The following is a 70,802-nucleotide window of genomic DNA, read 5'->3' as shown; positions in this document are numbered from 1 at the left end:
TTTCACTCTGAGGAATGTGTTTCACATCAGACGTGAAAATGGCGACAACTCCTGCAGCTAAAACAATACACATTTAATCATGAGGTCAGGTCCAGGCGGGCAGAGGTGGGATGTACATCTGATACTGAGGTACTGATACCTACAGTTTTGGAGCTACCTATATACCTATATACTACAAAAGTTGTTTCTCTGAAATCTACATTTTTCAGCTCTGTGAAAACACCGTAGTCTTGGAAGTAAAAACTGATAGAAAAGAAGAAACAAATCTAATTTTGGAGACTGTTCTCATCAGAGAAACAGCAGCATTTGTCATTGATTTAAATGCCTGCATGCAGAGGCCAGACTACACAATATTTTTCCTTTCAAGACGGTCAGAATAAATACATTTTTAATGTGGCTTTTGGTCGACAACACATCACAGCCTCTCGTCTTTCGCGACTTTTGGCATTTTCATTATTTTCATTTCCATAACTCTCTTGAATATGAGTACTTTTGATACTCGAGTACATTTTACTGCCCACACTTCTGTCATTTTACTCAAACAAAAAGCAGAAACTTTGACTCATTAGGGACTATTCTGTGGTTTGTTACTTTAACTTTACTTTAATGGATTGAGAGGTGGAAAAAGTCCATCACTGGCATCTCATTCATATCCGCTCTCACTCTCACTGCTGTATTTCCTCTTTCTCGTGGCTCTCTGGCTCCTCAGATTTTGCCCCAAGGACTGTTGTTGACTTAGTGTTGAATTACTGCAGTATTGAACTGTCCAAACAAGACCCGGGGAGATAATAGAGAAGCCCAGCAGACTCACTGGGATAATGTATAGTTAATTAAAGTAGAGCAAGATCTAAACTCAAAGGGGCAATAAGTGGGATTTATTTACAGTCTCGCCGCAGGAAATGGCCACATGTGTGAGTCCTGATGGTGTCGTAGATCAATACCAATCATTCACCTGGAACAGATGCCTCTAGCTCAGGAAAACCCACATAATCAATGATAGTGAGATCTATGAATCACCTGCCGATGTTGCTCAGTTAAATGTTGATTCGTCGTAAGAATTCAGAGACGGTCCACAGTGTTACACCAGATGACAGGTCAAGCTAACGTTGGCTCACGTTCCTGTGAAAGAGTCTGTCGTTCCTGCTCACCTAGCATTAGCATTAGCACAGCTACCTGACACTGACACGCTGTGAGAGGAGAAGCTAAAGCGTCTGATAACGCACTGATTTTTCTTTAGTGAACATCTAGAGGAAGATTTAGACGGTTGGAACTTCCTCATGACTTCCGATAGCAACACTGTGAATCCCTCATGCGTGTGAGGGCAATTTAAATACAGCGCTGGAATGGCGGACTCCGCCACTAACAATGAAAACTGCTATATAGAGAGATAATTACAGAAAGTAAACGCACCAAATAGCCATTACTGAAAAAAATGATATGGTATCAAAAATGGGGTTTGATTCCTTGAATGTTTAACTGGTCTTCATGATTTGGGGCAGGCCAGGACCACTGTGGAAATAATTTTATTTAACTTTTTGTGTTTTTATCCTTTCTCATGCTTCAATTTGATGCACCTGGGTTATATAATGTTTATACTTTTAACATTAGGATATGTAACTTACGTGTTTGTTGTTTCATGACAGAATAAAACTAAACCAAGTGGAAAAATACGTATTTTTGGTGACATAACCCTTTAAAAAAAAACAGGAAATGAAAGCATGTTGCTGATTAAATACCTATTTAACATGTGCCCTTTCCAAAGTGTGCCAGTATCTGATCTCTTATCAGTGTGTACACCAGCCAGGGTTATATATCATTATTATGCGAGTCTGACAGGTTTCATAATCGCAGCATAATAAATCTACGACTCCTGACAGGCACGACCATTACCCACCATTGTTTAACCACAACACATTATGTAATGGTCTGCATCAGCAGCTGGCTCTGCCTTGGCACAACTACTTGACATGAAAAACACAGTCGGCCTCTGTGACTTCCAAATCCCTCTCTCCACTCATGCTCTTTGCATATAGATTGGACATTAAGATAATAAGTTGTGGCCTTGTAAGGCAGCGAGTTCAAGAATGTATGTTGTGTTTTCCTCCGGTGTCAGGGGACGGTGGGAGATGAAATTCTGCCACAGAGGAGGATACAAGGTCTCATGAAGCAGTTTATAGAGTCATTCCCACTTAGCGAAAAAGTGCAGGAGGCATTTAAAAGTATTACTAATTGTCACAGTGTGCTGTTTTTATTGTTAGTTAGTTAGAAAGCAATGAATTCTGCAGTTTTATTCTAAAAGAAAGAGGCAAAAATTGAATTGTTAAAAAAAAGACAATTTGTCGTTTTATGGGGGATTTTGTGCCAGATGGTTTCTGAGCTGGGACCACTGACTTCCTGGAGTCTGTTGCCTGGCAACCAGCCGAGACTTTCACAATTTCAAGACAGAACAAAGTCTCTGAACTGATTAAACACATGAGATATAGAACATGTAAGTTAGTGAACTTTGGAGGTGCTGATAGGTGGATTTTGTTACCTTCACACTGTGCCAGGCTAGCTGTTTCTATCTGTTTCCAGTCTTTATGATAAGCTAAGCTAAGCTAACCTGCAGCTGGCTGTAGTCATATATTTAACAGGTAGATATTAGAGTGGTATCAATCCTCTGATCTTCTCATCTAACTTTCTGCTAGAAAGCGAACGAGACTTTGTCTTTGAAAATGTTCAGTTCAGGTTAAAGGTTCAGGAAACTGTGTAGGGAGCAGCTAAAACGGTTTTCTTAGGTAAGAAAAAGCATTACTACTTAGGGGATGATATATTCACTGTACTCGTCTGTAATTTAACACTAACTCATCCTTCTTTACAACATTTTAACCATCAGGAAATAACAAGATATGTCTGTCTGACATGGACATTCAGCAAGAAGAAGACAAAATCCTCCACAGAGTTTAAGAGGAGGCAAAGATACTGCGTGAGGTCAAAAATGGCACTCCTTCTCAGAGCCATAACTCTGAACACACAGACATGAAACACGTCGATATCATTCAGTGTGACTTAGACTTCCTGAGGATATCATTATTTCTGATGTCCATCATGAATAAACGTCCATAAATCCACTTAGAAATCAGAGAAAAGAAGACGCTTCAGAACTTGCCTGAGAATCATCATGTTTTTAAATTTACTTCAGTATCACAGTGATCCAGTGATCGCTGTCTGTACATCCATGGGCACACTGCAAACAGGAAGTGCTAATAACTAATTCGGCATACTTTTAAAAGTTCTAAAACATTTTTGACTTCCTTCATTTTCACACAAAAAGTCAAATTTCACAGGCAGCGCTTGTTTAGTTAATTCACTGGTTTGTTGCGACATTTGTTTGGATTTTAAGGAATTCATTGAGACAAAAGATAAAAACTAAAATATATTTAAGACTGTTTCTTAAGGAGAGAGCTTCAGGAGAAATAAAACTTTGTATGGATTTCTGTAGGGAAGCTGTGACTTTGATGCTTCGTGTTTCTGCCTGCAGGAGTTTCTCCCACTTCTCTCTCGGCAGAGCAGCAGTTTCTCACTCAATGCTGAGAAAACAAGCGCTGTCTCTGAGGTTATCAGGTTATCTACACATAAACACATTAATGCTGCACAGACTCGCTCACACACACACACACACAGCATGTCATGGTCAGAATAAATGTAAGGCTGAATCAACATTCAGAGGGGGGAGCAGGCAGCGTTAATTACATGAAATAGAAGTTCGTGAGGAAATTAAATTAAGTAACCAGTCAGGTGAAAATCCTAAACAAAAACACCAAGAATTTTGTGTTTCCAGCCTCTCAGATGAGGACTTGCTGCTCTTCTCTGGTTTATATAATCGTAAATGTAATATATATGTTTATTTTGACTTTCCTGACATTCAAAATGAGGATCTGGTTTGCAGTTGTGACGTGTAGGAAAGAGGAAAGATGCGGCGCAGAAAGACGGCAGCAAGCTGAAGTTAACCAGAGCAAAAACAGTTTATTAAGTTATATTATTATTCAGCTTTTAGCAAATGTCCTGTGGCCTGGTACCACAGCCTGGGGCTGGCTGATAAATGATGTGAGCCATCCTTCGCTCTGTTTCATCAGACACATTTTGGTTTTGTTTTTTCGCATTTTTGCCCTTTTAATTTGAATTCTAGGTAAAATGATCCTCCGTAATCCTTTACAGCCGTGATAAAAAATACATTTTTGGTTCATTTAGACGTTTTTCTGTCCACATGCTCAGCAGAGGTTCCTGCCTGCAGGCTCCACTTGTGTGTTGTTAAGTGGTCGGGAGGGAAGAGGAAGAGTGTGTGTGTGTGCAGGGTTGGGGTCTATGTACGTGTGTGTGGGTACAGGGGGGCTGGTCTCTGGTCTCAGGGGCAGGAGTCTTTAAAAGAGGCTGGATCTGCAGAAGTGTAGCTCGGACTCAATCCAGGAGCTGCTCTGCGCCACCGGTGGAAACATTATTTTGTTTCTGACTTTTGACTTTTGACTGTTCGTGTCTCCGTGTTCAGCCCGCTGGTCATCCTTTCGGCTACATGTTGGAGTAATAAAGGAGTTTGACAGCCACACTCTCCGGTGGTGACGGTAACGCACAGGCGGGCAGCCACCTCCGTGCGCCCGGAGGACAAGCGGCCACCATGCTCTTCCCCTCGGAGAGCTCCGGCAACATGACGGGCAGAAACTGCACCGCGGAGTTCAACTTAACGCAGCAGCTGGAGACCGGAGCCGCGGCCGGGAACATCAGCGGGAAGAGAAACGACACCGACCCGTTTGGACGGAACGAGGAGGTGGCCAAGATCGAGATCACCGTCCTGAGCCTCTCGTTTCTCGCGGCGGTGGTGGGGAACGTGAGCGTGCTGCTGGCCATGTACAAAACCCGGCGGAAACCGTCGCGCATGCACCTGTTCATGAAGCACCTGAGCCTGGCGGACCTGGTGGTCGCCTTCTTCCAGGTGCTGCCGCAGCTCTGCTGGGAGATCACCTACCGCTTCTACGGGCCGGACTTTCTGTGCCGCATCGTCAAGCACCTGCAGGTGCTGGGCATGTTCGCCTCCACCTACATGATGGTGATGATGACCCTGGACCGCTACATCGCCATCTGCCACCCGCTGCAGACGCTCCAGCAGCCAACGCAGCGCGCGCACATCATGATCGGCTCCACCTGGGCGTGCAGCCTGGTCCTCAGCACCCCGCAGTACTTCATCTTCTCCCTGAGCGAGGTGCACCCCGGCTCGGCCGTCTACGACTGCTGGGGACACTTCGTGGAGCCGTGGGGGGTGCGCGCGTACATCACCTGGATCACGGCCGGGATCTTCCTCGTGCCCGTGGTCGTGCTCGTGTTCTGCTACGGATTCATCTGCCACACCATCTGGAAGAACCTCAAGTACAAGACCCGGAGGAAGAGCGTCGGCGCGGTGGCGGAGGCCACGAAGAGCGGGATCCTGGGCAGGAACTCGGTCAGCAGCGTCAGCACCATCTCGCGCGCCAAATTACGCACGGTGAAGATGACTTTCGTGATCGTGCTGGCCTACGTGGTGTGCTGGGCGCCGTTCTTCACCGTGCAGATGTGGTCAGTGTGGGACGAGACCTTCTCCTGGGACGGTGAGTGAGCCGCTGCTGCGGAGGGGCGCCTCGATATGAAGCAACGTGTATGACTGATTGACTGATTGATTGATTGATTGATTGATTGGTATTTGAGCGTAAAGACATTATGGTGATCACTTTTATTTGCTTTCACAGACCAAAGCAGCAGTCTGTTATGAACCTGACTTTTTAGGGGAAATGAGAATACGTCACCATCTTCTGTAATTTAGGTGCATTTATTAATTAACAATTCACAGTAGAATAAGAACAGTGCTGATTTTTGGCTTTAAATAAAAAAGTTATCCACCTGTGAATAAATGTTTTCTTCAACACAATCTCAATTTTTACTGCACATTTTACTGCTCATGCACAGAGATTTTCAAAGTAAAGGCAGGTGTGATATGATATGAATGTCCCCAGAGGATGAATCTTTTTCCTCTAGTGCCACCATCATGCTTTGAGCTAAATGCTAACATTAGTCTGCTAACAAGCTGGTATAATGATTACCATGTCCACCATTTTAGTTTAGCCTGTTAGCATTTGCTAATTAGCACTAAACACAAAGTACAGCTGAGGCTGATGGGATTTGGTCATAAACCAAAGTGTTGGATGCGCTTACATTTTGACCTGATGATGGCGCTAGAGGAAAAGTCAGCAAGACTCATCTTCTGGAAATCACTGGAGCAGAAATATTTCCACTTTTTCAAGCTATTAGTTAAAAAGCAGGTGTGGAAAATCACCCTCACTACACTGACTGCCCATGTATGAGTTATAATAAAGGCCAAATATCTGCACTTAATTTATTTATGGAACAGTTTCATCATGTGTAAAATATTCCTATACTATCAGTTAAAATGCATAAAAAAAGTTAAATGTGGTAGATTAGAGTTGGTGGAAATATTTCAGTTGGAAGATGGAAGTGAGGATATGAATTTTACTTTGTCGTCTCAAAGTCTGTAAAAAACCTGCTCAGTCAGCCTGAAGGAGCTGCTCACCCACCTGAAGAATTTCATTATGGCTTCCAAGGAGAGTTTTACTGACTCATGATAGTCCAAGTGCTGCTTTCAGGGGGCTTTTTGAACCTGACAGGAATACATTTACAGAGGAACACTGAGTCCTCGCTCTTTATTGGCAAAAACAATCATGTTGAAACACCAGCAGCTTAAAACAAAAAATCAGAAAGTACTGATCAAAATGTATTCAAGCCACAAAAACATTCCTTTGGGTGTGCAGTGAAATCAAAATTCAACCAGTTTCTGATGGGGGAGGCGGGGGGGATTATTCAAGTATGTGTTGAAGAACTGCGATTTTCAGCCAAACTCACAAAAATGTTAGTTAATATTGACTTAAAGTGCTGCTTACGTTTAGATAAAGAGAACTGGGATACTGAGGTTACTGTGAGCTGGTTAGCCGGACATGCTAACCTTTGCATCTTACGTAAGAGCAGACAGACTCACGGTGTAATGTGTTCCTTACCCGTCTCCGCTCTTTAAATGCAGAGTATCTGTCCGGCTGCAGCACCATGGACACGTCTCAGCAGACCTGCCGTGTGCTACGGAGACGACGCTGTGACAGTCGCTGTTCAGGGTTTAACGAGCAGCCAATTGTCTAATGAAAATAATTGTCTAATTAATCTGTAATGAAAATAATTGTTAGTTGAAGCCCTACACGGCGAACAGGAGGGTATATTTGTTATAGCAGCGGGACAGATTGAACAGGCAGTGACTCAGAGCTACAGCCCGACTCCCTCAGGATGAACAGTAAACACTTAGATTAGTTGTTGACATGTCGGAGCGTGCCTCGTCAATCTGTGTCTTTCTTTTTTCCTGCAGACTCTGAGAACGCCACCGTGACGCTCTCCGCCCTGCTGGCCAGCCTCAACAGCTGCTGCAACCCCTGGATCTACATGATCTTCAGCGGCCACCTCCTCTCCGACTTTGCCAGCAGCCTGCCGTGCTGCCGCCGGCTGCGGAACAAGTTCAGCCACCAGGATTCGGACAGCAGCATCCGCCGAACCACGCTGCTGTCCCGCCTGCAGGGTCCACGCCTCTCAGAGCCGTTCAGAGACCTCAACCCCACCCCTAAAACCTGTCCGCAGTGCCCGTCTGCATCCTGACCACCGGAAACCACCGCTGTGCGTGTGTCTGGTTCGCTAAGACGACACAGAAAACATGAACTGCTCTTATTCTGCTGGTTTGTAGCAGTGAAGGAAGGTATGATCTCATCCGAGGGTGCGGCCACACCTCCACTGTTTTCTTTGGTCAAAGTTTACTCCGTGTTGGTTTGTTTAGGTTCACACGGCAGTTAGAAAAAGAGTTTTAATAACTCTTTTCAGGCTGCTAGGTTGGAGATTTTGGGGGGGTCAGAGGGAGTCAAAACAAATCCAGTCACTTTAACTTTAGCTATTAGCATGATGGTGTTGTCTGCGCTGTAATTGAACTTCTTTAGTGTAACATATGAAAAATGGCTGAATATGAGCGCCTGTCCACACTGAGAAACTACTGGCTTTCATACGTCCACATACACACGTCTGTTTACCCATAAACCCCGGCGCCGTGGGGTTGCTTCCTGTTGAGTCTGAGATTACAGTCAGTGAGAGAACTTCGTAAAACGAAGCTAACTTCAGGTTAAAACCGGGACACACATCACGACTGCTGAGCCGACCGATCGGACCGGGTCAGGTCGCGTCGCTGCCAGTCGACATGTTTGATATTAACATCATACGTCAAACTACGGAAATATACTTCTTTAAAAATACATGCACATAAATGTATTCAATCACTACACCTTTGAAAGGTACTAATGACGACTTTCATTATCGATTAATCTGCCAGTTATTTCCTCGAATCCTTTGGTCTATAAAATGTTAGAAAATAGGGAATAATGCATATATTTTATTTTTCAATTATCAAGTTTACATATGGAAACAGTCCGAACCCCAAAGATATTCAGTTTACTGTCATAGAAGACAAAGAAAAGGAGCTGGAGATGGGAAAAAAAAACTTAAACTCTCATCAAAATGATTATATATATTATTATATTTTATTTGTAATTTGAATGTCCTAAACTGTAGCTGTTTGTACAGTCATGCTAAAGTCATAATAAAGTTAACGTGAGCTTATTCAAGTGTACATCATCATCAGTCACTTTGACTATTAAACGCAAGATAAAGTGATAAAGATTACAAATGTAATGTTCGACATGTGTTAATGGTAATTAAAATTGCACTTTGTTTAATAGAAATCACATTAACATTGTGAATCTACATCTTTTGAAACATGGTGGATTTCCTTCCTGATGTTCAGTTGCACACACACACACACACACACACACACACACACACACACACACACACACACACACACTGCTTTGCATTGGACTCTGCTGGAGTCTATAAGAGCTTTGGCTCGTTAAGCTTCTTTAGAAGTGTGTTGTTGTTGTTGTAAAGATGTGTTTTCAGTGTAATGTATTCTGTTATCTGTATATTGTTGGAATATATATTACACATGTTGTAAAGAAAGATAAATGTTATTTCTTGTATCCTCATGATGTCTGACTGAGGTTTTTCAGGTGATGCAACACAGCTGCGTTCAACCTCTTTCATTTAGTGAAGAAGCAAACAGTGACAGCTGTGAGCACAGGTCGAACACGTGGAGAGATTCACTTCTTAGCCACGCTAGCTGCTAGACTGAAATATCTCAACAACTATTAAATGGATTTTAATTACATTTTGTCATAACTTTGGTGTTTCCTTAACTTTTCCTTTAGCACCATCATCAGGTCAAATATCTAATTTGGTTTATGACCAAATACCTGCAGAACTAATGACGCTCCCATCAGCCTCGGCTGTGCTTTGTGTTTAGTGCTATTTAGCAAATGTTAGCATGCTAAGGCAATAAACTAAGATACTGAACATTGTAAACCTTATACCCGCTTAGCATCAGCATGTTAGCATTGTCACTGTGAGCATGTTAATATGCTGATGTTAGTATTTAGCTTAAACCTGCAATAGCTGATTTTGTGGCAGCAGAAACAAGTTTTTAAGTTGATGTGGGGAACTTCCTCCTTGCAGTCTTTGTGTCCACTTTATAAGTCCAGTATTGTCTCTCTGTTAGCTCTGTTTCTGGTCTCCTCCACCTCCTGAGGGAAACATCTGTCTCTTTAGCTGCTAAATGCTGCACTATGTTCAGCAGCTGGTCTCTTAACTGAGTCTGTCTGCTGTCGTGGTCAGCGGCTTCTTACTGCTTTTACTCTGAATGCAACACTGTGAGAGAGCTGAGAGTGAACCAGGACAGTAAGGTTGCAGCTGGACAGATAAACAACGGAGAGGAGCTGCAGTGATTATTTTTACTTACACTGGAAAACAGGAAGCGTTGAGAAGAGAGATGCCTTCCATCTGATGCAGAACGATGCCTCTATTTCATCTCTGATTGAGGAGCTGGCGGCTGTCTGGCCTTGATTTGTCTGAAATGAAAGGGGAAATAAAAACCTGTCAGTGCTGCAATCACACACTTCATCTTTTTTTGATTGACTCTTCTACAGGAAAACTGAGAGCCTGGAGGCTGAACTGAACCTCATGCTGAACCTGAGTGGTGGTGATGAAAGGAACTATAATTTCTTCTTCGAGCCAACATGATTAGAGACGCTGGAGGTCGGTCAGAGTTTGTGACGCTGAGAGAAACTCGATCTATATAATGACGACATGCTAACTGTTGGCCGGTATTCGTGGTTTGTGCTTTACCTTGAATGGCCAAGATCATTTATATCTAATAGCCACAGCAAATACACAGCAACACCGGACTGACTGCGTGAAGTCATAGATTATAACAATGCAGCACAGTGAGAATACAGACACTACATACAGGAGTGTATATAACCTCCTCAGCACCCCCGAGTTTGAAAGTGCCCCCCAGACACCAACCTGAAGTTCAACAAGTTCTCCGTGGCCTGGTTTGACCCTCTAAAATGGGTGTCAATGTAAAGTGAAAAACACATGGCTCACGTTGACACACAGCAGATCTCGCAGGACGTGGACCTCGGGGGGACCTCGGGGGAAACTCAGGGCGACTCAGGTAACTCCGGAGTTGATGTGAAACAGCTGAGGGGACAGAGAAACACAACTATACTTATCTTTATACACTAATAGGATACAACCAAGAGACCCCCGCTGTCCCTGACTCCCAAAGGTGAACCGGCTCAGAGGGTGAAGCCCTCCAGAGTTATCACATTTCATAAGAATGGTGTCTGTAATAAAAATGTTAGGTTTTAAGTGAGTTCTGATGCTCCCTGTAAAGACAATCAAACTGATGGATAAAAGAAGATCAATATCACTCTCATGTCTGTACAGTACATGTAGCCGTGGCGAACTTTGTTTATCATTAAGACTTGACACAGGGAGGGAAGAAACAGAAATAGCTTGCCTGGCTCCATCTAAACTCTCACAAATTAACACGTTAACTATATCTCATGGGTGTTAGGGGCCGGAGTATTACTTGGATGGGACCAGTAACTTCCTGAAGTCTCAGTTGCTTGCCTGGCAACCTCGGCAATAAAGCTGAATTTTCTAAACTTTTCCTTTCAATTTGAATGTATTTGGACCAAGAATTAAAATTTAAAACCCTCTGAGCACCATGAATATCGCGACAAACGTCCACAAATCCGCTTTAAAAAAAAAAAGACGCTTCAGAACTTGCCTGAGAATCATCACATTTTTACGTTTTCTTCAGTATCAAAGTAGTTCAGTGATAGTTGTCTTCACATACATGGAGTCACTGCAAACATGAACTGCTAATACGTAATTCGGCATACTTTTAATGGTGCCAAATATGCCAAAATGTAAACAAATATAGGCTTAAATAGCGGAGCTCAAAAGAGAATACCAGCACTCACCTGTACAACAGCCTATTTGATGAACTTTTACAGGGTCTCACTCTCCTGATGGTTTAAATCATTTCTGTCGTCACATTGGTTCCCAAATAAGCCTGTATGTTGGTGTTAGCATGTTTACATCTGTCAGATTAGCAAAAACATGTTTGACTTCCTCCATTTTCACACTGAGCTGATAAAAATATATCTTCAAAAAGCAAAGTAGCTCAGATTTCCACTACAGGGATTAAAATCACTGACTAATGTAGCTAATGTTAAAGTCACCCCACCTCCCCTACAGAAAGGATTTATGATACAACACAAGTGCCAGTCAAGTGGCTGTTTGTTCATATGTGAAGTTTGTAAACTTGAAACAGAGCCAGGCTAGCTGTTTCCCCCTGCCTCCAGTCTTTATGCTAAGCTAAGCTAGCCGGCTGCTAGCTATAGCCTTATATTTAAACGGGCAAACATTAACATGGTGTCAATCTTCTTAGAAAGAAGCATATTTTCTCAAAATGTCAAACAATTCCTTTAATGAAACTAATTGTTTTTAGGTCTCTGCTGTTCCTTCTCTGGGTTCAAGCTAAATAACATTATTTGAGATGGTTAAATCCCAAATGCATGACCTACAAATACTCACTACCAAGTTTCCAGCACCACCTACTACACAAGCACACACAAATGAATTAGCTTGACCCACTTTCTGGTGTGATTAAGCTCTAAAACTGTGATGGAAGATTATAATTTTCATACTGTAGAGACACGACCTGAAACCACTGACGACCACCTAGAAACTGATAGTATGCCATAGAAAATATACTGTAGAATCAATAAAGCAATTTATATACAATTTGTAGTAACTGATCTAAAACCTGCAAACCCACTGAAGTACTTTAAACCTTAACTACTGTGAGTGAATCCACATGGTTACCGTAGCTTCCCATTTTACCCTTTAACAAATCCCAGCCTCCCACTTCAATTTAGAATCCATAACATTGTCCACGGGGACACATTTCTATCAAAGAGCCGAATGCAGGAAATCAGGAAAAAGGAAGTGCATTATAAAGACAGGAAGTGGAGATGAATGTGAGAAAAGCGAGGCCGGCGTCTTTAAAATGGAGCAGCTTTCATCATTAACGACCTCGGGTGGAGTCCCATCCTGTGCCCAGGATTTAAGTGGCCTCTATCTTTCTATATATCACTCCGTCTCCTTTTCCTCGATTTGCATTCAGTCTGTTTGTACATCTCCATAAATCCCAAATGACCTTTTTCTTTTTATCTTCTTCCTCCGACTCTTGTTTTTAAGGTTTGTCTGTTCACACCTGTTGGTACGATTGGCATCATTAATCAAGCAGGTGCACACACAGTTTGTTATTGTGCCTTTGCCTCTCTGTATTTGCAAACAATAGTCACTTTTCATGTACATAACCTTTATTTAGCCAGGTAAAACTCATTGAGGTTGGACACTATTAGACATTATCTTCAATTAATACATGCCATTTGTTGATCAATAAAATAAAGACAAATGCAAGTTGTCTGCAGTAAATAAAGTGTTTTATAGTAAAAATTGAATCTGTCACACAGAGAAAATAGTGCAAAAGCATGTACCTTGAGATATTAAAAATTCCTTTAAAACAGCCAAAACCAAATCACTTGTTCCTTGGCTCACAGTCTTCATCTTTCCACCAAATGACACTCGAATGTGTTTACAAGTCTTTTCACATGTCCTGGTCTGAACAGAAGAACAAACAGATAGAACAGAAATTAAACCTCCTCATCCCGGGTAGATTTTATTTTGAAGACAAACACTCTCCAAATGTCACGTATGTGTAAATCGGGCACTTCCACTGTTTATGTGCCATGTGTTTGTGCATTCAGGAAGTGGTCTCCCTATCGCAGACCTCGGGCCCCGGGGACAAAGCCACAATTATCTAATGTTCAGAGTAAATCTGTGAATGTACAACCGCTGGCGGATAAATCTATAAAGCTCTGATTGGTCCACTGTTTCTCTAACAGGGGGATTTTTCTTAAAACTTACACCACCACTGGTAGAGCCTCACAAAATGGAAATACTCAAGTAAAGTACCTAAAAACTGTTCTTACATACAGCTAAATACTTTCCGCCTTTGAATCGTTGTATCGTTCTACCTTAATAAAATCAATTTTGTGCACGTCAGTTATAATTAAAAGTCTAAATGATGTAAATTTAAAAACAAACATGTCCCGGGGATGTGCACCGCTACATTAAGCTAGATATATAAGAGGCACCCCTTTAAAAGTATGCTCTTAATACAGTATCTATATGAGGAAATTAAAATGCCAAGAAGAAGGTTCAGATAACAAAGTGATTGTTTTCTGTTTGAGGCTGCGAACGTAACACGGCGCTGATGTTGAGTAAGACTCTCACATCTGGGAGACATCGTGATGAATGCGTGTCGAGGCGGCGGCGGTGTGCATTTGCTTGTCACTGTGAGTTTAAATGATGAGGTTGTTGTAAAGCATGACTGGCAGGAGGATAACGAGAACCAGCGGCTCGAGGGCAGGAGTCGAGTTGTATCACAGAGCAGCCGAACACTGAACCTTCTTTTAAAACACACCTCCACAACTGACAGACTGCGGGAGGTGCAGCCATAAGATGCCGTCACTGAATACTTTTGTGCCTCTGTTAAGATTCTTTAATTTAATCTAAAAACATTCCAGGATATTAAAGGCACGCAAGTGTTTCCATTAAAAGGTTTTTCTTGTCAGGGTGGTAAAGCCTCTGAAATAGCATGCAGCTTAGCATGTGACACATAAACACTGTAACCCAGGATACAGAACACATAAACATGGACACCGATGTTGGATATAGACAGCAGTGCTCATCAGTTTTACACGTCTGATGGCTGATAGATAGTGAACTTTTACACACTGCTGCATCTAAAGAGTTTCCCAGACCTTTACATCAAATACAAGATAACATCACAACATATTCACAATATCATCACAGCTTTATTCCCCTTTTTTCTTTCCTACACTTCTTCTTCTTTAAGGTTGGGGTTAGGGAATCTCATTGACTCCAGCATAATTTAGTTTTTTTAATTGCAAACATTTACAACAGCTTAAAACCAGATAATAGAAATACATCAGAGGTCAAGAAGCCACATGTTTATACAACAGACTTCCCCTCTCTACTTAAGAAAAGAATAAAAACAAAATACAAAGAAAATAAAAGACAATAAGAAGATTTCACTGAATCAAAGGACAATAATCATGTACTGCATACAGATGCATTCTTGTGTGAAATCCAATCAAAATCCATCAAATTAGTTTCTTTTAAAGGTTATTTTAAAAGTTATATACTTTGGGATGTATGAGGATGAGTCCTAATGACGTAAGAATTTGTGGGTTTTACCATCAGCAGCCGAGGTCGTTAATGATGAAAGCTGCTCCATTTTAAAGACGCCGGCCTCGCTTTTCTCACATTCATCTCCACTTCCTGTCTTTATAATGCACTTCCTTTTTCCTGATTTCCTGCATTCGGCTCTTTGATAGAAATGTGTCCCCGTGGACAATGTTATGGATTCTAAATTGAAGTGGGAGGCTGGGATTTGTTAAAGGGTAAAATAGGAAACTATGGTAACCATGTGGATTCACTCACAGTAGTTAAGGCTTAAAGTACTTCAGTGGGTTTGCAGGTTTTAGATCAATTACGACAAATTGTAGTAAATTTTTAGAGTATTTTTTAGAGTAGAGTATTTATCCACCAAAATATTTATTCCTAGCAGTGTGGAGAAAGCTCCGAATTCAAAGCATGTTTAGAAATAAACTGTAAAGAAAGTACAATAACAGCTAACTGAATGAAGAAAGCACGAAAATTCAAATAAGTACAAACAATTTAGATACCTTGTTTATGGTTTGTGGTGGGGGGGGGGGGGTTTATTGAGGGTCCAGTATTTCTAAAATTCGGGCCTTGTTTGTTTTTAATGCTAATTAGAAAATGTTAGCATGCTAACAAGCTAAATAAAGACAGTGAACATACAGCAGCATGTTAGCTGATCTAAAAGCATAAACTGGCCCAAAACTGCAGATACAGATTATTTTACTGATGCTTCAGTACTTTTTACTTGCTAATACTTGTTTACTTTTACAGAAATAACATTTTGAATGCAGCACCTGCCATGGAGTTTGTTCCCACATATTGTAATGTCTGGGTCTTTTTCCAACACTGCAAACTAACTGCAGGAACCACATGTCTAATTAATAAGACAAATTAATGATGTCAGTGTTCCTTTTAAATGTAATGCAGCCATTATAATAATTAATTACATCTGTACTTTTCCTGCTATAACATGACCAAATGTCTGCTGTGGAAAAGGTCTATAAAAATCATCAAAGAGGAAACACAGAACCATATAAAATATCTAATCAAAGATCAAATGTCAGCCTCATACGTTTATGTATCAGCCAGTGGAAGATCCCGTCCAGATAAGACAATAAATAGCAATCAGAGTCTCATTTATAACGACCTGCAACTCGAACCTGACAGTAACTATAAACAGTCCAGCGGAAAGATGCCCACATAACCTGATCAGACCAAAGTGAGTCGGCTGCATCCTGTGTGGGCGCTGAAAGGACAATTCTGTGGCTTCATTTAGGGTTTCCATCATCAGCTTCAATAATTCACTCAAGGTTTAAGCTCAAAGGTTCAGATCAGTGATTCCCAACCGTGTGTCGCAGGGAATTCTCCTGCAGTTACCACAGAGAATTTGTGGCAGTCGGTCTATTGGAAAGAATGGAAGTTAGGATTTGGTTGAAAAGATATATCCACATATTGGGTCAGCTGTATTACCTGAACTCTACATGTGGGGTTTGAGAGTCTTAAGAGTTAGCTAAAAGTAATGGTAACAGTTGAAATAGTTAGCTAAATACAGAAGGAGTTGAAATCGTTAGCTAAACATTATGGAAACAGTTGAAATTGTTAGCTAAAAGTTATGGAAACAGTAGAAAGAGTTAGCTAAAAGTAATGGTAACAGTTGAAATAGTTAGCTAAATACAGAAAGAATTGAAATAGTTAGCTAAACATTATGGAAACAGTTGAAATTGTTAGCTAAAAGTTATGGAAACAGTAGAAAGAGTTAGCTAAAAGTTACAGAAACAGTTGAAATAGTTAGCTAAACATTATGGAAACAGTTGAAATAGTTAAAAGTTATGGAAACAGTAAAAAGAGTTAGCTAAAAGTTACAGAAACAGTTGAAATAGTTAGCTAAACATTATGGAAACAGTTGAAATAGTTAGCTAAACATTATGGAAACAGTTGAAATTGTTGGCTAAAAGTTCTGGTAACAGTAGAAAGAGTTATCTAAAAAGGTACAGAAACTGTTGAAATAGTTAAAAGTTATGGAAACAGTAGAAATAGCTAGCTAAAATTTATGGAAACAGTTGAAATTGTTAGCTAAACGTTACGGAAACAGTAGAAAGAGTTAGCTAAAAGTTATGGAAACAGCTGAAGTTGTAAGCTAAAAGTAATGGAAACCGTTCAAATAGTCAGCTAACAGTTTAAATAGTATGGAAACAGTCGAAAGAGTTTGCTAAAAGTTCACTTCAGGGCAGCAGAAACAAGCCACAAACACAACATTGACATATCATCACCCTTTCAATTGATATGGCAAATATTTACTTTAAAAACAAAAGCATAGAAATGAATAAAAATGCAATATAGGTCGACCTGGGAGTGATATTAAAGGAGGTGAAAGTGTATCATTAAACCCTGAAGGCAACATGACAGAGTACAAACATGTCAGGAGTACACAGACATTATTGACTTGGGAAAAGAAAAAAATGGGTATTAAAGGGTCAGTTCACACAAAACACAATAGAAAGTGAAAATAGTAGACACCAGTACAATAAGAAACAAAGTCCTGCAGTCTCTGGAGAATCTACAGACGACACTGTGGCAAGCTTTTACTATATTCAGCCAAAGGTTAAACAAATATGAAAACAGTTGACAGTGAGGTCTGTGGTTTATTATTTTTAAAGCCTCCAAGCACCACGGGGGGGGGGGGGGGGGGGGCAGCATGCTGTACAACAACAAATGAATTATGTGACTAACAACGCCCTCTAGTGTTTAAACTGTAACACTAAAGTAGATGTACAGTGTAAAACAAGTCATTTCACACACATAAACTGGACCTTACTGTATATATGAAGAAGAACATTTAGCATGAGTGTGCGCTCACACATACTAATAATATCGTAATACACCCAGTTGCCAGTTTATTAGGTACACCTTGCTAAACCTAATGCAGTCGAATGCAACAGTCCTGTCATAAATCCTCCCTTCGTGAAGGTTATAAGAGACGTGTTGACACAACTGTATGATCATTTTGGAGGCTGCAGTTTGTGGTGCAGTTGAACTGTATTGTGTACTCCCTCTTTGATGATACGTCTCCCCCTAAAACCTAGAACAAACATTGATTTGTTTCATATTCTATTTCTCTTGATGATAATAATGAACAACATGACACCAGAAACCCAAAATTAGTTTAATTGTTGTTCATTTACAAAATACAAGAAATACATTTAAAAACTGTTTTCCCCAGAAATGAAAACTAAAGAGGCTCCATAGAAATCATAGAAAATGTTGCTGAGCTGCTGTTCAGGTTTTGACAGTGTTTTCTTTATTGAAGTTTTTTAGAGCCTCAGATTTAAACTTTTATTGTGAAGGAGCAGCTGCACAAACTGGAAGGTGGATTTTTATTTTTATGAATCAGGAAGAACTAAAAGACAGAAATCCAGAACAGTCACTGTTGACATTTTAAACAACTCACGATCGTGTTTTATCACTTTTGAGGATGTCTCCCTGCTTTTTACCTGCAACACTTTTGGAAAACGTTTCTATACACTTTGTGAATTTCAACTTCACTTTGATAAACAAAAGACTGAAAAAATAAACATGTTTTAAAAAGAAAGATTTCATGATCCTTACTTATAAAACGTTGCTGCAAAGATCTCAGCTCCCTCCATCACATCAAATATTATTAAAAAGACAAACTGGTAGAAAACATTTGGCTGTAGGGGAAACGTCAGAGAGTGGTATCAATCTTCTCATCTAACTGTCAAACTATTGCTTTATCAGTTGAAGGGAGGAAAACAAAACAGTAGAAACAGAACCAGCAACACCAGCAGAGATCCAGGCTGTGGTGGTGTTAACTGTATCCACGTGTGTGTGTGTGTGTGTGTGTGTGTGTGTGTGTGTGTGTGTGTGTGTGTGTGTGTGTGTGTGTTAATCTTCCCAGGCAAAGTCGAATGGCTGGAAGTCGTCTCTCAGCTGTTTGCAGCTCTCCTCCTCCTCCTCTCTGCTTTGTTTACACTCCTTCCAGTCAGCTCGAGTCGGGATGTTCAGTAACGCCTCGCTGGCCAGAACCTCCCTACACACACACACACAGACACACAGACACAGACACAGACACAGACATAATAACAGAAAAAATCAAAACCATCAGGAGAGCAAGATCCCATAGAACTCATCAAATGTGCCACTGTAATGTCAGCTATATGTAGGTACTGCTATTCTCTTTTGAGCCCCGCTTTTAGACTGTATTTGTTTACATTTCAACTTTACACTGCAAATTGGCGCCACTAAAAGTATGCCGAATTGGCTATTAGCACTTCCTGTTTGCAGTGTACCCATGGATGTACGGACAACTATCACTGGATCACTGTGATACTGAAGAAAACTTAAAAATGTGATGATTCTCAGGCAAGTTCTGAAGCATCTTTTTTTCTATGATTTCTAAGCAGATTTATGGACGTTTATTCATGATGGACATCAGAGATAATGAGATCCTCAGGAAGTGTAAGTCACACTGGATGATATCAACATGTGTTTCATGTCTGTGTGTGAACATCTCAGTTGACATTGAGTATGACTCTGGGAGGGAGTGCGACTTTTGACTCAAATCCACCTCACGCAGTATCTTTGTCTCCACTTAAAAAGTATTTTCTTAAATCGTTATCTCTACATTTAGAGTTGTATTCTTTTCTTGTAATAATAATAATAATACTCTGAAAGGTTTATTTGCCTCTAAATCACCAGTTGCTGAGGACGTAAAGATAAATGTTTACAGTTAAACGCAGACTGTTGTGTGAGAACAGCTGCTTACCTTCCAAACTGCAGAGGGAAATGTTTCTGGATGCGGTAATACAGTTTCTCCCCCGAGTCCAACTCCACGTAGAAGTACGGAGTCCCTGGAGGAGCAATCTGAACACACACACACACACACACACACACACACACACACACATTTAAAAGATCTGGCCCAGCTTTTATATATTTACTACATTGTGTTCAGTGAATATGAGAGAACAACAACAGCATCAAATCAGCAAATGTATACACCTGTGTGTGCGTGTGTGTGTGTGTGTGTGTGTGTGTGTGTGTGTGTGTGTGTGTGTGTGTGTGTGGTCTTTTTATCCAGGTGTGTGTGCTGTTATTTACACATGTACCTGTTTGAGGTCTGTGTGTTGAGGGATCTCCATCAGCTCCATCTGTTGCTCCTGAGCCTGGACCATGAACGCCTCCTTGATGTCCTCTGTGGTGCAGCGGTCCAGCGGCACCGGGACCACCTGAACGACGACGACACAAAGACCAAAGACTAAAAAACACAGCGCAGTGATAACAGTGGGGTGGACAAAATAAGAGAAACACCTGTCAATAAACTACATCCTCTGAAGTAGAAGCAACACCTCTGAAACAGGTTCAACATCATCATAAGCTTCGCGATGAGTCCATCCGTATTAAAGTAGGAAGGCTGACGGTGTTTGTGTGTTTCTACCTGTAGCTGCAGGTGTTGGCTCTTGTAATTCCTCTCAAACAGCACACAGCGCTCTCCTTTGCTCTTGTAGAAGCTCTTCAGCGCCAACTTGTACTTCTCCATCTCCACCACCACCTCCGAGCTCAGCTCCACCACAGACTGGTAGTGACCGATGGGGAGGATCAGCATGTGGTGCGGCGTCAGACCGCCTTTAGCCATAGCCAGGTAACACTGCAGACATCATCATTCAGGTAAGAGTGTGCAAACATAATTACCCTGGGGATTTAATGGGATATTAATGTCGGGGTGTACAAACTCACATGTGATCCTATGCTGATGACAAGGTGTTTCTCCACCTGAGGACTGGCCAGACAGAACCAGCAGGGACCAGATGGCTGAGCTACACCGAACAAAAGGACAAAATATTAAAATTCAACCATTTTGAAATAAAATAAATGGCATAAAAACACAGGAAATGGTAATTAACCACTTTATACAAACAGGATTTCTTTAGTATGCATACTGACTGTTCTTTTCCAGTGTGAACTTACTCAAAACTTGCTTAGATTTAGTATGTAGTCTGGTTTTCGGGCACGTGAGTGCTCATTCGCCTCTTTTTGATTGCCAGAACATTGCAATGAATTTGGGACCAGATCCTGTAGAATTAGATGTTTTCAAACTGTCCGGACTCACGGTGCCTGCGGGGCTGTTTGGGCTGCCCCTGGTGATGCCCGTCTCCTCTGCCGTGCTGCTGGTCTCGTCCTCGTCCATCTCCATCTGAATGTCTCTTCCAGCCGCGGCCCCGAGGACCCCCGCCTTGCTTCTTGCTGAGGTCAAAGAAGAACTGATGGGCGGGCTCCTGAACAGACGACGGGAAGGACAGAGAGGGTCGAGTTTTCAAAATAAAAATGCATTACATACAGAAAGACATCAATACAGCAGGAGGTCTGAAGGGTCCACGTGGCCACTTAGGACCTTTTTAAATGAAAGTATCTCTGTGGCAGCTATGAAATCATCTTCAGTGCTTCATCTCCTCCAGCCTAGGAAAGGACAAAGGCTTCAGATGGAAGCCCCCAAATTAATGAGAACCCATTATGCTGAATTTTAGCATTGTAACATGCTAACATTTAGCTAATGTTTCTCGTACAAGTACACACACGGTACCTCCTCCTCTGTGGTGCTGAAGCTGGTCTTCTGTTTGTCTGTCTTGTCTTTCGGGGAGCATCTGTAGGGGTTTTCCGTCACGTCCTGCGGCTGCTTCACCAGCTCTGATGGATCCATGGTCTTCATGGGGATGATGTTGAAGGCGTACAAATACTGCAGCAGTCACACGGAGAGAAACAGCTCAGGATGTGATGGTGTTACTATATGGCAGAAGTTTGACCCCCCCCCTCAGACAAAAGGGGACCACCATCCACCCAACTCCCCAACCCCAACAGGAAGTGTAATGTTGCCATGGAACCAGCGAGTTACGCTGTGGGCTACAACTTGAACCCTGTTATTTGTTTTGGCAAACTGGCACTTAAAAGTATTTAAAAGTATCCCGAATTAGCTATTAGCACTTCCTGTTTGCAGTGTACTCATGGACGTACAGACAACTATCACTGGATCACTGTGATACTGAAGAAAACTTGTGAAAAATGTGATGATTCTCAGGCAAGTTCTGGAGTTATGAAAAGCATCTTTCTTCCCTATGATTTCTAAGCAGATTTATGGTTTATTCATGATGGTCAACAATGATAATGTATCCTCAAGTGAAGTGCAAGTCACACTGAATGTAAAACATATGTATGTACACTACCGTTCAAAAGTTTGGGGTCACTTAGAAATTTCCTTATTTTTGAAAGAAAAGCACTGTTTTTTTCAATGAAGATAACTTTAAACTAATCAGAAATACACTCTATACATTGCTAATGTGGTAAATGACTATTCTAGCTGCAAATGTCTGGTTTTTGGTGTAATATCTACATAGGTGTATAGAGGCCCATTTCCAGCAACTATCACTCCAGTGTTCTAATGGTACAATGTGTTTGCTCATTGCGTCAGAAGGCTAATGGATGATTAGAAAACCCTTGTGCAATCATGTTAGCACAGCTGAAAACAGTTTAGCTGGTTAGAGAAGCTATAAAACTGACCTTCCTTTGAGCAGGTTGAGTATCTGGAGCATCACATTTGTGGGGTCGATTAAACGCTCAAAATGGCCAGAAAAAGAGAACTTTCATGTGAAACTCGACAGTCTATTCTTGTTCTTAGAAATGAAGGCTATTCCATGTGAGAAATTGCCAAGAAACTGAAGATTTCCTACAACGGTGTGTACTACTCCCTTCAGAGAACAGCACAAACAGGCTCTAACCAGAGTAGAAAGAGAAGTGGGAGGCCTCGCTGCACAACTGAGCAAGAAGATAAGTACATTAGAGTCTCTAGTTTGAGAAATAGACGCCTCACAGGTCCTCAACTGGTAGCTTCATTAAATAGTACCCGCAAAACGCCAGTGTCAACATCTACAGTGAAGAGGCGACTCCGGGATGCTGGCCTTCAGGGCAGAGTGGCAAAGAAAAAGCCATATCTGAGACTGGCCAATAAAAGAAAAAGATTAATATGGGCAAAAGAACACAGACATTGGACAGAGGAAGATTGGAAAAAAGTGTTATGGACGGACGAATCGAAGTTTGAGGTGTTTGGATCACACAGAAGAATATTTGTGAGACGCAGAACAACTGAAAAGATGCTGGAAGAGTGCCTGACGCCATCTGTCAAGCAAGGTGGGGGTAACGTGATGGTCTGGGGTTGCTTTGGTGCTGGTAAGGTGGGAGATTTGTTCAGGGTAAAAGGGGTTTTGAATAAGGAAGGCTATCACTCCATTTTGCAACGCCATGCCATGCCCTGTGGACAGTGCTTGATTGGAGCCAATTTCATCCTACAACAGGACAATGACCCAACGCACACCTCCAAATTGTGCAAGAACTATTTAGAGAAGAAGCAGGCAGCTGGTATTCTATCTGTAATGGAGTGGCCAGCGCAGTCACCAGATCTAAACCCCATTGAGCTGTTGTGGGAGCAGCTTGACCGTATGGTACGCAAGAAGTGCCCATCAAGCCAATCCAACTTGTGGGAGGGGCTTCTAGAAGCGTGGGGTGAAATTTCTCCAGATTACCTCAACAAATTAACAGCTAGAATGCCAAAGGTCTGCAATGCTGTAATTGCTGCAAATGGAGGATTCTTTGACGAAAGCAAAGTTTGAAGGAAAAAATTATTATTTCAAATACAAATCATTATTTCTAACCTTCTCAATGTCTTGACTATATTTTCTATTCATTTTACAACTCATGGTGGTAAATAAAAGTGTGACTTTTCATGGAAAACACAAAATTGTCTGGGTGACCCCAAACTTTTGAACGGTAGTGTATGTGTGTATCATGTCTGTGAGTTCAGATTTGACTGAGCTGAGTGAGCTTCAACTCCTCACAGTCTGAAAACCTCTGCTGGGAGTCCAAAGTCTACATAGCTGGTTACAGGAGACGGAGACACACACACACACACACACACACACACACACACACACACACACACACACACACACACACACACACACACACACACACACACACACACACACACACACACACACACACACACACACACACACACACACACACACACACCTTCTTCTTGGCGGGGTTGTTGACGGTTGCCAGGGCGATGAAGCGGCTGACATGCTGAGCATTTTCCTGGAGAACAACATGATTCCTGAGGATGGAAACGCAGTACTGTTAACACACACACACACACACACACACACACACACACACAGTGTAACATAGTGTAACATATCTGTGTAGTGTAGTCCAGTGGTTCCCAGCCTAGGGGTCGGGTCTCTCCAAAGGGAGGGCGCTTTGTTTATTGGTCAGATATTTGCTCAAATTCGAGGTCTCCAGCAACAGATGTCAAACTACACAACGCAACACATTCCCACTTCCTGTGTAGAAAGAATTTAAGCGCTCCACAGCCGTGCAGTCTACCTGTATGGGAGTCTTTCATAGTGAGCGCCCTCTAGTGCAGCAAAGTGGTATCGTGGTTTCAGTTTGTCAGCGAGGGTGGCGACGGAGCCGCTTCCACAGAACTTTGTGTTCACTTCCTGCAACAGAGACACGTGAAAACAACAGCAGAAACGTTTACACGTGAAACCTCATCCATCCAACAGGTATTTCACGTTTGTTAACAACAACAACATTTATATATTCTGCACTTGAATTCCTGGTTACCGGGTTGTTTCCGTAGTTCCACACTCCTCGGGGCCACTGTGACGTCAGCAGGATGTCGACTCCTCTGAACTTGGAGCTGCTGGTCAGCGGAGCCACGAGGGCCGACAGATCTTTGGAGGTGAAGCAGTGAGCCGGGGCCGGTTCCTGCAGGGCCTCCCGACCGCTGACGTAGGCTATCTGTAATCCTGACACGCCCGTGAACACACCTCGCCGTCCTGAAACACACATAAATAAAACTGTTGAATAATGGAACCTTTAATGTACAAACCAAAGCTTTAGGTACGTCCCTATTCCCTTATATGATCGTCCCTCGCTTGACCCGGAAATCATTCGTTTGCCTGAATCTCCACGACGGAGGTGGTGAAGTTAACACAAGCCGGAGAGTCACAGTGGCCACATTTATGGGAAATACGGCAGGTTGAAATATCCCGGATATATTCCCTTTAACTACATCCATGTTTCCCTCAGTTGCGTCTTTTCCTTGCATCTGAATCCCTCCACTACTTTCCTCTAAGGGAATCGGGATGTACTCTGTGTATGCAGCAGAATCTAACCCAGATACGTGATGTTGTCAGCCAGCTCACAGCCATCGGCGCTGGAGAAACTCTTCACCGTCTCCTGGCTGGCTGCTCCGAGGATGTACGTGTGGATGGGAGCTGAGGAGGCACAAAAGACACACAGGAGCAGAAAATGAATTTCCTCATCAGCCGATCAAAGTAGCATCCAAAATGTATCGGCATGTTTTTCACTATTGTAATAAGATATTTCTGTTTTAATAAATAGAAATCGTTCTTCTTGGTTTAGCTAAAAACGTACAAATATCTGACATGTGAGCTGCAGACTAATTTAAGATGAGGGGCAAAGGTCATGGCAAAAAGCAATGGTTTAACTCAAAAACTCTCAAGCCTAATTAGCCACCATGATGCCTCATAAAGTTGAGTTTAAAGTTGCTTCTCTCTTCAGCTGGTGTCAACAGTTGGTTATCCAGATGTTCGTACCTTTCTTGGCTCCAGTTTTGTACTGCTGCCACTCTGCTTCGGCCTCTGGTGTCGTTCCAAAAAACTCTCCAACACACAGCAGCAGCTGCGAGAAAACAGCACCAAACATCAACAGTATGGTAACTATCAAAAGTGGGAGTAGAGTAGTTGGAGCATCTCTGGCATATTTTACCAACTTCAGGCTGATTTACTTATTATCTGTAAAGACATTTAAGAACCGGATTAACTGACTCACATCAAACTGTCCGGTCTTCTTCTGGATGGTCTGGACTCGATTGAACAAAGCATTCAGTCTACCTTCAACATCCCCACATGCCAACCTGCAAACAGACACGCTTTACTACTTTAATCTTTATATCAGCAATACACAGCTTCCATCCCAGAATTCAATCCTATTCTCTCCCAAAAACTGCTGCGTTTTCCTAACAGCTTTAAAGACTTTAACTGTACCTTGTTCGTTGGTAAACATGTACAGGAGGATATTAAATGCCACATTTTAATTTGGCAGACATGACATGACTAATACGTGCGCTTTAGATCAGTATCATTTAAAAATGTGTAAAGGACCTGGTTGTAACTCTCACGTTATGTTATTGTCAGATTTTAAAAAAATGCCTAAAATCCTCTTAAAATGCATGTATTTTGGTAGAGTGTATGTATGCCGAATTTTTCAGTCCCCACAACCTACATCGGTCATGCTTCTACGTCACGTCTTATCATGTATATAAAAGTGCCGATGAGTAACGCAACCTTAAAATATATACATTTTGAATGAAGTTCGGCGACGGTCGTCGCGTTTCCTACCGGATTTAGTCATACCCTAGTTATCAAATGAAACAACTTAACCTTCTTTTAAACTTTGTCCAACACGTACACAAAAACTTCTATGAATGTGTTTTAGTAGCGATTGAAATGCAACAGACCTCCTGTCACATCATGGCTAAAATTAAAATAAAAAACATCACAGATAAAACCACGACATTTAACAAAAGAAACGTTATTAAAGCCATATTTCAAATATTTATAACGTTAAACTTACACTCTGACTGGTTGTTCACCCATGTCTTGTCTAACTGATGCCTGTAAGTGCTAAAATGTGTGATTTGGATTTGTGCACTTTGAATGCTCCGTTCGTCGTTAATAGTGGTCCGACCGAAATAACAACGGAACCACTTCCATCTCAACAAATCACGCATCGTTCACCTACAAAATGTAGTTGCAGGATATGTATAAGAAGTTACTCAAATTTATTTCATGCGTACATGTCGATTTTTACTTTCTACTTCACATTATTTAAATCAATCAAAAAATAAATAAGTCAGGTTGTTAGCCGGACAGATTTTCGAGCGGAGAGGGTGGTTGCCAGGTTTGATATTTACACGAAAATCGAATTATTTTGGATTCAAGACAAATAATTTATTCACTTTAACACACACTTACTAGTGGTAATGTTTAAATTAAATAAGTAATCTTTTTCATGTTCTAATACATGAATAGGCAAAATAAAATGTAGTCTATCTATCTATGAAGCAGGTACCCATAGTTTTTCGATTGTGAAACCAATGATCATTTTTATTATCGATTAATCTGCCAATTTCTTGATTAATCATTTGGTCAATTAAATGTCTGAAAACAATAACATAAAACACAGAAAAAAACCCCCTCATAATTGAGAAGCTGCATCCAATGAGTGTTTGGCATTTTTGCTCGAAGAAATCTAAATAGTTGCCAATTAATTTTATGCTGATACACTAATAAATTAAACGCTTTAATTCAAATGCAAATTTGAGTTCCTAATAAAAGTATATTTAACACATCAATGACACAGAATTATACAACCGTTCAGTTTACGGACAATCTTCAAATCTGGCAACCCCCTGGCCCTCGGACGGCCGATCCTCCATCCTGGCACTTACCTTCATCCTGGTAACTCGCAAGTCCCCGGACCAAAAACAGGAAGTAAGTAGCCAAATCAAAAGTAAAATTCACTTTCTGTTTGGTAGTCGGAGCCGGGGGGGGGAGCGCAGAGAAAGCGCAGAGTGGGAAAATTCGAGAATAAGTGCCAGAACACAAACAGCACAGACGCCATAAGCTTCCCCTTGTCGACTAACATGGCGCCGGAGATTTTTCGTCTTTCATTTAGCTGGGTAGCTTGCTGGATGCTAATGGTTAGCATTGTGTCAGAGCTTCACCAATAGCGGGACACTGTGTGTCTGCTGGAAACATCATTTAACATAACGACATTCTTGCTTTTGTGTATTCAGACTAGGATCATTTCGTGAATTGTTACGTCGGTGTAACCAAACGTCTTTGGAGTTTATATCACATAAAGTCACGCATCTATCTCTGAGCTGAATCCCAGTGTTTTCGGCAGTGTTCCAAATAGCGATGCATGGGACCTGACGCAGAACTAAATTCAAAAATAGACAGATTCTACATAACAATGTTGATTACCGAACAATAAATACACTGCTGATTTTAATTTTAAGTAAAACCCTTTAAAAGTGACCCAGCCTGCACACATACTGTCCAACAAGCACATTTTGATAAATGATGGCCAATCCAATGGCTGGGCTGGTTTGCTGCTAATGTAGACTTTTGGCACTGTAAAACAGTGGAGGGCGGTAGCGAGCAGTTTAAACTCACTATAAAAAAATAACTTATTTATGTATCACTTCTTACCCGAGTTAACTGATCCATACTAATGATAAGTAAGATGTCATAAGTACTGATGAGGGAGTTGAATACCTGTGCCAATATCCAATTTGCCTTTAAATTGGTATAAATTTGAAGGGAGTTTGGTATGAATCTAAGTAAGTGTAATGTCTTCACGCGATGCATTGCACCTTACACAGGCCTGCGTTTTAAAATTGATCATAGATACTATACTTGTTTGTAATTCACTACTACCCCGATGTACCTACCTACCTATACATCTATGACCATATAGTAGGCATATTATAGTATATTTTATAGCCATTATTCACTAAAGTACTGTTACCTACAAGTACACTCAGATGATTTAATCTGCTCTGTCAGCATCAGGCACGTCCAAACACTTCATAGAATTATTATCTTTGCCAAAACAGTGATATCAATAATCTTGCACTTACATAAATGCCATAAAATTGAAAAAGAACACAAACCTGTGGCCATGAAATAGCAGTCAATGTGTTTTATTGATCACCAGGTGGACGATGAGTTCAGCAGCCGAGGATGAGGAGGCTGCAGCGTTAGAAACCGTCAAGTCCGTCACACTCACACAGGACAGTGATGGAAGCATCATACTGCACTGTCCTCACAACGGTGGGTTAACACACACACACACACACACACACCACGTTCTCTGTCTAGTTCCAACTTCTGCTGCTGAGAATTTGCTGCTTGTCTTTATCTTCTGTGTCAGTTAACTGAATATCTTTGGGTTTTTGGACTGTGGGGGGACAAAACAGGAAATAAGCCTATGTAAGTGTGGTCCTCTGATGGTGCAGAACATATGTTTATTGTGTGTGTGTGTGTGTGTGTGTGTAGATGAGGACTCGGAGCCCCTTCAGAAGAAGCTGCGTCTCTCTACAGAAGAACAGGAAGACTCAGACACACCTCAGTTCTCTGTGGTCACCTTACCGAGTGAGACACACACACACACACACACACACACGTAAAACACCAACATTTATCAGTTTCTTGATAATTATTAAAATCATCTACATAATAAAAGAAATAAACACTAGGTGTTTTGGCCCGCAGCTAGAACAACTTGTCTCTTTCTCCTTCTCAGTGTCAGAGAACGACGAAGGCTTCGAGGTGACGATGACGGCCACAGCAGATGGGGATCTCTCTGAGGAGGGTGTCGCTCAGATTCAGGTCCAGGTCTCTCTTGCTTTCTAAAAGAGCTGCAAAACCAGAACTTACCATAATATGATAATGTCCGGGGGGTCAGGGGCCGTAGTCATAGAGGACTACCTCTAACGTCTCTCAGACTCCTTTTAGAGCTAGCTTTGTGAATCACTCTTAGACCAAAAGGTAGGAGTCCTGAAGTGAGAACTGACACGCTCTTTATTTTAGGAGTTTCTCCGAACTCGAAGCTACTTTTAGCCTCAGGATGTTACACGCCAAACCTCATTCAAAAATGGGATGAATTTAACTGGAAACAGTGATTGTTTGGCATCTCTGATTGATACATTCTTTAATTGTGTCAGGACTGCTTGTAGTTTATATACTTATAGCCCTGAATTTCACGAAGCTTTGGTCTTCACAAAGTTGTGGATGTGGTCTGAAAAGCTCCTTTGTGTGTGTAGATTCTGCAGGAGGACGAGGACTCTCTCTCGCCCAATCAGAAGACAGAGGTGTCACCTGTCAGTCAGGCCTGGTTCACAACGAAAGAAGACAAAGACACACTGACTAACAAAGGTACACACAACAGGGTGGTTGGGGCCTGATGGAGACTGAAGGTGAAGCCCTGCAGACGCTGCTCAGGGCTGAAAAAAGTACTGCAGCACCCAAGTTTTAGTTCTTATTTCCTAGATTTATTTCAATGCAACTGTAAGTATATTTTGGTTGCATATATATATATATATATATATTATATTTAGTATGAATTAAATGAGACTGTAAAGACTCAACATTTCCTCCACTTTAGGTCATAAGTGGAAGCAGGGCATGTGGTCTAAAGAGGAGATCGACATTCTGATGAGCAACATCGATCGATACGTGAAGGTACGTTACTTTCCGTCGCATCTTTACTGCATCTGAAGATGTCAAGTTCTGTACACGCTGTGTTTGTGTTTCAGGGCCGAGGCATCGACGACCCAGCTGAGATCATTTTTGAGATGTCCAAAGAGGAGAGGAAGGACTTCTACCGCTCTGTGGCCTTGGGGTTAAACAGGCCGCTGTTCGCCGTCTACAGACGAGTCCTGCGAATGTACGACAACCGCAACCACGTCGGCAAGTGAGTGTACGAGGAAAAGACGGCTGCAAACACATCTCGACGTTGCTGTTTTCTCTGTTTAATAAAGAGTTTCTCCCCCCCCTAAGGTATACGCCTGATGAGATAGAGAAGCTGAAAGCGTGAGTAAAACCTCCGTGTGTCTTCTTTTAACATTAAAACATCACACGTATGTTTCTTTGAATATGTGTTTGTGTCTGAGGGTTCAGGTTGAGGGAGAAGCACGGGAACGACTGGGCGACCATCGGAGCAGCTCTGGGTCGCAGCGCCTCGTCTGTCAAAGACCGCTGCCGACTGATGAAGGACACGTGCAACACGGGTACAGAGGAGCGTGAGCTCGCAAATTATATATATAAATCAAAATAAAATATCGGGCAAATGAGCTTGTTTTCAGTTTGTTTGCTATCATCCAGAGATCAGTAAGTAAATCAGAGAGGCTAGCAGTTTACCCCTGCTTCCAGTCTTTGTGCTAAGCTAAGCTAAACACTGACTCTTCCTGATACAGCTGAACTCACAATATAGTTCTTCTTATTTACATATTTTCCTGTTTCAACTGAACGAGTATGACATGGTGATTAAATCAGGACCCATAAACATCGTTTGCCCAAACCAACATAAATCCATCATATCAGACGTTAGTGTGGATTTTCAGTCACAGTCTTTTATGAAAAGTTTGACTTTATCTTTCATATAAAATTCACTTATTTTTGAAAACAGGTAAATGGAGCGAGGACGAGGAGAGGCGCCTCACTGAGGTCGTGTACGAGATGGCGGGCGTGTCGCCTGGGTCGGCTGTCACTGGAGGCGTTTCCTGGGCGACGGTCGCAGATCAGGTTCGCACGCGCTCAGAGAAACAGTGTCGGTCGAAGTGGCTGAATTACCTGAACTGGAAACACAGCGGGGGAACAGAGTGGATGAAGGAGGACGACCTCAACCTCATACGCAGGTACGGAGTGTGCGTGTACGAGCTTAAATACGCATTATAAACCACCTGAATCTGTAAAAGTAAACGCTGTGTTTCAGGATATCGGAGCTGGACGTCGAGGATGAGAATGAAATCAAGTGGGAGGATCTTGCCGGCGGGTGGAGCAGCGTCCGGTCGCCTCAGTGGCTGCGATCCAAGTGGTGGAGCATCAAGAGACAAGTAGCCAATCACAAGGAGATCCCCTTCAGCGGTACACACACACACACACACACACACACATATTATTGTCTACATTTTCTGTTGACACTCCAACATGTGTGTATGTGTGTGCGTCCAGTCCTCCTGAAGGGTCTCCAGGAGCTGATGGCGTCCTCGCAGACATCATCAGGACCGGGAAGTCCCTCCTCCTCCTCGCTCCAGATCCGACTCACCCGATTGGATGAGAGCGGCGGCAGCCCCGCCCCCAGCTCTGTGGCCGCGCTGCAGATTCCCGTACAGATCCCGCTGCAGATCACACACCTGGGTGAGTCTCGTAGCGACAGACTCCAGCTTCACTACAGATGCTCTTTGTATGTCACTGTTTCCTGATTCGTGGATCTCTTTGTTGCTCTGGAAGCTTCAGATTCATCAGCAGCAGCCGGCGACAGCGAAACCATCACTCTGAACACAGGAGCCCTGCAGACCTTCGAGATCCTGCCCGTAAGCACAACATGTGGTTCTTCACAGCCGACACAAACACACTGTTTAGATAAAGCGTTACAGCTGCTGTTAGCTGGAAGCTTGTGTGCATGGTGGACTCTGCTGAGAGTTCCCTTTTCTTTGTGTAACCAGAAAGACAGAATCAGAGACGGGACACAATAGTCCCCGAGAAGTTCCTGACACCTCCTCTTTTCTCTCCAGTCCTTCCACCTGCAGCCCACCGGCACCCCGGGGACCTACTACCTCCAGACGACGTCCAATCAGGGCCTGCCGCTCAGCCTCTCCACCGGTCAGGGCCTTCCGCTCGGCCTGGCCAATAACAGCACGGTTACCCTGACGACAGGCTCCTCCCCCTCATCGCACGAACACATCATCCTTCACAGCCTGTCGGTCGGTTCTGATTGAGCGTTTTCAGTCACTTTGTTTGTGTGTTGGTGTGTGTGTTGCAGCAGGTAACAGGTGTGTGTGTGTGTGTGTTTTCAGACGGACGGCCTCTGCTCCAGCGATGGTGTCATCATCCAGACAGTCACCTCTGACCCCGCCTCCTCAGACCCTCTCAGCCAATCACAGCTGGTTGTGGAGACAGAGGGGCGGAGCCAGGACAACCGCCTCGACGCCACGAGTCTCCTGGAGGGTTCAGAGAACGTCGTCACGGAAACTCAGGAGCCAATGACGGATGCCTTCACTGACAAGGTAGAAACATGGACTCACTGGATGTCCCCTTCAAATATTGATCCAAAGGATTAATATTAAGTATTTGAGTCTTCATCCATTATTCACGTTCCTACAAATTATATAATACAGCTGCACAATACACATGCTTTTAATTTGAAAAGCTCTGCATTCACAGCTGACTATTAGAGATAATATGTGTGTGTGTGTGTGTGTGTGTTTGTGTGTTTCAGGAGCTGAGTTCCCCCTCTGTTGAGGGTTCAGTGGTGCATTCTGGGATAACATCTGGCAGCACTGTGTTGATTGTGTCTCCTCCCAACATCAGCAGCACACTGACAGGTAACACACACACACACACACACACACAGCTGCTGCAGGCTAGAGGCTCCATGCTACATTAGCCACCACTAGCATAACACACCCTAATCTCTGACTGGACTTTCAGCGGTTGAGCTGCAAAAGAGATGATATCTCTGATTCAGCTCATCGATTTTGATCCTCTTTTGTTAAAACTGTCCATTATGAGTCCAACAATATTATTGGGGTGCAACGCTGAATTGAAGAAGTACATTTTTTAATAAAATATTGCCTTAGATTTAGAAAAGTTTCCTGATTTAGGTCAGGAAATATCTGATCAAATAGGAAGTAGCTAACTAGCAATGGCAACTTTCAGTTCTTGACACAATTTAGAAAGTTAGAAGAAACTCAAGCCTTCGGGTTCAGAAAACCTCAAATCTACCAACACATGTACTCGGTCTCTATCCTCAGATCCGATCTTGGAGAACCAGGACGGCTCCGACTGAGCCGGACTTCCATCATGTCAGATGGTGATTAAAGGCTGGACTACAGGAGGAGGCTGCTTCCTGTCTCTTTCTTCCTCTGTGGTGACCGTGGTGAAGACCTGCCAGGTGAAGACACCAACAAAGGCAGCTCCTGTGTGCTCAGACTCCCCTCCGGTTTGAAACCAGGATGTGAACAGAACGTTTGAAGCTTCACACTGAACCCCTGGATGAAATGTGAACGCAGCGCTGCTCGAGTCCTCTCAGCCTCCGCTGTGCCAAAGAGACTCTGAAGGCTGGGCTGGATTTGGGCTGACCCCCTCCCCTCAAAGAAACCCCCACATGTTCACACGTACATATAATGATGTAAACATGAAGGAAACTCTTGTTGGCAAATTGACTGATTCATGTGATTATAAAAATAAACTATTTCAATGTGTTTTTCACTTTCTTTTAAATGTTGAAGAGGTCGTGTGGAAGCTCACTTCTGTTTCTGTCCATGGTACCAAAAAAGCACACCAGACTTCATTCACGCCTGAAGTCTTCACAGAAACAACTTGCTGTTAATCCCCTTTGTGCTTGTGCTCTCAACATAAACCTGCACTTCCTGTTAAAGCCGCTGTTTAAGATGTACATTCCTCCATCTTGTTAATCATTTGGCTTCTTCATCTGAACGGTGCCGTGTGACGTAACACTGCTCAACTATCTGACCGTGATGTCACCATTAAAGACAGAAGAAGAAAACATGAGCCTTCATCACAGCATGTTGAACCTGCTGCTGTTTAAAAGTGTAGTTCTTCATTAAGACCACAGAGGGGCAGCGTTATATTTGTCTTCATTATTAACTGGCTGATAATCAGATTTAAAAGAATTGTTATTGTCAAGATTTACTGGAGTAAAAACTAATGTTGATTTATATCATCATCATCATCATCATCTGTTCAGAGCAGAAAAGCAGTTTGGTCACTTTTAGTTTCATTTTTTTCCTCAAATGAACTCGACAGACACAAACCTTTCTTCCCTCAGATTTATATTCTCCTGACTTTCTGTTTGTATTTTGAATGTTTTATTTTGAAAGACGTGAGGAGACTAATGAGATAGAAACACTCATAATTATAATCTGTTTTATAATGTCTTAATTTGGACTTTGTTTTTGACTTATTTTACGATTTTCACTAAATATCTCGAGTGGTGGAATTTCATTAAGCACATTTACTTAAATACAAATTCGAGGTACTTGTACTTTACTTGAGACTTTTCTTTTCATGCCACTTTCTACTTCTCAGTGGAAAATATTGTACGTTTTACCTCACTACATTTATCTGACAGCTGCAGTTACTTTACAAGATTTTTGTACACTAACAGAAAAAGTACAGCTGAAGCGATTTATCGATTGACACGAAGTTAACTGGCAACTAATTTGATAATCGATAAACATTTGATGGTTCCAGGTTCATTGTATTTTCTAATCATTCTTAACTTACAGATCAAAGACCAAACACTTCAACTGTTTTAAACAGGAATTCAAGATAAACTTGACGTTAGGAGCTGATACAGACCATCAACACAATTTACATTTTTTTGTCCTTTTAATGTGAGCCGTCCTTCGAGGACCAGGTCTACTGGGCAGAGACGGTTTCCTTCAGGTCAAGCAGGACTCAGACCCACTGTGACGTTTCAATGAAACAAGAGAAACACAAAACGTGTGATGAGGTCTGAAGTCACAACACGACACGGAGGATCTTTAATGAAGCAACGTTTAATATCAAACAGTACAAAAGTAGAAAAACCTGATATTTGGCAAAAATAAATGGTTGAGTGGGGAAAATGTGCAGAAGGCCGCGGAGTTTGTGTCCTGAAGGTGAGTGAAGTCAGTCTGAGGACGTTCACTGACCTCTGACCCCGAGTTAAAACAGGCCTCACACCTGTCGTTTTGTTAGTGGAGCTGCTGCTACTGCGTGTATATATGGTGTACAGATACTGTGTGAGCTGCGGCCGACGGTTCAGCTGCCTCACCGGTCACAGGTTTGATTTCAGGTTGTCCTGCTTTTCATTTAAACCAGTGGCACGAATATAAGAACCATGTCGCTCGGACGTTCTGAGACATGAAGCGAGTCAGGAAGCATAATGTTGACATGGAGTCAGTCGACACCCTGAGCCTGCATTTCTTTACATCTTGGCACCATTGAAAGTATGCTGGATCAGCTGTTAGCAGTGTCCTCATGGACGGACAGACAGTCGTCACTGGATTACTCTGAAACATGCTTCACTGTTGGGATGTTGTTGAGCAGGTGATGATATGACACTCCAGACGGGCTTTCATGTGTCTCTTGCTGAGGAGGGGCCACTCTGCTGGTTGTCCTTCTCCCCACAGGATCTCAGGAGCTCAGCCAGAGTGATCAGGCTCCGTTTCAGCTCCAGGAAGAGTCCCGGTTGTCCCAAAATCCTTCCATTTAATAATGATAAAGGCCACTGCGCCTTGTAGCCGTCTCCAGATCTGTGCCTCGACGCAGTGCCGTCTCTAACCTTTACATAGACAGGTGTGCGCCTTTCCAAATAATGTCCAATCAACTGAATTTGCCGCAGGTGGCCTCCAATCAAGGTGTAGAAACATCTCAAAGACGATCAAGAAAAACGGGAGGCACCTGAGCTGAAAGTGTCTGAATATATTCTATCAATGTGATACTTGCAGTTCCTGAACTCCTGTTTTCACGTTGTCATTATGGGGTATTTTTTAAATATAATTAATAATTATTTAAATGATTTTAGCTGTAACATGACAAAATGTGTACCTCAACCTGTTGTGTATTTAATCTTTTTTATACCTGTAAAATCACTTTTTAGTGTTTTCTTGTTTCCCAAAGAGCTGGTGTTGAAGCAGAAGTGGCAGAAGACGGACAACTTTCTTTGTTGTTGTGTTTTGCGGCGTAACGAGAAGCTACAGTAGTTTCAGCAGCAGAGAAACACGAACGTGAGCTGCTTTGTTTTTGTTGTAAAGTGCAGAAATAAAGTCGCTGCAAGTTTTTAGAGGCCTGAAGACATAAAACAATCCAGTATTTTACAATAAAGCGAGCAAAATTAGAGAGAAAAGTCAGAAAAAGAATAACTCCAGCCCCAGGACGGGAACCACTGGACTGAACTGTCCTGCAGGAATGAATGGGATGTTTTAACACACCCACAAACATGAAATAAGCTGAAATGAACACCTGTATGAACGTGTGTGATGACTCAATCCGCTGGAGTCATAAATCAAACGCACCTCAGCGAGTTCAGATGGATGATTAATGTGTCAACAGGATCGCGTCATTTCACAGGTCACGTCGTAGTGATTTCAACCCTCGACTGCTGTAATGTCCTTGAACACAACCCTCTCTATAAACAGCATTCAGTGCCAGCGCTAATTTTAAAGTGCTCCTCCTCACATATAAAATTACATGGTCCAGCTCCCACCACGCTTAATGAACCTTATCACTCCCGACGCTCCTTCACATGCTGCAACATCTCAGCAGGGAAGACAAAATCCTCAGGCAGCAGAGTGCTTTCCTCCTGTGATCCCTTTAAATAAAGTCCAGATTTAAAACCTGTTTGTTCCTGTGAGAGAGTCTTTATAGAGCAGGAAGTGCACTTTGTGTTTCTATTATTTGAGGTTTTCCTGGTCTTAGGATGGAATACGTTTTTTCAGCTCTTCAGTAGTTAATCTTCCTTCTTAGAGGACATTTTCAAAATAAGTTCTCCATTAGTAGTAAGGCTCCAAGAGAACTGCTGTTAGACCTGCTGAAACCTACAAATTCGCCTGCAGGGGCAAAGTAAATCTGTTCAACTTTGGTGAACTTTAACAAGTGAATTTACCACCATCGACCAATAGCATGTCACTGATTTTTAAGGGCTTGTTAGCTGTGTTGCACTATCAAATTTTATATAACGTCCTCTGACGGAGAATGAACCGCTCCATGACAGAGGAGTAGTTTTTAGGCCGAGGCCGAGGTGTAGCTTGCTAGTTAGTTGGCAAACCAGCTGGCTAAGCTGTTGTGACTGACTAGCATTAGCATGTTACCCGGTGTCTTCCGTATTAGCCAATTGTCCCTGCGAGTACGAATAAACTGTGTGATTTTACTGTCACACAGAACAAATGCTAAATTTGTCCTGGTACACAAGCTGGCTAGTTAGCAGACCAGCTAGCTTGGCCATTGTGACTGAAAAGCACTTACAATATTCCCGGCTGCTAATGTGTTAGCTTGCCAGATACAGTAGTTCACCAGTAGGTCTTTTACACAACAGATATTTTGACTTATAGTAGGAAAAATATGTTACTAATAACATTAACAGCTCCACTCTATTCAAGTATCCCAGTTAGCCATGACGCCAATTAGCCCACGGTGACAAAGCTGGCCGCGAGTGTTCAAAACTCAAACCCAAACCCCAGGCCTCAAAACTTCTCTTCAGAAACCTCGGATGGACCACACGATTTTGTTCTTTGTTTTCTTGCAGGTTGAAGGTTCAAAACTGCGACCGTCACGTTGAACACCAGGCCGCTTCAGTCGATCAGGGATCGTAGTGCCGCCACCAGACCGAGACCCACACCTAACTGCGTCCATGTGGGCCTTGTGATGGCTCCGCCTGCCTCCAGGTGTAAGGTGTGGTTACAGGTAGAGGTGAGGTTAGCTTGGGTGGGGTTAACCTGGGTGTGGCCAGTCGTCGTGGGGATGTGTTGTAACAGGAAGTCGTGTTTCATGGCGGAGAAGTGATCAGGACCATTCGGGACGTTAAGTGTCTCAGTCAAAACCTCGTGACCCGGGTATGTCACCTGTCAATCAAAGAGATCAGAGACCAGAAGAAAGTTAATGTCACATGAAAGTGTAACGGACGCTGGCCAGCAAACAGCGCCTCAACCAGCCAATCACAGCTCTGTCTACTTTTCATATTTACAGTTTAGCCAAAGTGAAACCAGAACTTGCAGATTCTGATCCAAATGTTAGAAAACTCATTCAAAATCACATTTGCAGCGATGCTAAACTAACACTAAGCTAACAGCGCTAGCTAAAAAAACAGCTTTAACAGTAGAGTTGTTGGCATCATATGTTTAAATAATACGATCAAGCTAGTTAGCTTTAGCAGGTGCATCACGATTGGATTTAGCTTCTGCTTCATTTAGTTATGTGATGAACTGAAATATAAAGATGCTTTTATACAGAGGATTTTTCAGTTACAGATTATAGCTAGAGAAAAACAAGCTAAGTAAATTCTGTGTGAGTTTTAGCTATGGTTGCTAGCTTTCACTTGATTTAGCTAGCTCTGCTGCTTTAGCTGTCGAGTTGTCGTGACAATTTCCTACAGTTCTATGGCTTAATAATTTTCATATGGTAAAACTAAAAGCTTGAACTAATTTGGACCATAGATGTAGTTACGGCTGTGGCTTTGTGGGGCAGTACATAGTTAAATTCGCTGTGTGTTTACTGTGAAGCTGTAGTTTCCAGGCAGCAGCAGTCTGTAGTATTCTCCGTGTCGGTCGGTTCTGAATGGACACATATTCCTGCGACCTTTAACCTCCACCACTGCGTTCTGGACCGGCACTCCGGAGCCATCGAACACACGACCTTTCACCCCTGAACACACACACACACACACACACAGATAGTATCAGGTGATTATTAAGACACAGGTAAACGCATGGACGGGACAAAGAGAAAGACAGATGGACACAAAGAAAGGTGAACAGACAGACAGGTAAACTCATGGACAGTTAAAGGGAGAGACAGGTAAACACAAAGACACGTAGACTCACAGACATGTAGAGACAGGGATGTAAAAACATAGACAGGTAACCAGGCAGACAGGTGAAGAAACAATGAAACTACAGACAGAGAGAGAGACAGACAGGTACTGACCCAGGTGGACCTGCCGGATGAAGGCCAGCAGAGCCTTCTTGTTCTCCGTCCACAGAGCAGGAAGTTGTTTGGCTGGAGGAAACTTGCAGCAGGAAACCTCCAGAGTCAACTCCAAACACTGAGCCCACACGTAGTTATAGTCCTGCATCCCACCTGCAGACAAACACACACACACACACACACATTCAGATCTGAAATTAATTCACACACACTGAGTAGAAACAAGTATTCTTTCTGACTACAGTATATGTGTAGATTTGGGTATTCTTTCCGATAATTCTACCGTCCTCAAAACATCTTGTCATTTAATTATTTGCATATGAGAGGATCTGTCCCTGACGTCCCCGTGTACACCTGCTGCGTACAGTTCCCTGTGTGCTGTCAGTGAGGTGATCGGGTTGCAGTGATCAGGTTTCTGCAGCAGGAAACCAGAGGAGGCAGATCAGATCTTGAGTATCTGTCTCATCCTCTGAAGTCTCTCTAGGAATTCACGCCGAACAATAGACCTCAACATTCAGTGCAGCTGCAGGACCTTGTTTATGCGGCAACGTAGAAAGTAAAGGTTTGAGGGTGTGTAGAGCATTCAACTACAAAGACAGAAATATAAGTTTAATCAAAAACTGCTGCTGCTTCGGGACTGGCCAAAAGGTTATGTGTCACTGACCTTGTTTACTATTGCTTGTGTGGCAGAGGACGTAGCTCTCTGGGCTGTTTCTGATTCAGTATTTGAAATAAAACTTTTCTCTTTTAGTAAATGTTATTATAAAGTTGTAAAGAGAACAACGTCACTTTAAGGCGACAGGCTGACCTGCCAGAGGATACCACTGGTATCCGTTGGTGATGCCCTCCAGAAACGGCCTGCTGTCGTCGCACTGGTCCCCCTGGTGCATGGACGCGTGGTTGTAGGAGTACACCTTGGCCAGGTGAATGAACACGTCTTCATCAGGGGAGACGCTGGCCCCGCCCACCATCTCGCTGCCTGGACAAACAGACATGAGGTGTGTTTTGTACTTTTTATCCTCAAATCTGAGATATCAGAAAGATGTTTAAATGAGAGACAAGGCAGGGTTATTATCATTTGTACAACACATTTTATAGTTTATAGTTTTAAGTCTGTTTTCACTGATATGACTGTGATTGTGTGTTGAGCTTTCACTGCTGCGAAAACCCAGGTGACCTACACTCAATACTGTGCCTGAACGCATCCTGTGTAGATAGAGACTGAAGCTGTTGCTCTGCTAACACGCTGCTCATGCTAACCCTCCTGTGTAGACACTGTGTTAGCCTCGTTCACACTGTAATCATGCGGCAGGAAGTGTGTCGGAAAAAACCCGAAATCGTCTGTTACAGCTCGAAGTTACCTGACAAAGACTGGAAGAACTTCAGACGTGAATAAAAGAGCTGTTCTGGGTTTTACTCAGCAAAATTCTGCAGAAAATTCTGCAAAGCTGATTTGTGGGACGGGCTGCTGGTTTACTCAAAACTTGGTTCTCAACTGAACTATTTCTCTGCTTAACACTGTCATGGGACTGAGTCTAAGAGCCTGTTTCCTGTCTCTCATTCTCTGCTTCGCACTTTCATTAAAGGAAAGAACATAAACGATTGGATTACTGTGGACCACCTAGTTCTGTCTTACTTTCATAGTGTTTTTATTGCTGTTGAACTTTCATGTCTCCTCACCAACACATATGGAGCCATGCTGCTGTTTGATGAACTGAATTGAATGCAGAAACTACAGTTTCTGTGTGTATTTACCTCCGTTGCTGTTGTCGTAAGGATAACTGGCCACCAGAGCTCCTCCATGAAGGTTGGCAGAGAGAACAAAAGTCTCAGTCCTCAACCAGCCAATCACAGCTCTGACCTGAAACACATCACACAGCAACCAGCCAATCACAGCTCTGACCTGAAACGCATCACACAGCAACCTGCCAATCACAGAGGGGACTTAAAGAGGAATAGGGTACGTCAGAAACGTGGAGCGTTAAAATCTGAAGTCAGCAGGAAAGAACTAGTTACAGAAAGTAACCAGGTTCAGTTACTGGTCCCAGTCTGAGCTGCCGAACACAAACACACAGACAGAAGACGTGACTAACCTCTGCCTCCCGCTTCTCCTCGTCAAGCTGCTCTTGCCTTCTGAGACCAGCGAACGCATCAGGGAAGTTCCTGTTCAGATCAATGCCATTATAGTTGAACCTGAAATAGACAGAAACACACTGTTCACTGTATTACTGGGGACTGACTAACTCCAGGGACTCATTCCACAGCAGAGTGTTCAGGATTAGAGGTCAGCAGCTTTGTCGCCCACGCTTCATTCTTGTCCGTTGCTCCCAACCTCATCTGAGAGGTCCTGGTTAATAAACACGTTTCAAATCATGCATTAGTCAATTTTAATAATATTATGAGAGTCCTCAGCCATGCAGACAGGTGTGTGAGGCTGTACTTGGTGCTTTAAGCTAAATGCTAACAGTGACAATGCTAACATGCTGCATAATGTTGTGCATAATTCCACATCTGGGATCAATGAATGTCTGCACAAAATATCATAGCAGTCAATCTATTTGTTGTTGAGATATTTCAGTCCAGACCAAAATGGTGGACAAACATTACCATCCCTAGCATGGCTAACGTTCTCCGGTTCCAGCTTTTAAAATGTGAGAAATTGCTGCTTTTCCCTCTTTTATTTCATTGTAAATTGAATATCTTTCTATATATATATTGGGCTGTTGGTTGGACAAAAAGTTATTTTTAGTTATTTTTTTTGGACATTTTATAGACGATTTATCGCAATAAATAATTTTGTCAGTCCAAGAGAAACGGCAGGTGTTGCTGAGGCTCCCATGGGCAAGGCACTCATGTTGAAAACATGTTGTTTCCCACGATCTTGTGACTGCCTCCAGGAAGTGAGTGTGTCTTTATTTATACAGCAGAGTCACAGAACGCCTCAACAGTTCGGACAACGTTTATGATAATCTGCTAACACAACACAAAACCAAACAGACACCGGGACAATAAACCATAAAGTCACCAATATTTGTGTTTAAAGAGTTCTCGAGTGAGGGTTATTAAGACGGCTTTGATCACGTGACCTGGTGACATCACAGGTTACTGAGTGACCTCACAAGTCCAGGGTGGCTTTGAAATGAATTGAAGAAACATTTCAGAGGGAAATATAAATATATATATGAAATATATAAATATAAAAATAGTATATTTTACTGCACCACATTTACCAGACAGCTTTAGTTACTAGTTACTTCTCAGATCAAGATTTTACATTAAAAAAATACATTATACGCCTATATAATGCTTTGTTAAATAATAAAGCAGTGGTTCCAACATTTTTGGCTTGTGACTTTTTATGAATAAGAAGTGTGTAGTTTGCTAGCTAACTAACTAGCTAACTGTATATAACGTAGTTAAGACTAGCTAACTGTATACAAAGCAGTAAAAACTAGCTAACTGTATATAGAGTAATTATAACTAGCTAACTATATATAAAGTAAAGAGGAATAAGATACATAAAGTATATAAAGTAGTTAAACCAGCTAACAATGAATCACATCAACAAGTCTTATCATTTTCCTACAAAATTAAGCCAATGGAGTGAGATAATTCCTCTGGCTCCCACCTCAGGATGTCAGGAACATAACACCAGTACACTTGGATCAATAAAACTTACATTTGATTCAAGAAAATTGATTGTTTCTGTCCCAAACTGGTGAAATAATCTCATCACATTGGCTGATGTTTTTCACTTTCAGTTGCTCCAGTGAAAAGTTTCCTTATACGGTTCGGAAAGTGGCTCCTATATATAGTACATTAGAAGAAGTCAAAACACACATAATTAGATACTTAGAGGCTTTTATCGTGACAGTAATCTGTGTGTGTGATACAGAGCTACAGTGTGTGTCTGGTTCCTGCTTATCAGAGTGTTTTGGGCGTTGGAGCGTCGCACAGTTTAGTCTACATGCAACAATCATGTCGGCTACGAGTGTGTGTGTCGTCTCAAGTCTTTAAAGTCACACGTTTTAACCCTGTAAGAAGCAGACGGTTGAGGTGTTCGTAGCAGACCAAAGCAGCTCTGTTTCCTCCTGTTTTTAACCTTGAAAAAGCTCCTTAAAGCTGCTGTAATCAATATTCTTCTATTAATAATTGATCACATGACTACTTGTCTGTGACTGCTTGTGTGTGTGTGTGAGTACCTGCCCTGGCTGTACTGGCAGTGTGTCCCCGATGAATCAAAGCCGTCGGGGTTCATCGTCGGCAGGATGTGGATGCGCGTGCTGTTCAGTAACTGCAATGACCACGTTTCATTGTTACGGTAACCACGCACCAGGTCGTCGATTAGCTGTAGCAGCAGCACCCGGCCAAGAACCTGCACACACACACACACACACACACACACACACACATATACAGACCAGTTTAATATAAGTTAAAATTGACCAAACGTATACATTTAAGCAGAAACATTTCTGAGTTAATTTGATTAAAAGTTGAATGAGGTCTGGTGCTTTAGAATGACAATCTACAACTATTATTAAATCTCTTATCACAGCTGTTCAGTTTCATACTTTTACTCATTCATTTCTACCCATTTTCTGTTTCCTTTAACATGACAGGACCTTTCAGCTCGATGAGCCTACATGTTCTCTCCTGATGGAAAAACAGCGGGGGAGGAAGTGATGTCGTGAGTCAGAGAGGAATCGAAACGCGATCCGGAGACGAGTCAGAGGCTGTTTTTCTGAGACAGACGGCTGATTGGACGGTAGAGAATAAAAAAAAAACAACTTTGTGAATGAATGGGAGCCTCAGGAGGGAGAAAGGGAGAAGGGTGGGAAAGGTGTGTGTGCGCCGCAACACACACACACATGTCAGGACTAGCTCTGCCTCCGGCCATCATTTTGCTTTCCTCCAACACTCAACTAATCTGTCTCCCTCTTTTCTCTCTCTGCTGCCGTCACACAGCAACACACTCCTGAAAATAGTCCCCAACAAATGCACCGTCTCCTCCTGATTGTTTGAGGAAAAAGCCTTTTTTAAACATGAAACTAGATATGTGCGAGGTGTTTTTAAAGATTCGAGAGACACAAGGTAAAAGACAAACACAGCAGAGCAGCAGCCTTAGCCTTTAGTTTTAATCCTCATTAAAAAAAACTGCCCTTACTTTCTTCCTTTTTTCCAAAACTGTCCTCACTCAAGGTTTAAAAATTGGATTATGTGCTCCACTGAGTTGTGCAGAACTGATGGAGGTGGAGCAGCAAATGACCCTGACATGAGGACGTAAGTACAGCAAACGCCATTTTACTGATGAGATGTAGGTTTGGTTTCAGAAGTGGGACACACACACACACACACACACACACACACACACACACAATTGGTTATGTGTGCTTTCCATAATAAAAGCATAATAAAAAATAGGAATGCTACGTAAAATAATTTTAGTTTCTTTTAGATGGCTGCCACTTTATGATAAATAATGTTTTTACATCTTTACTATAAAGAGCTCTGTGCTTAGTTTTGACTGAAGTTCAATTCTAGTTTCTTCTCAGGACAATTTTAGGCCTCACTGTAAATAAATATATAGATTAATTCTCTCTCAACCTGAGCCCTGAGTCGTGTCTTAAGGTATTCCTTTCAGGCTGCATACAGACCCGACAAACGTCACCAAAAGGTAGGGCAGCCTGGGAGGCAAATCCCAGGGCAAAAAGAGGAGAAAGCCTCTTGCTGCGAGTGCAGGATGAAGGCGACTCAGTGTGTGTGAAGTCAGATCAGCTGTTAAAGCTACAATCTACAATCTACAATCCAGTTTAGATAACAAGATGAAAGCCGTCCAGTGTTGCTTATGAGCTGATGTTGAGTGTTGCAGTGAGGGCGGGTGGGGGCCTCCCCTCCCTGTGTGATTCAGGAGCCACATCAGCTGATAGGAATCTGCTACAGTGTGCTCTGCGGCTGCAACTAAAGATCGTTTTCATTATCGATCAATCTGCCGATCATTTTCACGATGAATCGTTTAGTCTATAAAATGTCCAACGTGACGTCTTTAACTTGCTTCTTTTGTCCAAAACGCAAAGACATTTCATGTACTATCGTGAATGACAAAGAAAAGCAGCTGCCGTCCACAGAGCAGGCTGAAAACATGCTAATGTGGTGGATATGTGAGCAGAGCTGTAAATCAGTGTTGTTCCAACAGCTGACAGAGTTTAAAGTTTGACATTAGTGAAATCAGCAGACAAACTCTCAGAACATGGAAGCAACAGTCAGGCAGCATTCCTGCTGCTGCTCATCTGAACATTTATGACATTTGACAGATTCTTTCTCTCTGAAGGGTTGAGTTTCTGTCCGACAGTCGACGTTCTTCGCTCACTTCCTGTGTTGAAAGTTTTGCTAAACAACACAGTTTCCTACCAGAGACCAGATGTATGAACGCTGCGTGCCTACAGATGCTGCGCCTTTTCCTACACAAACAGCCGAATTTAGAAAAACAAAACGTGCTGCAAGAATGTGCGCGCCTCACGCATACACTACATGGCCAGATGTGTGTGGACGCTCAAACGTAACCCCCCAATGTGATATAACATGATACCACGGGAATTCATCTGCTGCTTTATCAAAGTCAGTAGGGTTCATCCTCCCATGACCATGAATTTAATGGAAATCCATCCGCAGAGCCAAAAATATGGTGACAGACAGAATCTATTGCTTAAACAATCTATAATATACCAACCACTTCATTCTAATTCAGTCAAAGACACTCGTGTCAAGACATCGACCATTTATAGATTTATAGCAAAGAGTCCGTGTGTGATCTCAGTTAGCTACAGCTAGCGTAGCTCATAACATCCTGCTGTTTTTAAGTCTTTTGAGTCATGACGTCTTGCAAGTCAAAGAACAAGTTTTTCCAGTCTGTCAATGCTTAGTGTGAAAATAACAATAAGCACTTCTTTTTGAATGGAAACAAGGTGTTTATTGTGAACAATCAAAGCATCTGTACGTGTCAAACACTCAAAACGAAGGTTCAACTTCTGAACGCATCAAAACCAGCATCAGTGCTGATCCTGAACGTGACTAACAATCGGGTGTCAGAATCCTTTTTCATGGCTGCTGGGAAGAAACATCAGCGATATATTAGAGAGGAGGGGAAACTATCATGTATAGACTAAATGTTTCTCCATTTTATTCTGCAGCAAGCAGCCGAAGGGTTCATCCTGGTTATTAATTATTCATGACAGTTTGGCAGAGCTTCAGAGGACAAAACTACATTCACTTATGTGTTTTTCAATATTTATGGGTCACAGAGTCAAGTCTCCTCAGCTTTTTACATCTAAGTCTCAAGTAAGTCGAGTCTCGAGTCCTCAGTTTTGCAATGTGAGTCCGACTCGAGTCCAAGTCTCAAGTCTACAGCTTCTGACGGTCCAATTTACACAAATACATTAATCAATGTTCTTATGTTAACAGTGGATCAAGACGGCCGTGTAATGTGAAAGGGATCACTTGTAATGACAACCGTGCAGAGAACCTGCTGCCAAAAAATAAGTTCATGCAGGCTGAAAGGTGCTGATGTCAGTCTCAGGAACTACTCTCCAGATTTCATGTTTCACTGAGTGCGTTCATGCTCCGAAGAGGATACAAGATGGAAAGAATAAGTCCGTCTGATCAAGCTCACCACTTCTTCTCTGGTATTGTCGTCACCACTGAAACCAAATGACAGTTTCTTCTTCTTCGCCTTATAAACGAGGACATTAAGTGTGTTTGTCAGGAAACAAACTTCTGACACACACAAAGACATTTTCTGGGAACTGCTCACACAAACACGACAGACAAGGATCCCGACACGACACCGTTTCAACTTTTCCATAGAGGCTACATTCCCGCTGTTATAATGTGTGTGTGTGTGTGTGTGTGTGTGTGTGTGTGTGTGTGGACTCGGTGAAAAGGCCATTTTCTGGAAGTTTCCTCCGAACCGACACCCTCCACCGACTCTGTTTGCTGACTGTGTGTGTGAGTGTGTGTCCAGGCGTGACTTGTCTATTTAAGGACATTTCCATTGACTTTCACACACACACACACACACACACACATGCAGTGTGAGCAGCAGTAGGCCGTCGCCACGGTAACCAGATGCTGGTCAGAGGTCGCTAAGAGTTTCCTTTATACAGATTTCACTTCCTTATTTCCAATCCATATTTATTTTGTCTTATTTCTTTAACTTTAAATGAATTCATTTCATCTCAGTCAGACTTTCTTGGTCCTGAAACGGATCCAGTTTCATGGATCTGCTGGATCTGCTGAGCGCAGCAGTGCCGAGATGCCATTCGTAGACAAACAGAATCTCTCCCACGGTTTTCTAGAAGAGTCTGAGGCGTCCACATGGTGGCCTACACATGAAGATGCCTCATTACCAAAGCTGGTGTGAGGATCTGGGTCTACCGCAGCCTCACTTGTTATCATCCCAGTCCCTCCTCTGAAGTGCTGCAGGACGTTCAGAGCTTTGACTCCAAACATCAACTGTCCTCACATGCCATGCTAGCTGCTCTGTGAGGCTGCTGAACGTGCTGCTCACCATCTAGTTTAGCGTGTTAGCATGCTAACACTCGCTAATTAGCACTTAACACAAAGCACTGCTGAGGCTGATGGGAATGTCATTTAACATGTTGACCTGAGGGTGGCGTTAGATGAAAAGTTAAGGGATGAGCTAAATTATTAGGGTTAATCCGGAGGGGGACGTGAAGGTCTGAACCACATTTCACTCAAAACCAGAAATGTCAGCCTCTCAGAGGACACATCGTCTGGGCATCCAGAATATTTTGACCATATTTAATGAGAATCCATCAAATAGTTGTTGAGATGTTTCAGTCTGGTTCCAAACTGGTGGACCAACCGCCATCTATAAATACGATATAATAATATGTTTTATAATTACCTCGAATATCCTTTCATTATAACAACATGCTTTTCTTGTTGTAATGAGAAACCTCAAAGCAAAGCCAGTTTAAAGCAGCACATCTGTCACGACACTGTGGATGAATGAACCAAACCAGCAAAGCTTGTCTCCTAGAAAGTACACGCACATACTACGAATCTTTCCAAGTATGAGAAGTATTTGTATTTGCTGTGACAGACGAACGTTTGAACTGCAGCTTCCTGTCGGTTATTTCTGCTGTTGTTTACAAAGAAATCCATAGATTTGTTTTACAATGCGGTCAGATGTTTTAATGTTGACTCAGCGTGCTGTCCATTTTCAATAGAGATTAATACAGATCACCCCCCCCCCACACACACACACACACACACACACACACACACACAGTCTGTCCTCTGAATACAACAGTGTGTATGGAGTGTGTTTGCCTCTGAATGGCTTTTGTTGATCTCTTTAGTCTCCTTTTAGTCCTACTTCCTGTCAACGGGGAGGGGTCCTGTGTGTGTGTGTGTGTGTGTGTGTGTGTGTGTGTGTGTGAGTGTGTGTGTGTGTGTTCACTCACCTCGTTTCCATGCATGTTAGCCACATATTTGAACTCCGGGATGCCGACGGTGTGACGGCGAGCGCTGAGACCGAGAGCCAACACCCACAGCTGCTGACCTGAGACAGACAGAGACTCACATTCACACAGAAGACGTGTTTCTGAGGGAACTCACGCAGGAAAACATCCTGTTTTAAAGTGAATACAAGACCGGAGTTGGACGTGGTTTAGCTCTAAACCGACTCCTGACACTTTCAGCTGGTTTGGGACAGACTGAATGTTGCCTCTGCAGTTTGTCTTTGAGTTTTGATCTCAGAGCACTTATCAAATGAAAATATAAAATAATAGAAATCAACATCAAGAATCGGAGGTTTTCCATTTTGGTTCACGTCATACAAATCAAGGAAGGACATGTGTCGTTTCCTGCTGACATGTTTGGGTTAAACATCTTTTTTTATCATGTAGTGAACTGAATATTTCTGCAGATGGTTAAAAGACGCTTTGAGGAATCTGAGTTTTAGTGTGTAAAAGTTTCCATGTAAACACGACGACTGTAACTATTTTGAACGTCAATACTGCAGATGAATGAATGACGCTCTGCAAGCATCAGCAAGTCTCTCACACACACACACACACACACACACACACACACGCACACACGCGTTGGACGCGGGCCAGCTGGCATCCGAGATTAGTGCAGATTAGCTGTGTGTGTGTGTGTGTGAGTGATTAGCCAGATTAAGCCGTCGCAGATTAAATTAACCGGCGTTTACAGTCCCGTTATATGATCACACAAACACCAACAGGCAACCGCGGCTCCGTCAGTCTCATGGTTGCCATAGTGACTGACACCTGATCAACCATCATCCCCTGTGTGTGTGTGTGTGTGTGTGTGTGTGTGTGTGTGTGTGTGTGTGTCTCTCTCTCTTAATGTGATATTCAAATCCAGAAGCTTCACATGCAGGATGAAAACTATTTGCGTTGCAAAGCATTTAGAAAACTGAAACCTGGAAGTCTGGAGACGTTTCAGGAGGATGTCACGAGTGTTTCACCCTTTACTACACACACGAGATTCACTACGTGTCCAAATACGGTTGTTCTTCATCCAGCTGAAGAGTCTGGGATTCAAAGTGCAGCATATCTCCCACACCCTCGGAGACGGCCTCGCCCTATCAGGACAGCTGCACTCAGACCAGCCGTCCTGAGAGACCGAGAGCTCAACCATTACTCTGAAAGAGCCACGAGCCACTGCTGTTCTGTTTACAAATGACCCCAGCGTGACCCCAGCGTGACCCCAGAGTGACCCCAGAGTGACCCCAGAGTGACCTAAAGTACACTTAACATGAACATCTATTTATATATTAGATAGGATCTCAAGGAAAGTATCTTATCAATCATCAGTATTTGATCAAACCCTAAAACAGAGACACGAGGACGCGAACTGATTTAGTTCACTTTTACTTCCTCTTTGATTCGAGATATTAATGTCACTGAGTAATGTGGATGATGTCATTATTCGCATTATTAGTGTCAACACTGCACATAATACCACCATGTTTGGTCACAGCTATCACAATAAAAGCCTTCAATAAAGGCTGGCAGAGGCACAAAAGACAGACAGACAGTCAGACAGACAGACAGTCAGACAGTCAGACAGACAGACAGACAGATAGACAGACAGTCAGACAGACAGACAGACAGAAAGACAGACAGAGAGTCAGACAGACAGACAGTCAGACAGACAGAGAGTCAGACAGACAGACAGACAGACAGGCAGTCAGACAGACAGTCAGACAGACAGACAGACAGACAGATAGACAGTCAGACAGACAGGCAGTCAGGCATACAGACAGACAGACAGACAGACAGACAGTCAGACAGACAGACTGGCAGTCAGACAGACAGACAGTCAGACAGACAGACAGACAGACAGACAGACAGTCAGACAGACAAACAGACAGACAGAGAGTCAGTCAGACAGACAGGCAGTCAGACAGACAGACAGACAGACAGACAGTCAGACAGACAGGCAGTCAGGCATACAGACAGACAGACAGTCAGACAGACAGACAGACAGACAGACAGACAGACAGACAGGCAGTCAGACAGACAGACAGACAGACAGTCAGACAGACAGGCAGTCAGACAGACAGACAGGTGTGTGGTTACCTCTGACAGACTGGCCGATGCTGTACAGGTGTGTGATGTCGGGGTTGGAGGCGTTCAGTCGGAGGAGGTACTCCTCGATCTCGCGGTTGTCGTGGTAACGAAACTCCAACGCCCAGGCGGGGGTGAGGATGAGGAAGACGAGGAGGAGGAGGAGGAGGAGTGATGACATCCCTGCAGGTCGACCTGTGGGAGGAGAAAACAGTCAAATGTCTTCACATTGATAAAAACTGTTGATGAAAGATTATGCAAATGAGGGCATTGATAGTGAACGCACTCCTGATTTATTTGTTAGAGTTTACTTGATTTATTTATTAGATCAATGAATCTTGTTTCCAGCAAAGAAGTAGAAACATTTCCTGGTTCAGCTTCACAATTTCTTCGTCTTATGTGATAATAAATTGGATATCTGTGGGTTTTGGACTGTTGGTTGAAAACGTCACCCTGGACTTTAGGAAAGCTGACAGACTACGGACCCAATAATTAATTGATCAGCAGTGAAGATAAATGGAAGAATCGCTCGTTACAGGCCTATTTCGCTGTGTGGGAAAAGAACAATAAGATGCGGGAGAGAAAATGAAGCTCGATAAAGCCGTTTATCTGTTGGACGATGGCTGCAGACTCAGCAGAGCGTTAACAACAGGAAGTGGAGGGTGACTTTCAAATTAAAGTCAGCTGGCAGAAGCTGATAAATGCAGGCATGACTGTGAGAAACTGAACCACAGTCAGATTTAAAATGTTCATTCATATCACTAATGTTTCACCAAACAGTAACTGAACCTTTGCACTTTACTTCCTGTCTGTCCTGAGCTGCAGCCTCCTGATTGGCTGAGCAGCCTCCTGCTTCAGATTCAGGAATTTAAACCCGTGTCGTAAAATCTGTAATTGCAGCTGTGTGCAGCGGTTAGTGGAACGCCGTCAGTCTGAGTGAAGAGTTGGACGAGTTAACCAACAGGTTACTGTCACCGTGTGTGACTTCAGTCTGTGGATCAGCTTTCATGTCGTAACTTCTCACCAGGTTCTCATGAACTCAGCTGGGCCTTCAGTTTGGTTTAATCTGATTGTTTTACTTTTTTTTTAAATCTAATTTGTTTGTTTATTTCAGTCAAATTAAGTTGAGTTTAGTTTAGTCTTAGCTGGGTTTAGTTGAGCTGAGTTGCATGGGTTTTTATCTACAACTGGTTAGTTTAGCTTAGACTGTTAACTGTAACAGCTTAATACTGAAGAAACTCTTCACTGTTTCCACAGTTGAACTTGGTTTAATCTTTAAACCAAAAAGTTCAGTCTTGACATTGGAAACAAATAGTTTTGACAAAGAACATCTGAAGACTGTTTAGTGAAAACTTGTCAAAACATATATACATAAATATATATTTTATATAGTGCTGTTGTACGTTTTACTATCTGACAGCTTTAGTTACTTTACAAATTAAGATCGACAGAGAATTAATTGGCAAGAAGTTTTTCATGTAAAAGCATTTAAAAAAAAAGAAAAGCGTTTTAATAATTATAAAATATTATTTTTAATAATGTCGGGGTTGGACTGGTGGCTGTGGGTCATTCTTACAAACCAAACAATCAGTGGATGAACAGAAAGATCCACCTGAGCTCCACCTCAACCAGCTACAACAGCTGCTTTTACATTAATGCGTGAGTAATAATAATAATAATAATCTTAATATCACATATAATGGTGTAAAAGTCACAGAGTACTTTTACTTGTTACACGTATTTTTACTGCAGTAATACTCCCCCTGCCGCTGATGACTGGAGGAATGTTCCTGAAGCAGCAGAGCGCGGATCGATTATCAGACAGATCGATCAGCACCGACGGCCAGAGGCCTTACCTGTCCGCTGTCTGTCCGCTGTCTGTCCGCTGGCTGTCGGTTCGCCGGTTCGCGTGTCGCCGCTGACTGGAACAACACCGGCAGAGTGACGAGAGACTCCTGCAGAGGTGAGACAGTTAGAAGGGCAGCCTGGATCTGTCTGTCGCTCCTTTGAATGAATGTTACTTATTCACCAACGGGCCTCCCTCTCTGGCCCCGGGAGGGGCGGAGCTTAGAGAAGAGAGTGTGTGTGTGTGTGTGTGTGTGTGTGTGTTGGGCGGAAACACACAGATTCAACAGGTTTATGAATGAAACAGGAGGAGAGACAGGAAAAGTCTCATTCTCCGAACATATGAATCTAAAATGTAAATTAAATTACATCTTTATTAAGTATTAAGTCCCGTATTGGACGTGAACACTGAAGTGAAGTTAAAAACAAAATGGACGCTACCATTTTCGTTCCATTGGGACATTTTTTTTTGGGCAATTAAATAAAATGGCGGACGGTAAAAATAACGTTAGCATTGTTTCTGACGGCCTGATGCTAACGGCTTTGTGAGGCTGCAAGACACAGCCGTGATTCGAGCTAAATGCTAACAGAAGCGTGCTAACGTGCTCACAGTGACGATGCTAACAATTATGTTTAGCACGTATTATGTTTTCTATGTTTACCGTCTTAGTTTAGCGTGTTAGCATGCTAGCGTTAGCTAATTAGCACCACCTGAGAAAGAAGTGGTTGTAGGGGACCTTGATGAAATTGTAGGGGCCTTGAAGAGTTCGTGCGGGTCCTTGAGGAGGTTGTAGGGACCTTGAAGAGGTTTTAAGGGTCCTTGATAAGGTTGTTGGGACCTTGAAGAGGTTTTAGGGTCCTTGATAAGGTTGTTGGGACCATGAAGAGGTTTTAGGGTCCTTGAGGAGGTTGTGGGGACCTTGAAGAGGTTGTAGGGACCTTGAAGAGGTTTTAGGGTCCTTGAGGAGGTTGTAGGGACCTGGAAGAGGTTGTAGGGACCTTGAAAAGGTTTTAGGGTCCTTGAGGAGGTTGTAGGGACCTTGAGGATGTTTTAGGGTCCTTGAGGAGGTTGTATGGGTCCTTGAGGAGGTTGTAGGGACCTTGAAGAGGTTGTAGGGACCTTGAAGAGGTTTTAGGGTCCTTGAGGAGGTTGTAGGAACCTGGAAGAGGTTGTAGGGACCTTGAAGAGGTTTTAGGGTCCTTGAGGAGGTTGTAGGGACCTCGAAGAGGTTGTAGGGTCCTTGAGGAGGTTGTAGGGACCTTGAAGAGATGTTGTTAGGTAGCTTGAAGAAGTAGTAGGGTCCTTGGCAAAGTTGTAGGGGTTATTGAAGAGGTTGAAAGACTTCCTGACTGAGGACGTCGTAGGGGTCCATGAAGAGGTTGTAAGAGGCCTTGAAGAGTTTGTAGGGATCATTGGGGAGGTTGTAGGAGATGTTTTAGTCCTTGAGGACTTTTTAGTCCTTGAGGACATCGTAGGAATCCTTGATGTGGTTGTATGGATCGTTAAGGTTGGAGCAATTCTTTAAGGTTCCTTGAAGAAGTTGTAGGGTCCTTGAGGAGGTGGTAAGAGCCCCTGAGGAGGTTGCAGGGGTCATTGAAGAGGTTGTTAGAGTCCTTGAGGACATTGTAGGGACTTACAACTGACTGATACTGATGAGAGAATCTGAAATCACTTGATGCCGTCAGTCTGTATCTGCCACGGTCATGGTATTCAATAATAACCTTATTCATTATTCAGTGTTGGTTGTCACAAAAAAAATCAACCTTAAATTAAATATAACTTATCTATCTATAATAATTCATCTTGTCAATTAATTAATCTTGACTGAGAAGCTTCACTTTGGTCTAATGAGGATTAAATTCAGCTGTTTTGTTTCTTAAAGTGACTCATTAATCACATTTCACATTGACCTTAACATGAAAAGTTAGTGTTTGGTGTTTACAGTGAAAACAAGCTAAAAGTTTGTTTGGAATTTGATTTTACTCCACTTTGGCGCCACCAAGTGGCAGTATAAAGAAAGACACTGCGGAAATGCTTCTCATCATCTGCAAACAAAAACGTATTTCAACCAGAATTATTTATGATATTACATTAGAGAGGCATTAATGTCACGTTTTAACTTAAGATAACTGTCCTTTCTGCATAAATGTTTTGCTTTGATGCTTGAAAGCATGTGTCTGTCAGCATTTAAGCATTATTATATTGTGACGGTTAAACAATACATGCTTTATACTTGTGTACAGTATGTGTAGAACTGCAACAAGTAGTCGATTAGCCGATCTCCAGAAAATATACTGGAGACTATCGCTGACCGTAACATGAACAGAACCACTTTAAACATCATCTTAACCCTTTTAACACCTAAACATAAAACTGCTGTAGATTTCTAGACCCAGTCAGACTGATAACCTGCAGGGAGACATGTAGAGAGAATGTAGTCCTCCTTTAGAAAGAGCTAAACCAGGAGTAAAGAGTCTGCGATGGAGGGAAGAGGTCTCACTCTGACAGCAGCCTCATTCACAAAAGAACGGAGGAAGCTTCAGTGACTCCAGGTTGGTTTTATGGTGATTTGGCGCCATCTGCTGGCAGCAGCTCTAAACTACAACAATTAATGTCACCATCTGAAGAAGTCCCTAATTAACTACAAAAGGGGTACAATTTATGACACTTAGATAAATTCTATGACACCTGAGAGGGTCCAGTGGGGAAGCTTCAGGGGCCTTGAGGGGGTTGCAGGTGTCTTGAAGAAGTTGTAGGGGTCCTTGAGGAGATTGTAGAGGTTATTGGAGTCATCAAATAGGTTGTAAGGGTCCTTGAGGAAGTTGTAGGGGTCACTGAAGAGGCTGTAGGAGTCCTTAAAGCGGTTGTAAGGGTCTTGAGTAATCTGTAGGGGTCTTTGTGGAGGTTTTAGGGGTCTTTGAAGAGATTGCTGAGGTCCCGAGAAGGCTTTGGGGTTTCCTGAGGATGTTGTAGGAGGCTGTTCTTGAAGTGATTACGGTGACCCTTGATAGGTTAGGTTGCAGTGGTCCCTGAGGATGTCACTGTGGTCCTTGGGGAAGTTGCAATGTCATGGGGTGCTTGAGGAGGTTCCAGGTTTCATTGAGGAGGTTCTAGTTGCAGCCAGGAGTCTTAAAAGAGGTTGCATGGGTCCTTGAGAAGATTATAGGGGTCCTTGAGGACGATGAAAGTTTTGTTTTTGCTCCAAAGAGCACCTGGAGGTGGGAAAAAATGAAACAAATGTCCCCTCAACTCAGAAAAACATTTGAACTGACTATAAATAAAGTTGATTTAGTTATAAAACGGAACAGAACATTAACTTCCTCCTTATTATCTGCCAGGACAGTGCACGCTCAGCATTAGTGAAAACATGTTAGGATACAAGCAGAAACAGTAAATACAAGCTGAGCTGTTGAAGTTCAGTATATTTTTCTTCTCTTTCAGTTGAATCAAAGTTGAAACTAATATTCTGGCATTTCCTCCGCTCGGCGTCAGCTGCAGTTTTCTGCTTTTTCAGCTTACGCTTGCATTAAAGTGAACCGACAGCACCGAAAGTGTTTTTAATCCTCCGTCTTGTACGTCGAGGTAATAATGTCGGAGTAATTGTGGCTCGGGGGGGGCGGCTGGTTGATCGACAGCTCATTTAAACAGACACGGTGAAGGAGATGGGAGGGGAGGTTCAGAAACAGGAAGTTAATGAAGCTGGAGGGATGAGCGACAGGTACAACATCACTGATACACCCCTCAGTCTCGGTGTAATTGAAACCTCATTTAGTAAAACGTGGCGATGCTGATTCATCCGTTTTCTCTGACACCAAAGACCATAGAAAAAAAGCTTACATTTACCTGAAAACAAAAGAGTCTCTTTAAACGTGTATATATGGAGATTGTCTGTCTCAGGCGGACTTTGAGAGGCTCCAGTGGACGTTAGCTTCTAGCTCAAAGTACCGCTAAGTACAACCTCACATCCTCCAGATCTTCATCTCTGAAGAAGAAATAAAAACATGGTCGACCTGAAGTCCATCTGCCAGCTAAACCTTATGAAACAGACATCAAACCAGTTCGGGGACATTTATTAAGTTCCTGAAGCAGCAACTGAGAGAACATTAAAACCACACACACACACACACACACACACACACATTCATTGGTGGAAGAAGTATTCAGATCCTTTACTTTAGTAAAAGTACAAGTCTGGCATCCAAAACCTTACTTAAGTAAAGTCTGAGACAGACAGACAGAGAGACACACAGAGGGACAGACAGACAGACAGACAGACAGACAGAGAGACACACAGAGGGACAGACAGACAGACAGAGAGACAGAGGGACAGACAGACGGACAGAGAAACAGACAGACAGACAGACAGAGAGACAGACAGACAGAGAGACAGACAGAGGGACAGACAGAGGGACAGACAGACAGACAGAGAGAGAGACAGAGGTACAGACAGACAGAGGGACAGACAGACAGACAGACAGACAGACAGAGAGACAGACAGAGAGACAGAGGGACAGACAGACAGACAGAGGGACAGACCTCCACTGAAAGTTAATCTGTTTGAGATAAGACTCTCTAAGTCCTTGAGCTTTGGAGGAAATCTGAAATCCAGACCATCATATTTCCATAATCTGCCTCATATCCAAACCAACCAGCCCCGACACACTCATCTCCATTCCCATCATGCACCTGGCCTCTGACACATTACCATAATCCGTCCAGCCTGTACAGACTCTCAGCTGTAGTCGTTTCTCTCCTCAGTGTTTCCTGCCTGTTTGTGTGAAAATGTTTATTTCATCTGAAAAAGAAAAACAGCTACAAGAACCAAAACGTTAACATGAAACTTTAAAGACAGACAGAGTCTCCAACACCAGTAATAATAACAACATTAACGGGAAAGTCTTTTTGCAAAAATGATGATTAGTTTACTGCGTAGTGATTGACAGGGGAGATGATCAGAGGGGCAGAGTTTCTGCCATCATTATTAAGTCCAGGACTGAAGATTGGGAAGAGTTTCTCAGTGAAGGAGCAGCCAGTGAAGGAGTAGAGAAGATCTTCGGCATCTACGTCATAAAAAGAGACCCGACCCTCCTCGTAATCCACAAACACTTCCACCGTCTCAGGAGGAGAATTCACAGGGATAGGGACAAGCTGGTTAGCAAGTGCAAAGTACTCTGATGTATGCATACAAATACCCCAGATGCCGTTCTCAGGGTTTAGTTCAATTTCTGTCTTCTTGTTGATCGACTCTTTGGCCACTCCGAACATCCATCCAGTCTTTCCTTTAACTTCAACGTTATAGTGAAATATTCCACAAGAGAAATGCTGCTTTCCCAAGACTAATTGAAGTTCAAATCTTTTTGAGTTGTATGGGAGGTCTTGCAGCACATCACCATGATGTACTTGTTTCCCATCATCAGACAGGACGAGTTCAGGATGTGCTGTATCAGGATCCAGAGTCACGTCCACGGCACTCTGCTGGATGCTCGTCAGCTCAGCTTCATCCAGATTCTTCATCTCATTTCTGATCATCTCTTTCAGCTGAACCCAAGCCTTCTCCATGGCTGTCCTTAGGATTCCTCCATATGACGCCGGACAAATAATGACCTCTGTCCAGTCTTTCGTGGGTGGATCGGCGTTCAGGGACGGGAAGCTCCGGAGGAAGTGGAGGTGGTCTTTTGAGCGTGAGAGCTGCTCCAACTCAGCCCGGCTCCTCATCAGCTCAAAGATTTCCTGCTCCAGCTCTTGGATGAAACCTTCGGCCTGTTTCTCAGTCGTTTTCTGCTTCTCTTCAATCATCGAGATGAGCTCGGCCATGGCTCTTTCCAAAGACTCTATCAAAGCGGTGAAGACCTGAACAGCATCTGCCCTCTCTCTGTCTGCAGCCTCCTTGCTGAGCTTTACCGAGTGTTCGATCTCCTGATTTTTCAGTTGTCTCTCCAGGATCTCCTGCTGAAGTTTAGCCTCTGCTTTCCTAAGCTCCGTCTTCTTTGCTTCATATTCTTCCTTCAGAGGAACAACATGGTGAAATCTGCGACTTGATTTAGCGCAGGTCTGACATAAGAGCATTTGTTCGTTCTTGCAGTAGAGCTCCAGAGGTTTGCCATGCTTGGTACACATGCTGCCTTCCTGATCAGCTGTCAGGCTGGACACTGTTTGATGAAGCTAACCTGCCAGGACTAATGCTAACAGCAGACAGGACATCAGGGCTGTTTGTTTAGCGTCTTGCTCTGAGCTGCTGCTGGTTTTCCTTCCAGCTGACTGTCTGTACTGAACAGCCATGTCAGATAAGACAGTATTGACCCTAAGCTTATATTTTCTATTAACACACTCTTTACACATGGGACACTGGCGCTGGGAAGAATTATAATTCAAGTGCTGACTGATGCAGGACTTGCAGAAGTTGTGTCCACATGGTAACGTGACCGGGTCAGTGAACACTTCCAGACAGATGCAGCACAGAAGCTGCTCTTCAGTCAGCAGGTAGTTTGCAGCCGACATGCTGAGAGTCTGTAACCAAAACAGAAAGTGTAGAAATTGTGTGACGTACCAGCGTCATAACACAATTCAACCCAGTTAAAAAAAAAGACATAAAAAAACTGAAACTATTTATTTCTAAAACCAGAAACATGTCATACAGAATACAGGATCATTTTAAAGGTGTTCTGTAGGAGGCAACGACTGACTGACTGCTCCCTGTAAGCTTGAACAGCAGCTGTCAGTTACACTACAGACAAGTTTCATACTGGGAAAAAAAATAAAACAAAACATTTCACAGCGGCACGCCTTCAAACCTGAATATAATCACAACAACGATCAGCGTAAAGGAGCATTTGATATATATATTTAACAACAATTTAATGAACATGTCTTTTCCTTCTTACAAACATTCTTCTATGAATGTGAGGCAGGAGGGAAGAAAACGAGGCTTATTTTGAGGGTTGTTACGTCAGTTCGGTGTGTATTTGTATCTGTGGTTCTGAGGGTCTTCGCTGACAACAGGGTGTTGGTCCAAATATCTTTTATCTTTGTCTCTGTTCGCCTTAACTCCCGTCATTAACAGTGTCTCACCTGCTGCACAGTAACAGAACGCAGCTTAAATGTCCTGAATTAATGGATTTAAGTACAGTTTTCAAGTCAATAAAAACTAGATTCACCTCCCTGCTGTTGTTCGCCTCCACCAACCAGTCAAGCTGCAGTTTACAGCCATGTCTGCAGATTCATTTCATATCTGTAGTGAAGACTTGAATTGAATGAAAGTGTATTTCTTGGTTGAATGGAAGCTATCAGTATGTTGTGATTCCAGTGAATATACTGTATATATGTATATACTGATCGGGTACACATGTACCTGATTACTGTGTACAGATGGACTCTTATAGAGTACAGCTACACAGGATGCGCCGCTTTTGTTTTTACTTCTGGCGAAGGTGAAACTTTTCAAATGATGATTTGGTGATTTGTGGTGAGACAGTCGACAGTTTGTCAGTGAACCTTAATGAGTCACTGCTCTGGAATGAGAGAACAGGTCGGCGTGGTAACGAACGGTGAGCAGCAACAACAGAGAGAGAGCGCTTCTGTTCAAACAGAACAAAAATATAACATGACCAGAACTAATATACATTTTCAGACTAAATCAGGTGCCAAAATATATATAATATATATATGTATATATATATATAACTCTAAGGACGTACTGCTCATTACTAACACACTGAGGACGCCTAGTGGACAGGTGAGGAATGGCAGTGAATAACTATTTATTTGGCTTCATTTCTTCAACTCAGTAATGGATGAAACATGAAGTACACACACTTCAAATCAATCGGTTCAGTATCAGAGAGTGTTTGCGTGAGAAGATGTCTCACTCTGCTGCTGTAATAATCCTCTGCAGTTGCAGGTTTTTAGTTAAACATATAAAAGACACTTTGTCCACTGTCCACAAAACAAGTTAAATTATATCATTAGAAAAGCTTTCGATTCACAAGGTTTGACCTCTGGACACCAGATGTCTCCTCCGTCACTGAAAGGTCACTCTGAGGGTTGGACGTTTCATAAAAAGCTGCAGCCTCACAGAGCTGTTCCGGTAAAACTGAACACGAGTTTAACTTGTGATCTCACTGACGCCTGTTCTGAGATATTGCTGTAATAATGCGTCTAATTAATTTACTGCCCACCTCTGCAGATACTTCAGCTCACCCTGCAGGAAGTTAACCACCAGAGCGACTCCACCGCACATGCAGCCGTCATGCAGCCCTCTGTGTTGTCAGCAGTCAGCAGAGTTTCACTGCGGCTCTTCACATCAATGTTGCATGAAGCCGAAGTCTCTTTAGGCAGATTGACACTCTGATGGTGAGTGGCTCTTCTTCTGGTGTAACCTCTGTGGTATTAGTACTTTTACTGAAGTAACGCATCTGAATACTTCCTCCACCGCTGTTTAACTATACCACCGTCTTCGGTAGTATTGTGTTGTGGTAGTTTTAAGTGCTCTGTAGTACTCTGTAGTAGTTTGTGTCATGCAGTATTTCACAGCCAATCAGCTGAAGAGAGAGAGAGACGTTCAGCAAATTGGTTGTTTCCTCAAGAGTAGAAGAGAAAACACTGGAAGATGACAGATGCTTTGAGTGTGTGTGTGTGTGTGTGTGTGTGTGTTGTGTAATAATTACAGCAGCAGTCAGAGTTGATGGATGATTAAGGTTTCTATCTGCAGCCTGAGGCGCCTTTTAATCTGACATCACTACTGTGTGTGTGTCACTTTGAGACTGTATGTAGAAATTATTGTAGTATCATAACTGTGTGTGTGTGTGTTCATCTCTGCATTGTAAGAAAAAAAGACTTCAATATGAAACCAGCTTCACTGCAGCAGCGTTTGAGTTGAGGAGATTCAGATTGGGATCAACACATCGCACACGAGCAACAAAAGGAATAACAAGTCAAATAAATAAAATATACACTACGACTGAAGCTACACTTAATCATTTGGAAATAAAGTTGTCATTTCGATGCTGATGTCTGGAGGAAGTCCCTGCTGTGCTTCACAATCTGACTGGTTATCGACTCACACATCCTGTAATTCTCATTTCATGAGTAAAAGCTGTCAGAAATGTAAAATTACTACTAAAATATATATAATCTATATTAAGACCTTTATAAATGGATAAAAAAAAGGAAATCTTTCTGTAACTGTAGATATCGCCCACTCTGTTCAGACGTCATGATCACAGTTCAGGAAAGACTTTCAGCAAAAGGTGAGCTTCCAGATGTCAAAGTGATCGAACAATCTGATAGTTTCATATTCAGCACTGGTGTTTTTAGGGGTTAAAAATCTTTTTTTCTTTTTTATTGTGCAGAATATAATTTCAACCACGACGGTCAGAAGAAGTCTGATGCAGTAAGTCTGTGTTTTCAAACATCGCAGAGTCTTTATCCTTCAGTTTACCGCTCATGCATGAAAAGACCAGAATGGAAATCATTTAAAAAAGTTGAAATATATATAGAGAAGTTGGTGTATGTGACTTCCCCAACTTTACAATTCAAGTCAAAATATGCAAATATTCACAAAACTCAAAGACGCTGATGAGGTGAAACATTCGATATATTGTCTTTGTGCTGTTTTCAGCTGAATACACGTCAAAAAGGATTCACATATTATCGCAGAACAGGACCCGGCAGAGAGGACTCGTCCGGCACCCCCCATCCTGAACACACAGCTGCTGAGTCGGATATCTTCTAACACAAATGCAATTATCATAAATGATGATATGAGGAGGGGGACGTCCGTAATACCTGGTTAATGCAGCTCGACTTCAGCTGCAGAAACCTGATTATTTGACCATGTAAACCTTTAACCGGGTTTAAAAAGGCTTTATTAAGTGTGTGAAAGCCTCGTGCACGTTTACTTTGCTGCTGAATCCCCAGGTTCTCACACACACACACACACACACACACACACACACACACACACACACACTCAGCCTGTGTGCTGGTAATCCAAATACAGAGAGCTACTGGTGTGTGTGTGTGTGTGTGTGTGTGTGTGTGTGTGCTCCAGGGTAAATAGCGTCTGATTTGTACTGTGAATCTGCAGCCTTCAATTCTATTTTCTCTCAATGTCACAGACTGTGTGTGTGTGTGTGTGTGTGTGTGTGTGTGTGTGTGTGTGTGTGTTTCAGGGTTTCATGTCAGGTTATAATCCTGTCAGGCTCAGAAAACCTGAACTGACATGAACAAGAGAGAGAGAGAGAGAGAGAGAGAGGAATGAATGACAGGCTCTCTCTCTGAGGTAACCATGGTAACAGGCCTGTCTCAGTTACCACGGCTGCAGGTTAGAAACCGGCTGCCTCTGTGCCTCTGAGCAAGTGAGTTTCAAGGGGTGAGAAACGGTACACAGCTTTAAAAAGTAAAGAAGAAGAAGAAGAAGAAGAAGAGGAAGAGGAGGAGGAGTCTTTCATCGATGATCTGAAGCTGCAAAAACATCAAACTAAAGACTGAAAACAGAGAAAATGACTGAACACATTCTCTAAAAACATTCTCTAAAAACTGAAAGAGTGACATCAAACTGAAACCAGGTCCCAGAAACATGAAGAGGAGAGAAAAGTAATCAGAAGTGATCAGAACAGTCGAGTCAGACACTTGATGGTTGTAGTTGTGTTGGAATAAAAGGTTTGTGAGACAGAATGTGTAACGTGTGTGTGTGTGTGTGTGTGTGTGTGTGTGTGTGTGTGTGTGTGTGTGTGTGTGTGAGACAGATATTAACATATCAATGGTTTCCTTCTGATAGCTTCCTCCCTCCCACTTCTTCTCTTTCTGTTGGGACGTAATTGTGGCTGATTATCAGAGGAGCACTGTTACCAACACACACACACACACACACACACACACACACACACACACACACAGGAAGTGAGTCAGCAGGTAAATGTTGGAGCAGCAGAGAAACTCGTCTGTCGAGGAGAGAACAAAATAAATCAGTTCACTGAACAGAGAAATCTGACAAAAAGGAGGAATAAGGCACAAAATGGTGACAGACAGACAGACTGACAGAGAGACAGACAGGGAGACTGACAGACAGACAGGACAGATTGGACAGGACAGACTGACAGACAGAGAGACAAACAGACAGAGAGACAGGACAGACTGACAGACAGGGCAGAGAGGACAGGACATATGGACAGGACAGGACAGACAGACAGGGCAGACAGACCAGAGAGGACAGACAGACAGAACAGACAGACAGACAGACAGACAGACAGACAGATTCTGACTACAGAACATGAACATGGTCCAACACATGATGCTGAGAGCGTTCATCAGTTATAGTAAAGTTATTAATATTAATATTTGTGGTTGAGTAGCGACAGATGAACCCTTCCAGCCTCTGGACAAGATTCTGCTGGATACTGTAGAAAAAAAAGGCCGCTGCTAATTGGTTTGTTACATTTCATTAAACGTGATGTCACAAGGTGTTAATATGTGCTGACACTCCGCCTCCCTTCCTCTCCTGTAATTATGTATATTTATAAACAGTGTGTGTGATCATATGGCAGTGAATAATTATGTAAATGGTGTGAAATTAACCCTTGACGCTGCTAATAAATATTCAACTGGTTGATGTAGCGACAGAAAGACACAAAGGTGGAAGTCAAAAATAATAATTTAGCATATTTCTATAGCACCACACTGACACTCCTCCACACAGACATTACACTAAATACAACAGCACATTACGCAAAACCTGAGACGCAGATTAGACTTCCTGTAAGTAGAGCTATTCTGCTGTCAAACTGATTTAAACAGTTCACGTCCAACTTTAGTTTCCTAAACCAAACACAGAGGCTGAGAAGCCACAGAGCCGTCTTCAAAACTTAAAGACGCTCTTCTACAGAACAGAGATGTTGTTGCTCAGGTCAAGGAGACGGGAGAGTAAACAGGAAACAGCTGTGACGACCTCCTGATCAGGCGCTGAAACCTTTTCTTTATCCTCCTCTTTTTTTGTCGATGGATGCCTTAAATGAATAAAAAGTATGATGCCACTAACATAACCCAGTATGTGGACTGGGACATGTGTACTTTTGGTCTGGTCTTTTCAAGATTTGTGCCATTCTTGACTGAACAACATACACAAGAACAAAGAGTTCAGGCTCACGTAGTCGACAGGATTCGAACCTGCGCGGGGAAACCCCAATGGATTTCAAGTCCATCGCCTTGACCGCTCGGCCACAACTACCTCGCACCGGTGCCGCCTGATTTTCCAGGAGAAATAGATCTGTGCCGATGAAGTCGATGAGGTCAAGACAGGACAAAGAAAGCTGACATCAGTAATCGTCCTTCAGCACTAAACACAGTAGTCTTTGCACACAGTCGGCTCTCCCTGACGGTCCAGCGGCTGGTGTTCGGCGCCCGGGGTTCGAGTCCCGGTCAGGGACCCCAGAGTTTTCCTGCCGTGAGCCGGCGTGTTTACATGAACATGCCAATTCTGGGAGGGCGGTAATCTCCCCCAGTCGGCGTGAAAAGGAGTAACTGCACGCATGAAGACGATGGATGAACGCTTCCCTGAATAGTGAAAGACGTATATTAAGCGAGCTACGTTTCTGTGGATCGGCCCAGAAATAATAACAAAAGTAATATCAAATGTCAACCTCATCCGACAGCTTTGGGGTGAACTGGACCTCAGGATGTTTAACACGGACCTCCGACACCATAAAACCGTGTAAATGGAGAAATGTCAATGGCAGCATATAGTCACTAAATTTAGATACAAGGCTGTTGAAGTAACTTCGCTCTGCCATCTTTCTCTTCCTGTAAATATATGTGGTGTGAATGTGGCTGCAGTGTGTGTGTGATTGAATATAATTGGCTCCTGCAGGGATTCACCTCTTTGTCGTCTTTCTGCAAAATTCACAACTTTGCAGAAATCTTTGAGCAGCAACAGACTCCGACCAATCACACGGCGCTGGAGGTTTCCACCAATCAGCACATTTTGTTTTCTACTAACGAGGCTCCTGACAAAGACAGACTGCCCTCCTAATTACAGGCCAATGAACCACACGTGAGCCAGACGTTTCCTGCTTCATTAGCCGGCCGTTCTGTTTGTCCAGTCATTAAATACCAATTAGCCCCGCCCCTCTTGTTATCTGGGTCATGTGATTGGTGCAGCAGGAAGTCGTTAGCAGCTAGAGGTCAGAATGTAACAAAGAGCTGCGAATAACGTGAGAGATGAACAGATTCCTCTTCTTATCCGTCAGCGTTTTCATTTCTGGCTGTTTCTCTCAGCCAATCAGATTCCTCTCCACTCTCCTCACATTAGAACGTCGCCACCAATCACAAACACACACACAGAAAGGTGTATTGCCAGCAAACCGAGGTCTGCTAAAACTTTAGTTTCCTGTCTGTATCTTCACTTTCAACTTGCCAAACGATTCAATAATTAAGACTGAAGGGTTCCCACCTGTCATAAATACTGCAGACGTTCTCTACGTGCTATGAGCTGCGTGTTGCTGCCGATTCCTCGTTGCATTATCTGACGTGTTTCTGACGTGTTTTCTGTTGGTTTTCCACACTGATGAGCACAAGTTCAGCCCGATTTCTGTTCTGCCTAATTGCACATCACGTGAATTTCTTTAAAGACGTGTATAAATACCTCTGCGTGGTGTGAAGAATGAAACCTTTAAACACACACACACACACAACCACACACACCTCAGGTTAGAGGCCGAGGCTGCGGAGAGGAAACATCATTTATTCAATATTCCATTACCTTCTCATTTGAGGCGAGGGACTCATTTATTCTCATCAGGAGAGCGAGAGAGAAACAGGATATTGTGTATTAACTCCATCAGTGTAATGATGTGGAGCTTTTATATAAAGTTTATGATGAAATGGCTGCATGTGTGTGTGTGTGTGTGAGTGTGTGTGTGCGTGTGTGTGTGTAAGTAGCTTTCCCAGCAGCCACTGGGGGGCGCTGTACATCTGTCCATCAACACAAACAGTTTTCTGTCCAGGTTTTTGTTTGTCAGCTCAGACAGAAGAGTATTTCCTTCCTCCTGGCCTACCTCCTTGTCTCCTTTTGTTCCTCACTTCCTCCTCCTCCTCCTTTCCTTCCCTGCCTTCCTCATTTCCATTATTTTGTTACATTTTCTACATCCTACTTTTTCCTTCCCTACTTTCTTAATTTTCTTACCTACCTCTTTGTTTCCTTTTCTACTTCCTCGTTTCCCTTTGTTTCCTCTGAATCTCTCTTGCCTTCCCTTTTCTTCCTTTCCTTCCCCACTTCATTTCCTTTCACATGTCCTCCTTCCTTTCTTCCGCCTCATTTTTCCTAACCCGCCGCTTTCCTCCTTTATTGATCTACCTCCTTGTTTCCCAGTTTCCTTCTCTACTTCCTCATTTCCTTCCATATCTCCTCCTTCCTCCTTTCCTTTTTTCCTAATTCCTTCCCTTCCTCCTCTTCCTCTTCTTCATGACCCAGGAAGTTTCGCTGTGTCGTTTCTCAGGCTCTCCTCCTCCTCCCTCCTCTCTCTGTCCAGATTAAAAATTGGACTTCCAGCAGATAAATGGACGGGTAGGAACAGATGGGTGGCCTAGTTTCAGCCTCTCTCCTCCTTCTATCGACCCCTCCGTCCCTCTATCAATAACCCATCATCCGCCCATCAGTCTCTGTAAAACACAATGAGCCGGATGAGGAGAAAGACACAGACTCGGTGCAGAACTCTGAGTCTCTGTTGTAGGTTTTCTTCTTTGTGGTAGAAACTTTAAAGCAATATTAAGGAAAACAGGAATTATTGTCTTGACTTTGCAGTCGCAGATGTTCTTTAAGTGCCGCTGAAGCGTGAAGCTTGCGCTCCTCATCGCTCCAACAAGTTTCTGACATAATGAAATTGGATTATTCAAAGAAGTTGAACTGAACTCCTCAGTGTGATGTCACAGCTGGAAACACTAATAATATTCAGTGTCTAACTTTTCTATTTCAGGGTCTGAATCATGTTTGTGTGCAGCCGGATGACTGCGGCCTTCCATACAGCATAACATAAAGCATGTGCTATAAACTGACAGGCATCAATCAAGCTGTGACTTTGAGCCAATTAAACGTCACAAAGAGAAAGCAAACTGTGTTTCCGGTGATTTAATACTCATTAATACTATTTTGTGTTGTCTGAGATCCAGCAGCAAATTGTTTGAATGTTTTCCAGCTGTGAGTAGCGCTCCCGTTTCTTTTGTGCAATGGATTGTGGAAACATTATGTCCAACAACGGCGCACTCAAAAACAAGTGTTTGTTAATGTTCCTGCTGACTTTGTTGCCATGGCAGCGTGGCTCTACGGATGGCAGTGTCGGTCCGTCCAGACTGAAATATCTCAACAACTAGTGGATAAGTTGCCATTAAATTTGGCGCAGACGCTCATGCATGTCCCCCTCAGGATGGGTTTTATCTTGGTGACCCCATGACTTGTCTTCTAGCGCCGCCATCAGGTCAAACGACACCCCCATCTGCCTCAGTTGTACTTAATGCTCAGTGCTAATTAGCAAATGCTAACACGCTAAACTAAGATGGTGAACATGGTAAACATACCTGCTAAACATCAACATGTTAGCATTGTCACTGTTAGCATGCTATACTTAGCATTTAGCCTAAGTACAGCCTCACAGAGCTTGTTTTCGTAGATATATAATTCGTGTATAGTGCTATATGTAACAAATATTTGTTATTTTGAAAATAAATATACTAAAAGTAACTGCAGAAGTACCGCCTTGTACCCACAAGTACTCTTGGTTGTGAGTCACTGGTCAAACCGACATATATACACACACGTCTCACTTTGTTATTAATAATCTATTCGACTGATTATACTTTTATTATCTTTAATTAAAGATAAACATTAATTAAAGATATTATGTAAATGCACATCAGTATGATACAGACCGACCAGAAACTATTTCTGTCTCCAAGTTTTCTTAGCAAACGAGGAGGTAAGGCACAAAGTGTGTGTGTGTGTGTGTGTGTGTGTGTGTGTGTGTGTGTGTGTCAGCATCAAGTAATCGGCTCAGCACAAAGCTCAGAGACCTGTCCTAGGGGATTGTGGGTATTTTCATGTGTCAATTCACATTAGGTTCAACATGAGAGAGTTCAACACACACACACACACACACACACACACACACACTCGCCTGTTTGTGTGTGTGTGTGTTTCTTTCTCCAGGTGTATTAATCATCCAGGTGTAGATTCAGCACTCTGTCAGAAAGCTGAGAAAGCCTCACACACACACACACACACACACACACACACACACACACACACAGCTCAGCCAAAACTCTTCACTGTGACCATGTGTGTTTCAGCGAGCTGTCAATCATCCAGAGCCCCAAAATAATACAGTGACCAACCAAGTCGTCAATAATAGAGATTAATGATGCCTTCATGAACACGACGACTCTGAGTCCATACTGATGGGGGTTCATTAAAAACACCGTTTTTACTGAAACGTTTCCTGTGAACATTAGTCTGATAAACGTTACACTCTTTCTTTCCAGGCTCGGCACCAGGTGGACGCGGCGGCTAACAATTAGACACGCTGCTCAGTCATTCGCTGGTCCTGTTTGCTGGTGCTAATCACTGCTGCTGGTTACAACAGGACCAGGTAGCTCGGACAGCTCCCCGCTGCTAACAGCTGCAGCATCGGGACCCTGGAGAGCTCCACGCTGTGTCTTTTATTCCACGTGTTCTTCTTCCTTGTCAAAACCTGGCGCCTACATTACCCACAATGCAGCTCAACCGCAGACAGTTGGATGTGAGATTCTGGTATGTTATGCTAGTAGCGGCTAAGCTAAGCTTCACTCCACATTTTCTCCTCATTTCTTCGAAGGGTTGTTTCAGGGTTCGGACTTGGTTTAATGGTCAAGGTTAGAATTAGGTTCAGGTTAATGAATATGTCAATGAATATGTGTGTGTGTGAATAAGTCTTTATCCTTTCTGTGTGTGTGTGTGTGTGTGTGTGTGTGTGTGACTGACAGCAGGTTTTTCCCAGCAGCAGGTGGTTTGACAAGAAAAGGTCAAAGCTTCACATCCATCACTGATTAACACACAGCTCACTGTGTGTGTTTGTGTGTGTGTTCATATAATGAGACCCACGTCCTCACCTTTTGAATTTCCCATCACCCCCTGCTGGAAAATGCTCTCTCCCTCACACACACACACACACACACACACACACACACACGCAGTACACCTCTGTGTATTTATAGCCTGTTTAAAAACACATCATTAGGTGATTTTGTACGACTGATACTTAATGATAAAGTACCCTGAAGATTCGGTGCTGTTGTTCAGCTGCAGTTTGATAAACCTCCACCACTGATGTAGAACGTTGGTTAAACTGTGAACTGGATCTCTGTTTCAGGCGTCCGAGCTGCACACTGGCTGTGAGAGAGCAACGTGGAGGGAAAGCTAGCTGGTGAGCTAGCCACGGCGAGACTAAAGCTAAAATAAGATACTGATTTTCCCTCGCTGTTTTCTGTAAAAGATGAACTGACTTCTTGTTAATTCAGCACTAAACAAAACAGCAGCTAAAAACTAGCTTAACACCTGCTAAAGCTAACTAGCTTAGCCATTTCAGCTGTTGGCTCTTGTGGAATTCGTGCGATCTGGTGAGATTAAGACGCCTTTAAATCAGATATTTAAATGTATTAAACTGGAAATGGATTTGTTCTATTTATTTAGATCTTATGATTCATTACGTGGATATTTCTCTGCAGTTGTGTGTTTTTTAGTTTGTCTTGACTGAGGTCACAAAACACAGTTCAGTAAAGACCGGATCAGATTTATTGATCTCTAAACAACCTTTCCATCTGTTGCACAGTTTGCCAGCCAGCTTGAAAACTTTGTTTTTAGTGAGTTTGTCTTCGTGCTGCTGTCCATCA

The 70,802-nt window shown here is 42.7% G+C and overlaps 5 protein-coding genes and 1 non-coding gene across 6 annotated transcripts; 2 read left to right on the top strand and 4 right to left on the bottom strand.

The window, feature by feature from the left end:
- Positions 1-4,651: 4,651 nt before the first annotated feature.
- On the top strand, positions 4,652-7,713 carry LOC139304822 (arg8-vasotocin receptor-like). Its single transcript, XM_070928700.1, has 2 exons — positions 4,652-5,615; positions 7,430-7,713. The coding sequence occupies exons 1-2, from the start codon at positions 4,652-4,654 to the stop codon at positions 7,711-7,713; spliced, it is 1,248 nt and encodes a 415-aa protein (XP_070784801.1).
- Positions 7,714-18,671: 10,958 nt separating this feature from the next.
- On the bottom strand, positions 18,672-26,579 carry cwf19l1 (CWF19 like cell cycle control factor 1). The gene is made up of 14 exons (XM_070928801.1): positions 26,557-26,579; positions 25,753-25,837; positions 25,518-25,602; positions 25,074-25,175; positions 24,520-24,734; positions 24,277-24,392; positions 23,920-24,004; positions 21,451-21,574; positions 20,951-21,133; positions 20,578-20,657; positions 20,279-20,488; positions 19,950-20,069; positions 19,607-19,704; positions 18,672-18,871 (listed from the first exon to the last, which is right to left on the bottom strand). The coding sequence occupies exons 1-14, from the start codon at positions 26,577-26,579 to the stop codon at positions 18,727-18,729; spliced, it is 1,671 nt and encodes a 556-aa protein (XP_070784902.1). The 3' UTR covers positions 18,672-18,726.
- Positions 26,580-27,418: 839 nt separating this feature from the next.
- Positions 27,419-33,958, top strand: dmtf1 (cyclin D binding myb-like transcription factor 1). The gene is made up of 17 exons (XM_070928800.1): positions 27,419-27,476; positions 28,708-28,823; positions 29,049-29,144; positions 29,296-29,381; positions 29,816-29,927; positions 30,157-30,233; positions 30,308-30,465; positions 30,552-30,584; positions 30,672-30,781; positions 31,180-31,408; positions 31,486-31,637; positions 31,725-31,910; positions 32,004-32,086; positions 32,288-32,476; positions 32,570-32,779; positions 32,992-33,097; positions 33,527-33,958. Exons 2-17 carry the CDS (start codon positions 28,715-28,717, stop codon positions 33,559-33,561), a joined length of 1,971 nt encoding a protein of 656 aa, XP_070784901.1. The 5' UTR covers positions 27,419-27,476; positions 28,708-28,714; the 3' UTR covers positions 33,562-33,958.
- Positions 33,959-38,071: 4,113 nt separating this feature from the next.
- Positions 38,072-48,940, bottom strand: cpm (carboxypeptidase M). The gene is made up of 8 exons (XM_070929190.1): positions 48,911-48,940; positions 43,625-43,797; positions 41,516-41,615; positions 41,178-41,283; positions 40,231-40,401; positions 39,423-39,575; positions 38,992-39,140; positions 38,072-38,341 (listed from the first exon to the last, which is right to left on the bottom strand). Exons 1-8 carry the CDS (start codon positions 48,923-48,925, stop codon positions 38,072-38,074), a joined length of 1,137 nt encoding a protein of 378 aa, XP_070785291.1. The 5' UTR covers positions 48,926-48,940.
- An 8,817-nt stretch (positions 48,941-57,757) lies between these two features.
- Positions 57,758-59,390, bottom strand: LOC139304895 (E3 ubiquitin-protein ligase TRIM21-like). Its single transcript, XM_070928797.1, has 2 exons — positions 59,111-59,390; positions 57,758-58,903 (listed from the first exon to the last, which is right to left on the bottom strand). The coding sequence occupies exons 1-2, from the start codon at positions 59,388-59,390 to the stop codon at positions 57,810-57,812; spliced, it is 1,374 nt and encodes a 457-aa protein (XP_070784898.1). The 3' UTR covers positions 57,758-57,809.
- Positions 59,391-65,033: 5,643 nt separating this feature from the next.
- Positions 65,034-65,115, bottom strand: trnas-uga (transfer RNA serine (anticodon UGA)). The gene has a single exon. It is a non-coding gene; the product is annotated as a tRNA-Ser (tRNA).
- Between the last annotated feature and the right edge of the window lie 5,687 nt (positions 65,116-70,802).

This window comes from Enoplosus armatus, chromosome 22 (genome assembly GCF_043641665.1).
Source record: "Enoplosus armatus isolate fEnoArm2 chromosome 22, fEnoArm2.hap1, whole genome shotgun sequence".
NCBI lineage: Eukaryota > Metazoa > Chordata > Actinopteri > Centrarchiformes > Enoplosidae > Enoplosus > Enoplosus armatus.
The sequence above is the reverse complement of the archived record's forward strand: the minus strand, read 5'-3'. Positions and strand labels throughout refer to the sequence as shown.

Bases quoted from the DNA above. Each gene is read 5' to 3' on its own strand.
- cpm (XM_070929190.1), bottom strand. The intron at 41,616-43,624 runs GTACTCACACAC...TGTCTATTTCAG, and splicing joins TGCCAGTACAGCCAGGGCAG to GTTCAACTATAATGGCATTG. The intron at 40,402-41,177 runs GTAAATACACAC...CTGTTTGTCCAG, and splicing joins TTACGACAACAGCAACGGAG to GCAGCGAGATGGTGGGCGGG.
- LOC139304895 (XM_070928797.1), bottom strand. From the start codon at position 59,390: ATGTCGGCTGCAAACTACCTGCTGACTGAAGAGCAGCTTCTGTGCTGC. The intron at 58,904-59,110 runs CTAAACAAACAG...ACCATGTTGTTC, and splicing joins CAGCAGCTCAGAGCAAGACG to CTCTGAAGGAAGAATATGAA.
- dmtf1 (XM_070928800.1), top strand. From the start codon at position 28,715: ATGAGTTCAGCAGCCGAGGATGAGGAGGCTGCAGCGTTAGAAACCGTC. The intron at 30,585-30,671 runs GTGAGTAAAACC...CTGAGGGTTCAG, and splicing joins GAGATAGAGAAGCTGAAAGC to GTTGAGGGAGAAGCACGGGA. The intron at 33,098-33,526 runs GTAACACACACA...CTCTATCCTCAG, and splicing joins CATCAGCAGCACACTGACAG to ATCCGATCTTGGAGAACCAG.
- cwf19l1 (XM_070928801.1), bottom strand. From the start codon at position 26,579: ATGGGTGAACAACCAGTCAGAGT. The intron at 25,603-25,752 runs GTGAGTCAGTTA...GTTTTCTCGCAG, and splicing joins AGAAGACCGGACAGTTTGAT to CTGCTGCTGTGTGTTGGAGA. The intron at 18,872-19,606 runs GTAAGCAGCTGT...GTGTGTGTGTAG, and splicing joins TTCCCTCTGCAGTTTGGAAG to GGAGGTTCTGGCCAGCGAGG.
- LOC139304822 (XM_070928700.1), top strand. From the start codon at position 4,652: ATGCTCTTCCCCTCGGAGAGCTCCGGCAACATGACGGGCAGAAACTGC. The intron at 5,616-7,429 runs GTGAGTGAGCCG...TTTTTCCTGCAG, and splicing joins CGAGACCTTCTCCTGGGACG to ACTCTGAGAACGCCACCGTG.